This window comes from Ischnura elegans, chromosome 10 (assembly GCF_921293095.1).
Source record: "Ischnura elegans chromosome 10, ioIscEleg1.1, whole genome shotgun sequence".
NCBI classification, from domain to species: Eukaryota; Metazoa; Arthropoda; class Insecta; order Odonata; family Coenagrionidae; genus Ischnura; species Ischnura elegans.
Genome location: NC_060255.1, coordinates 39,390,124 through 39,452,594, shown reverse-complemented (window position 1 = coordinate 39,452,594; position 62,471 = coordinate 39,390,124). Strand labels below are relative to the sequence as shown.

Below are 62,471 nucleotides of genomic sequence, written 5' to 3'. Positions count from 1 at the left end.
AAACTTCGCAGGTATACTAAACAATGATAGAAATTTATGGATATGAACTTCATTTGACATAGATCCCACCCGTTGCTGAGATACGGAGGCTCAAACGTGAGCAAATTTCCATAAAAACGCCGTATTCAATTTTCTCTGAAAATCTTCCGAAGTAAGTAGATGGTGAAGTTATGGGTGGATTCTAGCGGAATAAAAACCCACATAATCTGATGACATGGCGTTTTTTCTTTAATTTTCCGTAATCTTAAATAATATAATCGATAAGTTGTTACCGTGAAGCTACAAACTGGCGGATACTGTTTTTTGACAAAGTTTTACAATTGGGTGATTTCTATTATTTTTATAATGCCTAAATCGAAAGATTATTAATCCTGGAGTACGTATTTCACGCATTTAGATTTTTAAATGACGATATCTATTTTTCGCGATTAAATAAAAAGTGAAAAATATCAAGCGCGCGAAAACGCGACGGGTAAGTATGAATGCCGGGAAAACTCCGTGTGACGTCGTTCGGGTTCCCGCTGCCGCAAGAGAGATGACCTTGGGGCGAGCCTCTGAGCGCTGATACGACCCAGGATGCTAGCAGGTAGCAGAGCACCATGCTAGCTGGTAACGCTTGGCTTAAATAAGGATTGTTAATACCTTATCAAACGAAGAAAACTTTCCAACCTTAGCCAGTTTTAATAGGTAATTATTAAGATATGTTTCCCTGAGCTCTGTGCCTTATGCATGCATTGGTAACCCTAGACGATGTAAAACTCCTGTCTACTCGTATAGAAACTAAGTCCCTGTGACGTCACGTGGAATAGCATCACACGGGCGCCAATCTGGCCTTTTTCAAATGAGGATAAAATTGACCCTTGCCATCCGTCGAAACCGGTATTTCTAAAGCCAAATAATTTGTATATTATGAATACACTATAATGGTGGGTAACGAATCGCAAGCAATGCCTTTCGTTTTCTTGATGAAGGAAACTACCCTATTAGCTATAGTTTCAAATGGGTTTTTGGCAAAGTCACGCGGAGTAACTCAAATGTGAGAGTACCTATTGTTTGAAGATTTATTGAGGTGTTTATGCAGTTAACTTTGAAATAAGTTTGCGACGCCGGAAATAGCATTGATATTTCGATCGCGCGGCAGGGATCGTCTCCGCGCGTCGGGAGTTGGATTAGCCGCGACGCGGTGAGGTTATTGAAGCTGTACGGATTTTCACGCTCAGCATTCACCGTTTTTATGTTTTGCTTCAACACACCGATTCTCAAATGGGCTATGGTGAGGGCAGTGAAGGTTTTACAGCCGAGCTAAGATGATTTTTCATTGAAGTTCATTTCGTTTTCTTTGAATACGATCAAAGACCATGCTTCTATTAAAAGCGTTCAAACCTCGAAAAAGTGAGTTGTTTTCCGGGGATTCATACAAGAAGACCTACCAGAAAGACACCAGCTGAGAATCTCATACCTTCTTTACTCCCCGATCCCTGACCTCCAGGATTCTACTGCGAAAACGCTCGTTTTATGACACCGCGGAGCGGAGCCTTTGACCGTCTTAACGGGGTATTTCCACGGGTACCTCTAGCTTTTTTAAGATGTGTATTATGCCTTCAGTTCTACTTTGACTGTGGTTGAGGAAAGTTAAGTTCTCTAGAGTGCGTAGAATTTGTGAAAGTGATTTGAATTCGTTTGTGGAGCGTAGTAATTTCAAACTTCCACGTGCCTGTAAGTACGTTTTCGGATAAATCCCTGAACATCGTTTTGACGAACCCTGACGCGCGATCGAAAAATCAATGTTATTCCGGTGTCGCAAACTTATTTCATAGTTAACAGCATAAACACCTCAATAAATCTTCAAACAATACTCTCACATGAGTTATTCCGCGTGACTTTGCCGAAAACCCATTTGAAACTCTACCTAATTGTAAAACTGTCGAAAAAGTATCCGCCATTTTGTAGCTGCACGTTACGTACTTATCGATTATATTCTTTAAGATTACGGAAAATTAAAGAATAAACACCATGTCATCAGATTATGTGGGTTTTTATTCCCCAAGAATCCACTTATAACTTCACCATGTACTTACTTCGGAAGATTTTCAGAGAAAATTGAATACGGGCGTTTTTTATGGAAATTTGCTCACGTTTGAGCCTCTGTATCTCAGTAACGGGTGGGATCTATGTCAAATGAAGTTCATATCCACAAATTTCAATCATTTTTGAGCATACCTGCAAAGTTTCAAGCTTATAACTTAAAAGAAGCCATTTTCTGGTGTTATCCGGCTTTTTCCGATTTCCACCCACTTTCCCAACAAGTAGGACTGCGAAACAGAATCACTTATTCCCAACCACCCGCATATCAGTTATATTATTCTATATTTTTTAATGAGTCAATTGTCGCTTGAATTTTATCAAGCGGGTTTGGGAGGGGGGTGGGGGGGATGGGAACATATCTCTGTCACGTGTGTTCGAGTATTGGGTCCACAAGTTGCTTAATAAGCGAAAAAAAAACACAATATCGTTTAAATGGATGAAATAGACGGAGGGTACGCTCTTTCGCGCTAAACAATACTTTACGTCGTCATAGTAACCACAATAATCTATATTCTATATACCCCTCTATGTCCTATAGACTCCTAACGACCACTCACTCATACAAATGTTTGGGGTGAACGAGACGAGATACGACAAAAAGTCTTATGAAGACCCCCTCTAAAAATGTCTGAAACCCCAGGAAAAATTATGAAAACAATAAATTTCCGATTAATTATCCGTCTATTCATATGAAATTGAGTATGGGGATCAGTTAAAAAAATGGCCACCAAATTCCAGTGGCGGCGCGTCAGTCATACTAGCAAACAATCATAGCAACATATTTGTTTATGCAAACAAGAGGAGCTAAATTGGGAAAGAAGATAAAGGAATTAAAACGAAAGGATGATAAAGATAAGGTAGGATATTTACTTAGTAATTTTTGAAAAGTCAATCTTTTAATGGCTTCTTTCCGTATGAACAAAAATATAATCACATCAAAGCGTATTCAAAGGAAAAGAGGAGAAATACAAGGTAAACAAACCTTCCTTTAAAGATAGGTTGGTAAAAATGATTTTATTTTCATTCTTTGTGATGGCGATAACGTTTTATTTTTCTTTACGTCCTTTTTTTTACTAACCTTTTTAATGTGTAATGCTATCCGTGAGCTGGTGCATCAATGACAGTGAATAATAGAATATGGAGAATACGTGCGATTATAGAATCGAAAGTGTGGTCGTTATTAATTCCATAGTTTACAAGTGTGCATAATGTAGTTCCCCTCTTGTTGCCAATACTCGATTGTAGTAGAAAGATATCTAAACAACCTTTCCTTAAAAGATAGGTAGGTAAACATTATTTTTAGCGTTTTATTTTTCTTTACGTTCTTTTTCTGTTACAATTTTTTTAATGTGCAATTTTATCCGTGAGCTGGTGCATCTAAGGAAGTGAATAATAGAATATGGAGGATAAGTGCAATCATAGGTATTTCTTATTCAATTATTTGTCTTACGAAAAGAACGTTTCATTGAGTGACTAAGTTATTTAGCTTAAATATATTCTAAATCATGACATTTATGATGCCTTGTTCATTAAAAGTTGTCATCTGCTACTCACCAGATGATTTAATTTCGCATTATATTGGATACTACAGCTATAAGGAGATGTTTGTGTATACCGACTCATTAGAAAACTTATAGAGGTTTTCCTGGAGTGGTATCATTCGCGATCATGACGAATAATCGTTCAATAAAATCATCATTTCTAAATTAGTCATACTAGGCCCAATTCATGCTAAGGATCTCCACTTATCAATTAAAATGTAGTTTACTGTAGTTCATTGTATTTCGTAAATTCGTTATGTTATGATATTAAGTAGGTATAAATTGAGTGTTACAGGGGAACATGCTCTCGACGTTATTTTGTATTTGAATTGAATAAGTTAGAAACTCTGTTAGACTCATAAAAATCCATTTTATTTTCTTAGTCCCTCAGAAAAACGTTCCTCTTCATTAATATTTTACTTTTTATTATAACCCACGTACTATACGCTCGTTTTACTTGAAAGTAGAAATATTACTTATATCTAATCTAGCCTATTGAAAAGTAAAAGATCCGTAAGTAGCAAGCGGCAAACAAAAAGTACAAGACCTTCCATAGCGACCAAAACAAGGCCGAAGGCCTTTTACTCTGGGGGTCTGTGGGTCTGGGGGAAGTCTGGGGGTCGAGCAAAGCGAGTATATAAGCATTATGGACGATTATTTATGAAATGTTGACAGCCTCATAATTATCTGGAATGAAAAACTTTGCTGTTTCTACAATTTGGAACTTTATTTTCCTGACTAGTTTCGATACACTGTATCATATTCATAGGACTAGCAGTACAAGTAGCGTTGCTGTGGGTTATATACCAAAAAGGGGGGGGGGCAAAGAGTGGAAGGGGAGGGGAGGGGAAAGGGGTGGAGAGGAGATGTCTGTAGAGCGCTACATTGTTGCACTTCGCGTAGGAGGGGGGGAGAGGAAAGAGAACCTACTTAGGGAAGGCGGCGTGGGTTAGCGTCATGGGGATTATTTTTCGGGTGCAAAATTGGGATGTTCAGGAGGGGGGAGTGGAATGGGAAAAGGTGGTCATTAGTGATGGGCTCTTTCTTTTTAACTATTCTTAAAATTTTCAGTTGCTCCCTGATGTCCATGTCCCAGCTAAGGCAAAGAAGGCAAAACCCTGCAAAACCCAAAAAACTTGCACCCCAACATCAAATTCACGATGGAGTTACCAGAGGGACATTCTTTAAATTTTCTGGACCTTAATATTTCAATCACAAACGGGAAACACAAGTTCACTATTTATCGTAAACCCACGTGCACCGATCAGGTTATCCACTCATCCTCTAAACATTCCATTAATCAAAAATTAGCAGCCTTTCACTGCATGCTGCACAGAGCATTAGCCGTACCATTAGAGCCAACAGCTTTCATGTCAGAAATAATCACAATTTAAAAAATTGCAGTCGCCAACGGTTACGCTGAAAAATTAATCGACGATTTACTGGCAGGCAAAAGGAAAAAAATGTTAATCAAGGATTTTTACTTCTCAACCACAAATGACAAAGGATCGTGGCGACGCCTGAAGTATGTAGGACAACCCTCTATTAAAATAGGAAAGTTTCTCAAAGAAATGAACATTCATCCGGCTTACTACAATAACAGGAATCTAAAAAGCTTGCTTCCACCCATCAAAGACTCCATTAACCCAGCCCTCCATAGTGGGGCTTACCAACTAAAATGCAGTGATTGTGGCGCCAAATACGTGGGACAAACGGGGAGGAACCTAGCCATTAGAGGCGAAGAACACAGACGAGACTACACCAAGAAAACGGGGATGTCCCAGTTTGCCTCCCACCTCCTTGAAGAAGGACATCAGGCGAATTTCACCCCGGAGTTGCTGCACCGTGTGAAGAAAGGGTCACAAATGGACATCAGGGAGCAACTGGAAATTTTAAGAATAGTTAAAAAGAAAGAGCCCATCACTAATGACCACCTTTTCCCATTCCACTCCCCCCTCCTGGACATCCCAATTTTGCACCCGAAAAATAATCCCCATGACGCTAACCCATGCCGCCTTCCCTAAGGGGGCCTTCACAGTTCGGCGTTGCGTTGACGCCGCGGCTAGCGAGCCAATCAGAGCCCGTCTTTGAGAATTGATGACGTCACGTCTCCAGCTCGCTGCGTCGTCGCAGAAAAACTGAACCTGTTCAATTTTCTCTGCGTCAAGGCGGTAGTACGCCGACGATTTCGAATTGGTGTTTGTTTATGGGTATGCAAATATGCAAGATAAGCTCTAATGGGAGTGGCAAATGCTATTTATTTTATTATTTACTATTATTTTAAATTGTTCAGCTTAGATATTTCGTATCTTTCCTAAACATAAGACAAATGTTAACCCTAAATTAGATTACAATCACTGAGGAGCATAGATTAGCGTAACACATACCCGTAAATGGAATCAAAAGCTAAATACAGCGTGAGAGGTGCTTGTTGATGACTAAGGTCGTTTAAATTCCATTTTATATCCAATAATTGTGCCCTCATGATCTACTCAGTTAGAGCTATTTAGATAACATGACTAGGACACTCTGTTTGAACAACAGTTATCATTAATAAATATTCCTGATAATATTCCACGTTACTCATGTTCATTGAGTGAATGTAATTAGCTATTTTTCGAATATTCCGAGTTAGGAAATAAAATTTAAAGGTCATAATAATGCATAGGCAAGGGCCATCACTACATGCATTATTAACAACTTTATGGTCGCCATATTAACTTCAAATGCTATTTATAGTTAAGAAGAACATTTTAAGAAATGAAATTGGGTAAACATGCAGAAAACAGCATATGTATTGTGCGTTTGGTTCGAAATCCTAAGATGATATGCTCACAGGCCGATTTTTAGGAGCCGACGCTTTTAGCCTTTCATTTGTTTTTGCAACGCAGAGCTGTGAAGGCATGGAGAATACATTATAATGTATTCAGTGTAATGTATTAATCATGTGTGAAGGGCTCCAACTTGCTGCGATGAGTTAGCTCCGCCCCCAAGTACACAACGCCGAGCTATGAAGGCATCCTAAGTACGTTCCCTTTCCTCTCCCCCCCCCTCCTACGCGAAGTGCAACAATGTAGCGCTCTACAGACATCTCCCCTCCACCCCTTTCACTCTTTGCCCCCCCTTTTTGGTATATAACCCACAGCAACGCTACTTACGCAGGTGGTATATATACGCACCGGAGGTTGGACGAGTCAGGGGTATATAGGCCCGAACATTTTTGAGGATCGTCGTCGTCGTTGAACTGCTAGTTCTATGAATATGATACAGTGTATCGAAAGTAGTCAGGAAAATAAAGTTCCAAATTGTAGAAACAGCAAAGTTTTTCATTCACAAATCAGTAAGATGGATTTCTACAACGTGAAGGCCTCTACTATTCAGTGCATCATTATCTGGAAATAAAGGATACGTGCCTAAAATACTATAGGAGATATTTGATTGTATCGATACATATTTTAATCAACATATCTTAACACTTTAGCAATGCGGGTAATGATAAATGATATGTACCATTAATATATTGCTGTCCAAGTACACTGGATGAATTTAAGTTCCACAAACATAATAGTGATGCTGCTGTGTGCAACTATCAAGTGAACCAATTTTTAGGGCCAAAACTTTAATTGCATTACCGTTTTTTGCAAGATTTAACGTTAATTTGATTGGATAGCCTAATATTAACATTCAATGTGAGTTTCAGCCTTGTATCTCATGAAATGAAAAAAATATTAGCGAAAAGTCGTATCCAAAGAAAGTCGATCAGATCTTACACACATAAAAATTAATTACTTGGAGCGCCCATCATTCACAAATGTGACAAACGCGATAAGAATTATGCCCTTAAAATTTCGTTCGTCTCGCATTAATAGGTATTGAGAAGGATTTTATGTTTTCCCCTTAACTTTGCATTGATGTTAGATATCTATATAAAATGAAAACAATGGTTGGCAAGGAGACTAAATTTTCACTAAATAATCATATTGTTAACAAGGTATGACACACATAATTTCGGACAGGTAAGGTCAATATCATAGGAGAAAATGAAACCTATTGATAATATTTCATATCGAAATATCTTCATAAGGAAACGTAGCACCTCAAAATAATTTATATATTAAACTAGCTGACCCGGCGAACTTCGTACCGCCTAACAATCACTGAACTTAGTTTAGTTACACCATTTATAAATCAAGAGCGGCTGCATCGTTTTTAATCATATTTGATTTATTATAATACAATAAGGATACAAATTCAATAAAACTACGTAAATGAGTATCAAAATTGCTAGTCAGAACGACATTTTCTTCATTGAATCTACATTGCGTGGATCGGAGTATGTTTGCGCGGATTTTTTTCAATGAATTTTCTTACGTTTTGAATTAAGAAATTTTGAGCATTGTGGTTTTATAAAGCAGTTAATGACATAAAAATTATATGCATTCAGTCGTTGGCTATTTGTATATTAACCGTAAAAAATGTTTTTAGTTCTAAGTCAGTTGCGTAAACTTGGCCCGCTCACGGGGCAGGTAAACGCAATGCAAGACCGACGCGTCGGTCTTGCATTGCGTTTTTAGCATCAGTCAAGCGTCGCGACGCTTGACTGATGCTAAAATCGCGTAAGAAAAGCCCCTATGAATCCTAAGCCCCTAATCGTATCAAATGACTCTAGGCGCGCCAGTTATAGTATCTCCGTTGGGGAAAAATTCACTGCGTAAACGTGCTGCATGCGTAAACGCATCACGGTGTGCCCTACACATTCGGGTTTAATGTCTTGCGTCAAGCGCCTTCTGATAAACAACAGTTTTTGTTTTGCTATCAGGCGCAAGATAAAGCGGATGAAGCTAAAGAAATATAGCGAAGCGAAGCAGTGACGCAGCGAGGGGGGTTTTTGGGAGATAAACCCCCCCAAGAGCTCAGAGAACTTTTTTATAAAAATTTTGTTACTACTATTAGGGGAACGGATGAGTCACAAACAAAACAAATTTAACTTTTCACACAGCCGCAAATCCTGACCAAAATTTTGAACCATTTATCTTAAAAAATGCCTGGGAGAGGGCCTCCACACCTCTCGCTTACATTGGCGGGTTTTCTATTCCCTACAGACCCGCCAGTATTAGCTGGGCCTAAAACCTTCCGATCCTTAATTCCTAGCTGCGAAGAAATACAGAGGATGGTTTACCGACTCGTAAATATTCCACATATAATTTACCATTAGAAATTCATCGGTTTTCATTAGCAAATGAGCACAAACATCACAAAAACTGAAAGACTGACCATGCGATTTGTTAATCGTTATCACGAATGCAACACGAATTGGAAATTGAATACATTTAAGTTCAAAAGGGCATATAAGTTGGGATCATGGAATCTTCGGAATGAGAACTTCCTCATCTTTGAATTTTCCTTCGAGCATAGTCGCGTGAATCACATTCATTATCAATTTTTTAATCACCGAACGCGTTCCGTTACATAGTTACGGTTGGTTTAGGTTTCGAAAGATCATGAACACAGAGCCTACATTTAGCTGTAAAAAGTGGCTTAGTAAGCCAGGTACGTCCAAGGACTTAAAATATTCAGATATATAGTTGGTGATTTCGTCTTCGTTTGTTACACAGTTAAAAGATTTGATTTCATGCAGAGTACCAACTATTTGATCCTGACTTACCTAGTTTCAGTCATCCACATGTTCGTTCTGTCGTCAAAATTGCTCGCTCAATCAGCCATTCTTAATTTTTGTGGTGGTCAATCATATTCTGGAACACTTTGTTGATGTGCTCACCTTCCGATGAAACTAATTTGCAAACATTCGGAGGAAGTGAAATCAAACTACTCGATTCGTCGACAGGAACACGGACATTACCGATTGTCAACAATTGCTTGAAGATGTGTTAACAAAGACGGTAGTGCAGTGTCAGCTCGAGATGGGCTTACAATTATTTCGAATTAAATTTTTAAATAAAATTTCAATATTTTGAATATATTTAGCAATTAAATGTTATATTGCTACGACGTTCAGTATATAAATTGGTAAAAACAAAACAAATAATTTAATTTGTAGTTTTGACCGACTTATCAATTGTTGTTGCGTTACTTACTCCTAAAAACATATCACTAAGAGATGAATTTTTTGTGAAATTATCCTTTTTTTAATGTCCTATATGTTATCCGGGGCTAAGACGAATCCAAAGAACCTAATATCATTAAAAACGGTGCAGCCGTTCTCGAGTTATAAGTGTTCTAACTAACACGATTTTCGACTTTCTTTCATATACATAGATAGTAAATTAGTTTCTTAACATACTGTTAAAAGACTTACCCAATTACCTACTATTAAAATTTGTCTGGAAAAGGGATCTATTGACTGCACACTTGTATCAATTATAAATTCGAATACAATTACAGCATTATTTTTCTTTAACTTTTATCTTTTTATTTACCTAAATTTTACCTTTCAGCAAGAGTTTCAGACCCTTGCTTTAATAAATAAAAAATATATAAGGGGAAAATCGAATTTCAGGATTTTCGATACGATTTTTCTTGCTGGTTAATTGATGAAGCGGAATGTCTATCATTGCTAATTGTGACCTCTGTGATAAAAAGTATATCCTTAAATTTTCGTAGATATAAAATAAAAACTATGATTTCCATGGAGCCCTAAATACAACGTAAAATTTAATTTACCAATCAGATCCTACCCTGAAAATTTCGCACCGGTACGGTTTGTAACAAAGGAGAAAATGAGACCTATCGATATAAATTCAAATCGATATATCTTCATAAAGAATCGTTACTGATTAAAATAATTTATGTGTGCATTGAGCTATTCTCTCTTAGCAAATTGTTAACATTTATATCCCCGTAAATATTTAAATAGGTCTGAAAAAGAGCTCTATGGAATGCACACTTGGATCGATAATAACTTCGACTCTAATCAATCGATCCGCTTGATTTAACTTTTGTTGGATAAAACACATTAGCAGTTGTACTATTTATGACTTTCATATTCAAACTTGCTTAACAAAAAAGTTATTAGCGATTAAAGCGTATCCAAGGAGATTGGTATAGATATAACTCAATATATAACGATTGCAAAAGTTGACCTTTTTTATAATATTATTAATCTGAAACTTTCATTCATCTACCTGAAACGGTTGCCAAGTAATTCAAAATGGTGTGATCCCCTAAAAATGGCAATTTTTTTTCAGAAAAATTTTTCACGTGCAGGATATTTTTCGGAATTTTATTATATATTAACCAAGAGCGTTGCGGGAAAAATAGGGTAGATCGTTAGGGTAGGAAGGAGGCTTAGATTGCTTGAACAATTGAGAATGGATATCTTTAAAAGCGTCACAGAGAACATAATAATAGAGCCACACTATATTTCTAGGTCCGATAGAAGCGACAAATTAAGAGAGATGTTTTGCCGAACGGATAGATATTGGAATTCGTTTTTTCCCCGAAACATAAGGGACTTCAAAAAACGCTAGTCCCATCTTTGTTAGAGCACTTCATTTTTTATGTGTATATGGCTGGTGTCCTAACACCCCCTTCCACACGCCTCTTAGGCGCATTGCGCGGTATTATGTAGATGTAGACTCAGGACGGGGGATGTCCTAAAAGCCCCTGTTGCCAGGTGCAGATCTGCATGATGGACATTTGATAGCGGCTTCAGGCATGAGTCGCGTCCCGTCGAATAGAATTGTTGTAAAACTACTGCACAACAATTAGAAATCACTGAAAGGACTTAAATCGCACACTCCAACAAAACGCAGGCGTTCCTAATTGGAAGATGAGAAAAAATGGAATATTAGATGGGAAAGCGATGGAAATTTGTTTGATTCAGCCATTAAACTTCACTTGATTCCCATATCCTCAGACATAAGTTTTCTGTTGAACCTCCATCTTTCAGTATTTCCAGCGTCTGGGTAGGTATGTAATATTTACTTTTAGGTGATTAATATGCTTTAATATTTATTTAAGCGATTCAACGGTTCTACAGATATTATTAAACCAGCTTCAGTTTGATTTGTATTGTATAGACTGATATTCCCAGTCATTTTCGGTATATATTACCATAGAGTAAGTATATATAGAGAGCTCACCACACGTACAAAAATCGTATACGTTTTTGGTGTAGTTCTAGAGCAGTTAACCAGATGTCACTAGAAGAATTTTGGCAATTTGTTTAATTTGCTCATTCCGCAAGTCTAAAAATATATTCTGAAGCAGAAAGGTTTGCTACGTTTAGTGTAGACATTAATTATTCGATTTTGTTTATAACAATTGTTATAAAAAATATTTCCTCGAATTTCGGCTAGTTACTTGACTTTTCCGAGTTTATATTCCTAATCCATTTTCCGGCAGACTGTTCTTAGTATAAAGTTGAAACTTGCAGGAAATGTTCATAGCACATTTTTTTCCATACTAGTAAACTTTAATTTGTTCATAACTCAGTTTCAACGTTGTTATGTGTGTTTATATATCTTCCGGACGAAAAATCTGGAATTTTGCAGGGTAAAAATCAATCGCCTGCTAACTTTCGTATCTTACGATATAGGTCCATATATGCTGCATATGAAATTTGGACAAAACTATAAATTTATTTTTGGTGAAAGAATTGTAACTTTATCTCGATTACAAGGGGAGTTATGCATTTTTAATGGCCGCACCTCGTCAGGCTTTCCTTACTGGCCTGGGTCTACGCAGAAAGCTCCCGCCTCCTAAGGAGTTCGTTTTGCTATCAGATAGGTTGGCGAGGTGAGGGTTTCGTTTTGACGAAGAGATTTTCCGTGGGGGAAGATATTTTCGCTTCAAGAGACAATATAAATCTTATTGATGGTCATCGCATCGTTGAACGATCAACATATCGAATGAAATATATTTCGCGTAGTGTGCTTCAGAACTTCAGTTAGGAAATACCTCACTTTGGTGAAGTGTAAATGCTATTTACAACACCAAGTGCCGGAAAATTACAATAAAAAGGGAATGCGAGATTGGATCTCTACACTGAACAACAATGCACTGTTTGCCTTTCGTAGTAGCATTTTTGGGAATGGGGGTGGTCGGTGACCTTGATTTGTTTGCTCGATAGCGGGATGAGTAATGGCCCATTCTGTTACCACGTCGAAAATGAGAAGGTTTCTTTCGGCTCTACCAGTTATCTGGGTCTTACGTATGGGGCCGGGGATCATCTAATGCATGTTTTTGTCTTTCCTTGAGACCTTATTCTGATCATAGTTGTGATAATCGTCGTCTCGTCAATAACAAGACGCATTGTCGTTTGAGGAAAGTTTTGTTTTAAGCGTTAGCATTTAGTTGAGGTTCTTAAAAGTAAAACAAATAGCGGCTGCAATTGGGCACGGGTTCACTCATTGCTTAAATTCTTGCCTCATAATATGAATGAATCCCTTCTCCCAGGGGCCGAAAAACTAAATATCCAAAGATACATTTTACGCGGTGAGCATTTATATAGCAATATCGAATGGAGTATTTTTGGCATATTCCGATTGTAAGTTATTGCGGCACTAGAAAAATATGGCGATTCAAAACTATCCGCTCTCCCCTTTCTCGGAATTAAACCTCCTATTATGCAGTTTTGTGAATCGAAACTGCAAGCAAAATTTGCTTTGTAGGCCTCATGGGGAATCCTAATCCGTAGGCTAAAATATGTTATCGCGTTAGAATCTTGAGTTATCCATTCATTAATTGTTATAAAACATTTGATTCTATGTATATTAGATATTGATTGCTTTTCGTACACAATTTAACAATCCAAAACCTATTTTTTTGTCTTTGATAACAAGTTATTCATTTAAATACAGACTTTCAACACTAATACAGGATTTGTAATAATCATGCACATAAAGTAGGTTCGAAGATTTTCGCGGCGTTGATCAGATTATCTCTGCATTCTCTTCGGGTTTCCACCGCGTCCGTTGGCTTTTGTCGAAACTGTTCTCGCCAAAAGGCAACGGACGCGGTGGAAACCCGAAGAGAAGGCAGAGATCATGCAACATAAAGTTTTAAGTCCAAACTTCGAACTGCAACCGACCTGTTGACGAGCCTTTCCAGAGGTACTTCCTCTGAGTGGCTGAAATGTCATCTATCAATGATTTTCCCGAGGTGTAACCCTCATTTTCCTCCATTGTTGGGGACTTATGTCCCAACGAGTAAAAACTAGTGATGTGTTTTTAGAAGGTTAAAAAACTTCCATCTGATGTAAAAAAATTTCGACGGAGTCGACGTACAAGTAGCCCTCCGGCGCGAGAATGTAGGAAAACAATATTGTGCGATATATATAATTATATTACCTTTACTAATCCAAGTACATCTCACCGTATGAAAGTTAATCACAACCAAGTTGATTTTGATCAATCAATTAGAAGGTAAACGAAGAAGATTTGATTATTTCCGAAGCAGAAAAAAGGAACAGTTTGCTAACCCGTAATAAGGTATAATGCATCGCCAAATGTGATGATGTGTTGGATGATACCTCATTCGTGATTCTCCCCAGTGATCCAACGGATAGATTCCAAAAAAGTGTTAAAAAAGCTTTATCTTCCTGCTGTAATTTATAAATTAGCCCCTAAATTAAATATCATCTTTAGGCAATTGCCTGATTTTTCACCAAAATATAATATTAATAGCCCCATCATTTTGCCACAGAAACTTCAACACCTCATACGTCACCATCCAACTCCAAGCTAGTTTCATTTGACGTAAAAAGTCTATTTACTTCTGTACCTGTACAAACAACTTTGTTACTTATGAGAGACTTACTGAGAGACAACAGATATTAAGAACAGTGAGTCTTGTGAACTTCATTGTCTAATGGAACAGTGTGCCAGCCAAAATTATTTTTTGTACAATAAGAATATTTATCACCAAACAGACGGCCTTGCGATGTGGTATTCCCTTTCACCTGTAATAGCCGAAACATTTACGGACAATTCAAAACGCCACTTATTTGATTCGGGCATTCTATCTCATCTAACATCTTCTGGTACCGTTATGTTGACTACATCATTTGCCGCTGGACCGGAATTGTCAGACAATTAGATAATTTTCTGAATCTTTTAAATCCTCGACATCCTAAAATTACCTTCGTAGTAGAAGTAGAATCCAAAAAGCACCTAAAATTTCTCGATCTCTCCGTATCCATAGTCGATGACAAACATGAATTTGGTGTATACTATACAGAAACCCTTGTTATGGTGATACAATCATTCAGAGTTACTGATGCCATCCAACCTCCCAAAAGTTATCCTCCTCCTTATTCTATGTTACATAGATTGATCAATCTACCTTTAAATGCAGTCAATTTTAATTGTGAACTTTCCACAATGAAATCAATTGCAATTTTAAATGGCTATAGCTTACATACTTAAACTAAAATCCTTCAGAGAAAGTTGAAAACGCGAGCTATTTCACAGCTTTGCTCCCTTCCCCCATCACAGAGAATTCTAAAAATTGGTGCCGGTCATTTTTTGTGGGAGACCTTTCCAACAGGCTAGCAAACAAATTCCCCAAAAATAAATTCAATGTTTCTTTTTACAACCCTTGCACTCTCGGTGAAGTTCTGTGTCGTAACAAAGGCAAAATAGAACCCATCCATCAATCCGGTATTTACAAAGTTAATTGTGAATCATGCAACTTGAGTTTCATTGGTCAAACAGGCAGAAGTTTTATTATCAGAATGAAAGAACATAGAAGGTGCAGGAAATTGGGATGAAACGTCACTTCTCGCCAAACATTTGGTACAGACTTTTCATTCTTGTCATTTTCAACCAGAATTTTCTCCCTCCAGGAAAGGGGGTATGAAAGCGTTGGAATATGCATGCTAAACATGATGGAGAAGGAGTTGGTCGCCGATGTTCCCGTATAATAATAATTAACGATAAGTGAGGATATTTGCATGTCCCTTATCAGCAAGGATGAGGGCAGAATAAAACGGAAGGATACAAAAGTGAGGCAGTTTATTCCCGCGGTGAAATTTTTTATTGATAAATGATGGACATTGTGGTTGAGAAGATGTTATGAATAGTGCTGTAAACGTGCATTTAAATCACATTTTTCCTCTCCTAATCTAGCAGTTGCTAAAATAAGGTCCTTATCCTATAATAATAGTGATAGAAACGGGCAGCTGTAGTGTTTCACAGGAATAATCGTCATTTCATATTTGTCATTTCTCCAGCTGCTCGCTCGCTCGGATTGCATGCATGACACAAAGATAACCTGTAGAATTCGGTCTCGATACCTTAAGTAAATCTTTTATTATTTCCAAAACATCCCTCCTTGTATTGCGATTCTAAATATCGCTTCCTTCTTATTAAAGATCAACTCATTATTACGTATTTCCTAGTAGAGAGTTTCCATCGCTTATCGAGACCAATTTTTGCTCATTTTTACTTTTAAGACCACACCAGGCGATGAAATAGACGATCACGAACGTATAAATATATTTGAAATAATGTTTTGCGAATTCACTTTGCGGTATGGTGACATTATAAATTCAAAACTAAACCATTTAGTATCAATACAGTACTAATGAAAAAACTCAACCAGTTTCGATATTTTCAGGTCTTTATCTAGAGGTTAACGATAACGCTAATGACCTGAAAAGAAGGAAACCGGTTGGGTTTTTAATGCATACTGTGTGGATTACAACAAAGTTTGCAAATGAGCATTTTAATTAATAAAAATATATATTATGGACACAGAAATGAACTTGGGTGAAATAAATAAATAAATAAATTGTACCATATGATGGGTCTGTGAGACGAAACGCATCGTACGCATTAAAATATGGGACCCAGCCTATTGCCCATTTCTCTCAACCATCATCTTCCCTTTCTTCGATGCTAGGGAGACTGAGGCAGAGTTTGGGAGAGAGGAAGAGCGGAGGGCGGGAAGGAAAGGGGAGAAGCTGGGAACCTTGAACCTGACTCTCTCGCCCCTAGCTCGCCACTCCAGGGGCCATCTATCGGCTGTTTCAGAATTAAAACAGTCGATACGATTTCCTCCTATGCCGTGAGCCCTCTATAATATACTTACTCTATGATATTACCCTACAATTACTTCCGATTTTGCTTGGTAGTGCAGGTTACATGGTATGAACTCACACTAGGCGGAATGAACCCTTAAATTATTTATGAAAGGACTATGGTAGCGTGCACGGATTCAACTATTAAGTGGAACAATGAATCTATTCAACTTCTAAAACAATGAACCGTCTCACCAATGTCATTGTAAATGGATACATGAATTAAATTTAATGCGACAGTAATTATTGTATTGGACAAAAGTGTTTATTTCCTAAAATAAATGTAGTTAAACAAATAGTTAAGAATTTAGAAAAAGTCCACAGATTTCATTTTAGTCAGTTTTGCGGCTCTCCTGACACAATAAAGATTACCAAGCGGAGATTAAGAGAGTGATCTAACCTGGAAAAAAATAATAAGTACACAAAGAGAATCGGGAGGTGAAAACAATCTACAAGTTTGGTTTAATAATACATTTAATGAAATAAAATAGTTATTTTTACATAAAATTTTAGAACGATAATAACAAAATATTTTGAAAAATAACGATAAAATTTTATAAAACATCTTCGCTTTCGGCTCCGGACAGGAAATGGTGGTATCGATTACAAAATCCAATCACACCAACACAAATAAACCAATTTAGCCATATCATAATTGGAATGAACTGGAGGAAAACACTAATGGGTGTTAAAAAAGCGAATCCTTGATTGACCTTACTTCAGTAAATTGACACCTGGAGCGAAAACACATAATTCCAAAACGCTGACAAAAAAAGCAGAGACGTGACCACAAAAAATTATAATGGGCCTTCAAATACCGGACGTTCTCCGCCCATGATTTTCTCAGTGGCTAAATACAGTAGATTCCGGTTAATTGGGACATATCGGGACTTGTGCACTTTGCCCCAATTAAGCGGATGTCCCAATTAGGCGAACTATCCTGCATATGGGCATTAACAAACGTTGAAATGAAAGATAGAAGACTAAAGAATGTTTATAATGCAACATAGGTTTATAAAACTATTAATTTGATTAATAAATCAGCGAGTTTAGTCAATTTATTATGATTTTTAAGAATATTAACAAGAAAAAAGTATTTTTCACAGCCTCGGGCGACACTGAATGAATGTCTTATACTAAGTCCTATTAAAGAAAGGTCCTATCCTATTGCGGATAGTATAACAACAGGAACTTTCAAAAAAGGGTAAGAATATGACTATTTGTTAAAAATAAGAGTAAATCAAAGGAGGAAAATTTAAAAAATAGTATTCTGAAAATAAAAAATTTTAATTTCGTCGCGAGTATAGAGTCTATGTCGCCGACTCATGGCCCAATAAAGCGGCATGCTGTCCCAATTAAGCGGAGAATACTCTGGGATATTCCTCTATTGGGTTCTGTTCTCCAAGATCTGCCCAAATAAAGCGGCTGCACCAACTAACCGGTTGACCCATTAAACGGAATCTACTGTATATACCAGTCATCGTCTACGCCACACGAAAAGGGCAGTCACTTTTTCGTAAGATTTCGGAAGGGGAAGGAAATCACCTTCGCGGCTGACAGATGAGAAATTAGTCGTCCTCGGGTGGATTTTGACGATGGTTTGATCTTCCATGCCCAACGAGCCGTGAATGGCGAGGCAAGGCATCTCTCCCAGCGACAAAGCACGCGATCCCAAAATTTCCACGACTGGCCGAGCCTCTCCATCAGGTGGGCTCGCACTTTTTATTTCTGCAACACGAAGAGGGAGAGAAATTAATCATGGTCTGGACACAAGGAAGGTCGGACTGAGTGACAATTTTGCACCCCACGGTCGAATGAAAGATATTGCAGCTTGAAGCCACGTCCTTGCTCTCAGAGGAGAGCCGAAAGTGTGTCGTTCTATTATTCTAACGTTGTTCTATAATTCTAAGTCCGTGGTTTCGACGCAAAGGCATGATTCAAAACCGATGCTTTAGTCATATGATGTTATAAAAGGTTCTGTTTTCATATACGAGGTTTTTAGATGCTGATAGGGAAAATTTGGTAACAATGATGTGTAAAATTCAATGCATATACTCCAAAAATTTAATTTTTTTCAGCACTTTGTGCCATAGGCGTACTCAGTGGGGGGCAAGAGGGGCAGCTCCCTCCCCCCTAGAAGCAAAAATCGCAGTCTTTTAAAAAAATCAGGACCGGATTGAAGCTGAAGTTATCAACCAATTTTCTTTAAACCCACGAAAAATATGTTTGTTATGATGATATGATGACTGCTATGATATAAAAATATGATAAAATATGTTTTACGAAAGATGATATTAGTATATAGTCCAGGAAATGAAGCATTTTGGCTTGCAATTTTTTCAAACTGAATCGATTTTCTTGAAATTTTCACAATAAGTAGGGAATATAGCAAGAATCAAAATCTATATCATGCCGACGGGCGCTTTTACCCTGGGGGTGGTTTCCTCCCCATCGCGGGGGTGGAAATTTTTAATTATATTTTGACCACAGGAATCGATAGAAAAATAAATTTTAAGAATAAAATGTTCTATTCATTTTTTGCGTAAAATTAATATTTTTCGAGTTATTAGCGATTGAAAGTAACAGTTTTTTGACGAAAAAATCAACGATTTTAATCGATTATAGGCAAATAACTTGAAAAGTGTTAATTTTATTAGGAAATTGTTAATTACAAAACTGTAGCTTGTAAAAAATTAAATAAAAATCTTATTTTATATTTCCTTTATGACCAATTCGGACCGAGCTACAACTTGTTGATGGTTATATATTGTTTGTCATACGCTAAATTTGAAAGATTCAATACAAAATAGCGGGAAAAATGTAATTTTCAAGGAAAAATTATGTAATCAGTTTAAAAGTATTTTTAAAAAACTTTCTTATAATGAGAAAAAATATTTTTTATCATGAAATTTGAGCGAGTTGTGATTAAAAATAAGATCAGTCCCTACTTTTTTGTACGAAAAAATCAGTGAAAACAACTCCTTATTACCACATTAGACAAAATTGATCAATGCCCTTCAGTATTTCTCTTTATTTAAGTATTTTTAATTGATCCTAGAAGTTTTTTTAATGTACATTTCTAAATTTTGAAATAATTGGAGGAAAAAGTGAAAAGTCATTTTCTACAATTTCGTTAAAAATTCTCTTTTTTTCAAAATAACTCCAAAAAAACTGGAGATATGAAAAAATGCAGGAGTAATAAATTGTAGCTTCTTTATTTTAAAATATTTTGGTGTGTTTTAATTTTCTATACAATAAATATTTGGTGAGCTATTGATAATTAAAACCTCTATTTACAAGGGAGCTCCACCTTATTTCAACCCTTAAATCCCTCCCCTTTCAAAATTAATGACTCGAAAAAAATTTAATTCACATGGCCTTTTAGTCAGTAAAATCCCAACTAAAATACAATTAAAATGAACTTTCTATCATAAAAAATAAAGGAGCTATGTTTGAAATACCAATCAAATTTATTGTCGAAGAATTCGAAATCCACAATTCAGAGCATGATATTCCTCATAATCAGCATATACTTTGTGTACTTTACGTTAGAAGCTAACGATACACTCAAATTTGATACAAAATAAACACACATACCCATAAGATGTATAAATACATACACATATGTGAGTATGTGTGCTCTCGCTCACAGTGACCTGTGAGCATGCATGTGGTGGGAAGACTGGAAGCCATAGTCTCCGTTTGATTGTGTTTCATGTAATGTCTACATAAATGTGCATTTATTTGTTTATGTTACCATGACGAAGTTTTTTCTGTTTATCCTATTGTTATATCTTTTCTGTGCTGTGATTAAAATCATGAGAGAAAAAAGTGAATACATAATAAAAGGAGTAAGAAAGTGAATAAGAAGATACAATGTGATAAATAATTTTTATTTTTAGGGTAAATAATTTTTTTTACATTAATCCCCAATAAGGGTTGATTATTATGGGTTGAAACGCCTTAAAATTATTTTCCCAAAAAAAAAAAATAATTTTACCCGTATTTAGCTTTAAAATATAATTTTTTAAGTTTTAGCTTTTAGGGGTAGTTTTCACCCCTAAAAAATAAAAGGCGCCCTTCGGCATAATATAGATTTTGAAGAAGGGGGTATGATTAGTCTAATCCCAAATATTTATGCAAATCGATTCGGTTTGAAAAAAAATTTTAAAGGTGGTATGATTAGTATAATTACAAATTTTTATGCAAATCGATTCAGTTTGAAAATTCTTTTTTACATTAACCCCCAATAAGGGTTGATTATTATGGGTTGAAACACCTTAAAATTATTTTCCAAACATAAAAAAATAATTATACAAATAATTTAAACTAAATTTTACCCGTATTCAGCTTTAAAAAATAATTTTTTAAGTTTCAGCTTTTAGGGGTAGTTTTCACCCCTAAAAATAAAAAGCGCCCTTCGGCATAGTATAGATTTTGAAGTAGGGGGTATAATTAGTCTAATCCCAAATTTTGGTGCAAATCGATTCAGTTTGAAAAAATTGCAAGGTTTTTCACTTTTATGAGCTTCATTTCCTGGACTAATAAGAGATATAAAGACAACTAAAATCATTTTTTTAAGCAAATTATTTTATAAACTCATAAAGCGGTGTTTTTTACTGTGTTGGTTTCATTCACCTTCCCCACGCTAAAATGTTATAACTTAAACGACCATGCTTTGCGCCTCCCCTTGTTTTGCTACTGGCTTCACCCTTCCTTTGTGCCGGCTGTGTGAGAATTATATTAAACTAATGTATTTAGACTTCGTTCTAAGTTGTCAGCATTGATGAACAAGTTATAAAGGTTGCATAATTCATAAAGATCACATATTTTTTTTGGCTTTTAATTCACAAAGTGATATGTTGAGATGTGGTTTCATTTATAATATTATATCTATAAGTAACTGAGGCAGGCATAACTGAAGGACATGAATATTAATAGAACCGACGGGAAAATTCTTCCGCAAATTCTATGCTTAAAGAAATGCGGGAATATGACTTCGCACGCTTAATAAGTAGACAAAATTGGAATCCTGTAGATACGATTATCATGGTATAAGTACTCTTTTTCGGCTAAAATTGCTGTCTTTAGCTGAGTAGAATGACGGATAGTCAAGTAATGACCCCTCAAGTCCACATAATGGCAATATTGTAAGTGGAACTTTGAAGGAAACCTTTAGAGTTCACTCAAAATGCCTCATCATTATCATCAGTAGTAGTCGACAAATCTAAGCTATTCATTCAACTCTCCTATCAACTTATCTATTCATACCTATGTATTACATCTCTTTCACATCCTTCTTTACATATTCCACATTATTCATCCATTCGAGGTCTTCCTTTTCCGTTCTTGCCAGCCTCTCGTCCTTTGAAGATTGTGCCCATCAGACTCAAGGTGTGGCTTATCAGGTTGTTTCATCTTCTTATCAAGGTTTTCTCAAAATGTCTACGCCGGTGAATTTCGCATAAAACCACTGATAGTGAAAGTAATCGGTGTGTATTCTGGTGCATCAGCCCACTGCATAGTTTAGTTCTCGAAAGTAAAGAAAACACTGACGCAGGAAAACGTTAGATAGGTATTTAAATGACTGTTAACTAAATAACTAATTACGGACTCAAATCATTTGTTTAAAAACATTCTGAGACATGCGCATTTAACGAGACTACTAAAAGAAAAAAACTTGGTTCCGTGTTTACATTCCGTGTTTCAAATTGAATGCGTGAGAAATTTCAAGATTTTGCGACAGGCTGGTTTAGCAAACTTTTTTATTTTTAATCTGAAATCCTAAGGTAATGTTTGAGTCGGTGATTCCTATACGGGAGTCTCTTCCCATTTGGACACCTGATTCTACGGAAAATTTTCTCGGGTTTTCCACCGGTTGATGTCGTACATGTCTCCCGACGTCTCGATCCGCGACTTGCTGATCATCCTCAGGGGATCTTCCGAATCTTCGGATCGAAACGTCGGGAGACATGGACGACATCAACCGGTTGAAAACCCGAGAAACTTTTCTGCAACTGATACGCCGGGAAAACCTAAGATCATACCTGATTCTACGGCATAAATATTTTTCATATTCCTAGAGTATTTTAGTGGATGTATTCTGGATTAAATTTATAATATCATTATAAAAATGTATAAGATCATAGACTTATCGTAATGAAATTAATCCGAAGTTAGGATTTGCAAAAAAACGAAAGAGAAGTATGGTTATAAATACAAAACAGTTGGGTATTATTCTAATTAGTGATGAAAACGATACTTAGGACGTGAAAGCTTAGCTTATATATTTAAATCAATGCACATTTTCACACTACCGCATCAAAATTTACATAAAACTGGAAAATTTAAGTTTTAAATGTTAGAATTAACAGAACATATTATTTTTCTCGAAAAACAATCCGGACGAAAAAATTCTAGCTAAGTCAATAGTAAAAATTCCAGTTTTGAAACCTAGATATGTATGCAAGGATGAAATTCACGATGAATAATTCATTTTCCAGGAATGGAATTCAAACGCGGATCTGCCGATTAAAGGTAAGGCATTCCACCATTAAAATATGTATACCACCAAGCTAAGCAAGTAAGTAACTTACCACTTTTTTCTGGAGCGCAACAGGTTTGAGGCCCACAGTCTTCCCGTACTGCTGCTTGTAAAATTCGTTGAACAATACATAGAACATGATGGCTTGAAAGACTATCCAAGTAGCAAACGACTTGGGGTAATTACAGTCACCGCGCAGCAGCAGCAGCTGAATTGAGTGCAGCATAATGATGAGGAAGTGGTACTGCATCGGAGAGAAGGAGAAAATGCGAAACGGTTGATAAATATAATACATAAATAACTTAAGGTAAAATATTTGCCATGATATCATCATGATATAACAATTGAATTCAAGAGTTATCTCAGGTTTGAATGAAAGGTAGTTGCGCATTTTCCACAGTTATTAAATTGTGGTAATGATACATTATTCATAATAATAATCACCTAGTTTCCAATAATATTTTGCCAGTATGAAGTCGTAGGTGTAGTTGGAATTCCTACTGCATGAAACTCTTCTGGTAATAAATTATTTGAATTCGCACTCGTGAAAATGACAGTTTTTTGCGAGTGGGAAGAAATGTGGGAGGGAGCGTATAGGAGAGTAACAAAAGGAATGAAAGGGACAATACCCAACTGAACAGAACTGTTTGTCAGCAGTAGTGTGCGATCAACTGGAAGAGTACTCGCGTAATATTATATCACTCAAAGACTTCAAAATTTGAAATGACTTAATCGCATTATTACTTATTAAGCTGCACGCCTCGTATTGTCCTTTTCCAATTATGACTCGGATTTACTGGAAAGAATTAAGAGCTCTAATCGAAAAATGGGTGCTAACGATGAAGAATAACATCTTTAAAAGATGTATTCTCAAATTTCCGGGGGATTCTTACTGTTTCATGTTAGCGAATTCCAGATGATTCCAGGTTAAATACCATGGATCAAGTTTATATGACAGGTTAGGGGAGTAGCGGTTTAATAAGAAAGAAGACCAAGGTCGTCGAAAAGCTTCTTAAGTGGTACACTACCGGCAGCCCAAAAAATTAAAAGTCTACTGATACATAATATGTCAATGCTTCATATGTTTACAGCAAAGAATAGCATTCACCAAATTATTCACCAAATTCACAAAAAATCATAATTAAAGAATACCATAGTATATGGCGACCAGAAGTTTACATCAATTAGAAGCTCGTAGTAGTGTTTCTAATTTTGTTAGAACGAATGATTAAGTTCTTTACCATTTGAAGCGATGTGACATGCCTCTTCCAGAAGAGTTGTTTCTGAACCTCCGGCCCTAGAGTGGACAGGAAGTAGTAGGAATACATAACGACGTGGACTCCAGAGTTCAAAAATCCAACGAAAGTTGTATGGCCACCTGAAAAACGACAGAAAAAAATTCCATTGCAAAACATGTACAAATCCTAATGTAAAATATTAGTTATCGTATTGTTCTTGACTAATCGGATTGCTTTCTTCGAAAGAGACATATTCCATACGTTGCACTTGGCACCAGGAATGGCAATCGAAACTAAAAGAAAGTCAGTAAAGTTTCAACAGTTTCGTTGACAGTTCCCAGGAGCGAAATTTAGAAACGAAAAGAAATGGATATAAACACGGGGAGCTAAACTCAGGGTAGAAACTATATCGGAGCCAAAACTACTTCGGGTCGAAACTAAACCAAACCTCTGGGACGAAACGATACGAAGATAATGTTCCGCTCCGGAGGGACCACGTGCTTCACTTTCGAAAAGTTCAGTTTCGACTCACACACCAAGTACTAAGCATGGTTAAATGAAGTAGAGATTCAGCCTACCGTCATTAGATGACTGGGGCACTGATATTTTCAACACTCACTGGAGAACGGTGGACGCACACTGGACATTCGATTTTTAAGCTTTTTTTAACCTCTCCACACGTATGTCAAACGTAATGAGTCGAAACTATTCCCTCTTAGCCTCCTCCACTCAACTTAAGGGATCGAAACTTAAGTATGAGCAGCGGAGTTTCGATTAATTTAGTTTCGTTCCTGGGAGTATAGTTTCGTCCCGGATCAAAACTAACCACCTAAGTGATTTTAATTTCGTGCGGGAACGAAACTAAACCTAGGCCTCGTATTTTCCTTTCGCTCCTGGTCGAAACGAAACATTTTCGTTTCGTTTAACTAGCCATCCCTGCATGGCACACACGGCATTGGTTGGTTGACAGACTTGTTGATAGGTAGTAAAACTGATGTTGTGGTAACAATGGTCGCCAGTCTAAAAGAGTTTCCCATGTTTGTAAAGACTTCCTAACTGAATAAAGAGAAAATGACGGCCGCATTCATGGGTAGCAAATGATAACGAAATGTGGATAGAAAAGATAATTGACACCAGTCATTAATTTCGAAGGTATTAAAATATGTGTAGTAAAAAAACGAAGGAAGAAAGTGGCGGACCTTATTTTAGAGCAGGAATAAGACAAAAATATGGTTGGGGTTGACAGAAATGACGGTCTTATGAATCAGGTCGGACGACGGGACGATTTTCGTTTTAGCATCAACCGTCACAAAAACATATGCTGCCTAAATGCCTGTTTACACGGTACATTAACCCATAGAAGTTAATGTATAAATGTATGAACGCGTGAATGAACGCAAAAATGCACCGTGTAACCACTCAACTTGTGCGAATGCATATTCAGAAAATAGAACCTGTTCTGATTTGGTTCAGGCATTCGTACATGTTCCGCTCCGGTCCACCAAAGTCGTTCATGCATTCACACATTGACTTGTACCACTCTATTTATCGTGTAAACAGAGCTTTAGTGCCCAGCATCTCGATTATGTGAATGTGACAGCGACGAAGGCGATAAATTAATATCACATTCTCCTTTCACGTTCTGCTGCATCGAGTGATCATGTAAGCCACCGCAGTCGCACGTACCTTGTTCGTGATGTGACGTCTCACGCCAAGATCCGGATCGACTTTCACGGCAACATATTTGGAAGTTGGTATAATTGGGAAATCTCAAGAGCCAATAAAAACCTTCGACACGTCTCTATCCGAGAATGCGTCGTCAGCGGTGTCTTCGAAATAACAATAACAAACAACGATAACATAAAATGGAGGTCGTTCAAGGCTAACATAAGTACTTCGCTTCGCCAATAGGAAATATTATGAAAAGTATTAAGGTAAAGTTATGGCGATAAGTGAAGTATTCATTTTTGATGTGTGATCACATACTTAATAGTTACGTACGATCACGTAAAAAAAGTTAACTATTATGCTAATGCTCGCCGGGAGATGTTGCAGTCATTATATTTCCTATATCTTAGAGAATGGTCGTAACCTTGGATGGAAACTAATTTCTGTTAAAATGCTAAAATGATCATCATCAATTCGATATTTGCTCTTCGATGAGTGTAATCTTACTCACCAGGAACGAACTTGGCTCCAGCCCACGCACTCATCGGCATCACACTGTGGTGGAGAACATGCAGGTTACTCACATGGCTCTTTTTCTTCCTCAGAACGAAGGTTATCTGTAGATATTAAGCAAGTATTAATTCCACGCATAGGATAAAGTTCCATCATACGTTGGAAGACAATGTAACTTTCGGACTATATTTCTCAACACTTAGGTTCGTTTTTCCGTAAAATTTATGTACACCCGTTGTGAAATTAATGCAAGAAACAATAATTACGTCCCCATCTATACCAAATATTTAACTTTTTAAACGAGTTATACTGAATACGAGCTTGAAATCCAGAGCATTTCGAGTGAAATCTGACCTTTAAGCGGTACTCCACATTTATATTAACTAACTTTCCTTGAATCTTTTATATTGCCGTCATTAAAACAATTTTAAAAACAAATTTTCTATTTTGTTAAAGACGTCATATTTGACGTCTTTTTAAGATTTGAACTTAAAAATAATCTATTAAACTTTAATACCCAAGTCGCCCGTCGCTCTCGTAATAGGAGAGGTAATTCGTACAGTGGGTATGGAAATGATTATTTTCATAATAACACTTAGAAAAGGTGATAAAAATAGTACTCTATGTTTCATTAATTATTTGTTACATAATATTTTCCGTAAGTTATCCGCGTTCAAAATATTTGAAATTTTACTCCAGTCTGTAGGCCGGAAAAAATTATACCAAGCGACCAGAGACTACATAACGCCAAAAATACTAAAAGCGAAATCACTCTAACATCATTGTAAGAAATTTATTTCCTCGAGACGTGGCGAAATCTAAAAGGTGTACTGTGAGCGAGGACTTTTCCCTAGCTTTGATTTAAAATATGATTTGTACAATTATATATCGATGGCTCAGTTCTAACAACATGTTCCTCAAAATTTGGCCGGCATGAGTTAATACTGATTTTACTGTTAATAAAAAATAAAACTCAAGCAAAAAACAGCTCCGTGCATGCAAATGTATCCTTATTTTTCAGTTTTATGCATTGTTGGTGTTAAATTTCAATTAAAATTATATACAATTAAAAAATAAATCGTTTTTTGCTCTCCTGTAAAGTTGCTATTTATGAGATATGGGAGACTGGGATAATGGCACTCAGCGGGTAATGGCAGTCACTATGATTTCTCTTGAAGTGGACAACGCAGAGTCAAACTATAGGTGCTGTCAACTCACGACAGTTTATGGATATACTTCTGGAGTGATCGCCGTCTTGCCAATCGTAAATTGCCTAGTGTGTAAAAAAGACTGTTTAGACGTTTATATAAATTGCATTGCAATATGCCTGATTGTAATTCTGTATATATTGGTCAGACCGGACGTGCCACAAAAACCAGGACAAATGAACATATGAAGTGTTGGGTAAGAGGCGATTCAACCTCTAATTTTGCTAAACACTTGTTACACTGCAACCATAGCAGTGATTTCGATGTCAAGGTTCTCCACAATGCGTGTAAAGGTAAAAAGTTGGATTTTCTTGAGCAGTTAGAAATTTTAAGAGCATGTCGAAACAAAAATGTAAGGGTGGTTAACGACCTTTTGTACCCCTCACACTCCTCCCCTTTATTATCAGTTCTGCTGGACTCGGCAAGTAAACCCACTTACCTTGAGGAAACTATTCCTCGTTAGCTTTTCCCCTCCCACCATCATCACCTCCTCCCTGTCTTAACCCCCCCCCCCTCCCTAAGGTATGTATAAGCTCACAAATTTGTGTGCATTCACCTTGATAATGATATAGTGTACTGTCGAAACCTGGGTCGGTAATTAAAACTCCTGTGGAATATACAAAAGTGTATCTTCATTATGTTCCCTATCACCAAGTTCCCCCAAGTATTGCCTTCCAGCCTTAAGTTGATAAGAAAGACAATAGTTTAATTCACTATCAGCTCTTACCGTTTACTTTTCACAGGACGAGACTGATCTCGCAATAACAAGGTAAGCCATATTTTTCTATCACGTAGCTTTTTATTAAGTTTTTAAACACTGATTTTTTCAGCTGTTGAATGAAAACATGAAGTTGGGGTAATGACAATCGCTTTGGCAACTTACCGGCATTAACCCATTAGTAGTAATATATTTTTTATTCTAAGCTACAGAAGACAAGAAAATAATAAGGAAAACAAATAAAGCTATTAGCGCGGAGAAGAGATCTTCAAGAAAAAAATCATAAGAAAATGGTTGATATTGCATGAAAGAAAAACATAAAGAGAAGCAATAGAAAATGAGCAGATAGCACTTTGAATGTGACTCACTCACTTCTTTTGATGGGAAAAAGATTAGTGAAGACGAATCAGAAAGTGAGATACTTTCCAGGGAAGTGGGTAAAGAAGCCTCTTTCAATTGCGAAGACTCCGTAAAAGATGGAGAAATGTGGTATCGGTGCACTACGAGCACATCAAGAATTTTCTAGATGGAACGCTCCTGAGGGGTATTTATGTGACATGTACTCCGGAATGTAAAATTAACTTAAGCTTCTAAAAATTCATCAACTTATGTAAGCATTTGGCATGTTGGAAGTGCCCTTAACATTTTCAGCCCTTTTTTAGCATGGGAAGATATTATTTTTAATCAGTCACTTCATATTATGTCCATACTTTAATTTACTTGTTTGTGATTTATTCAATGCGGAATTATTTAATATAATAAACATAAATAATTAAGTTTAACGTGCCTATGCCATCTAAAGTCCTCATACTTCTTATTTTACAACTATTTGGTAGAAAATGACATTACCGGCTGCCACTACCCCAGGGTATGGGAATTACCGGTCAAAGATGATTTTGCAATATTTTTAATTTTATCAATAGCTAAGGTTAATTAGGGCTCAATTGAGGTCTGCAATAGGTAAAATACACTATATGTAAGCGATTCCGCACGATTGCATTCCAAATTTAAAACAAAGTGAAGCTTTATACTCATTTTCCCATTTTCCCTTAGATGACCGTCACTACCCCAGTCTCCCCTACGTGTTGTTAGAACTTAACCATCGATATGGAAATTGACGTTAAAAATTCTTGAATAGATGGCGATGCAAAGACGTATTATCATAAATTAATAATATTGGGTACCTGCATTACAATTCTACTTTAATGACAGCTTCCAAAGAGTTTGCGATTTCTTCCATGATACTCACCGTGTCTGTTAATTCCGTCAACTTTAGGATGAAGTACCACCAAACGTAAGAGGCCACCTTCAAATGAAAAGGAAAATAGAATCAATTTCACTTTAGAGCGAAGGTAAGTAGGACTGCTCAACGCTAACTAGACACCACCGTTGTGGAGTTCAACTTTCTCAACATTGATTACTTCAATAATAAAAATCTGGCACAGCACAACAGGAAGAACAAATTACTACGTTAATTAAGAACTCGGAAAATCTTTCCTCTATGCAATATTATATACAAGAAAGGGTAAGTTTTATAGAAATAAATATATATTGTTTATTTTTTCTTTTCCTGAGCTATACATTGACTTAAAATGAGAAGGTATACAAAATTTTGATAAATGAATAATATATCCATTATTATTTATCCTATAAATTATGTATTCATTCCCATTTCAAGCTCTGAGGAAGGTTTAAAAATAAACCGAAACTGTCAAAATTGCTTTGAAATTTTTTCAATACCTACACTCTAAGATAATGATTAAATAATAATTATTACGTTACATTTGCAAATCTACTGCATCATTACATTGCACTGGAAAAATAACTGTGGTTGTGCCAAAAAAACATGTATTCCTTAATTTTCGTATGAAGATTTTCACAGCTTTATTAATGTTGGTGGTTGCTTTCCGGAAATGCTGCGTAGGTAAGATTATCTGATCGACGTTTCACTCCTCCTACTGGGAGCGTTTTCAAGAGAATGAGAGGGCTATCGTCCTCGTCCCGATCTTATAAATGTTTCGTTAACCCATTGTTGACCCGATTTGAATTTTAACGGAAGGCAGTTGCCGTTGGTCATTAAATTGGGCCAGGAACCCTCTCCATATGCTGCTGAGGTTTTATCCATTCCACCTATTGAAATTGTTTGGCCTTTTTGCTATCTCGACTGATTCGCGTATAAGACGCGGATGATATTCTTGCGTCTCTGCCAATACCCGTGTAGCATTAAGCATTACTTTATGCCCAGGGCTGGAGGCGTAATGTTCAGCGACCGCTGATTCGCGTCGAGCAGCATTTCCCGAAAGCAACCACCAACATCTATTCCTTATCTTGCGAGTTATCACAATTTCTGGACATAACTTTACCCCTCATTGATCTTCAGCGATTTTACTCGTAATAATATATGTAGTGGATCCAACAAACCTTAACAGCGAATGGTTGACGGCTGTGGTCTACAGGAGCGCAGGTGAGGGATTGCAAGTTTGATGACCACCCAACCAATCCCTGAAAAGTTAACATAAAACAAAATAAGTCCATTTGTACGCATTGAGACTGTCGATACCACTGCTCTGCGCTCGAGTGGTTTATTTGCGAATTTTTACCCAGCATTTTCTCTTACCAATGTTTTGTTTCATTGTGGTTTTCAATTGTACACATACCGACAAGTAAGACGGGGAGATCTAAGAGACGCAAAGGTTCTGAAATGTTTGCAATTCTTCTGAAAATTGCAAAATAACAACCATTTAGTAAGTAATTACAAAATATGTAATGCCAACTTTTTAAAAAAGTTTCCTGAGCAGCGGGAAGTGGAGGATTACTTCCCGAGGCCCGAGTTCAGAGATTAAAAAAAGGTTATGGCAACTCCGATTCGTACTTACATTCCTTCAGAATGCAATTAAAGTATCTTACCGCCCGTTGGATAATTCAAATAAACTACAAGCATTAGCAGATGTGGAGAGTCGAAAGACGTTCGTATTCTCAGTTTAAAACGATAAAATGCTAAATTTTTGCTATATGCTCTCTTGAAATTTTTCAACACATTCCCTACGGGCATCTAAGGATTAAAAAATCATTTTACCCAGTTAATATCGCAAGATATCATCGGTACAAAAATATAAATAAACAATGACAATATTTAATACTAAGAATCTGCAAATGAACTTTCAGATGCCATACAAAGTTTAAATTTAAAGGACAGGTAATTACAAATTCCAATGTCGCAGCATAATAACGCCTCAAATTAGTAGAAAGTTATCCTTGAGGAATATTTCAACTATTAGGCTGTGTTCAATGAATGGGACACTATATCAATAGGATAAGTATACAATTCAATCACAAATAATAGCGCATATATTACGAATTTTCTGGCACGAATTTGTCCACAGAGCTATATACAAATGAACTAGGAAAATGGCGAATATCCGAATCACAAATAATAGCGCATATACTATGAATTTTCCCGCACGATTTTGTCCACAGAGGTGTATACAAATGAACTTGGAAAATGGCGAGTATCCCAATTGCTAAGAGCTAGCTCCTGGCAACGTTTAAAATTAAAGAAGAGTTGCAGTCTAGTCATACCTGATAAAAGAGCCACCCGTTGAAGCATACTTGGAAAACGTTGTAGAATTGGAGAAACCTCCTCAGGTCATACGGCTCCTTGTTCTCCATCCATTTTGGACCGGCATACTTGACGAACCAAATATATGTGGCAATTATACAGGCTAGCGGTAGTGGACTGCTCATTAGAAACCAGTCTTCAACTCTATCATCTGAAATGAAAGAAGAAGGAAATGAGGATATCAATCATAGAAGAGATTGATTTCAATGAGGCTTAGTCCCTAGACGCAATCACTTCCTATTAACTCGATTATAATCTATTTTACTCTATATCAACTCGATTATAATTATCAGTGATGCCACTGATTGTAGGTATAAACAACTGATTTACCTGTGATGATTACATTTAAGTAATTTTTACTGGTAATCGTTAAATTTAAAAAACAGTTGTTTTTTTTACCCTTCTGTTTCCGACGATATTAGTCATTTTCTCTCCACTACTGAAACCAAAATATATGCAGCTAAGCGTACTTTCCAATCGCGTAACTGCGCTGATCTGTTTAAAACTGTTTAGCTCGTAGCTCGTTCCAATCGCAGCTGTGACGTCAAATGCGCTAAACAGATGGAAACACATCCTACACCGTTCTTTGCCTGCATTAGCAGACAAAACTTGTGATGGCGGGAAAATAGATGGCTGACGGAAAATGAATTCCACCATCTTAAAGATATATATGATGATCATGTGAGAATAATAAATAATAATTTGGCCTATATGTCTTAGATAAGTTTAACCTCGTAATTTGGGAAATATAATATTTTCTTTGTCAAACTTAAAGACTGATGTTTGAACAAAAGACGATAGCAAGAGGAGGCTACTAGAATTTCTCGAGTAATTGACCTCATGAAAAAAAAGGAATGGAAAATGTAAGCTAAGCCAAAATGGTATATTGCTTAGATTCTAAGCAGATTTATTTCATTAACTTACATGGATATCTTGGCGTATAAGATACAAAATTTTCTTTAACGTTCATGAGGTGTTTATTGCATTCCATTAATTGTAATTCAGTACCGCAAAATTACTAATGATTCGGCATAATAATTATTCGGTATTAAAATTTTTTACGGCTTTATCTGCGTGATATGAATTTAAATTGTATATGTATCTCAATCCAGAAATGCGAAAGAAATTAAACCTGCCAACACTGTAGCGGTACGGCAGAGGTAATTATTTAGTTGCGATAATTCCATTTTCTTTCAATTAACACTCACTAGTGCATTTACTAAATGCAAAATGAAATAGACGAACATTTATCAACCCTCTTCATAATTCATGTGGTGAAGGTCAGGTCAGAAGCGACAGGTCATTTGAACAATTAACATTTGACGCCGATCGGTTCATTATTTTTAAACACACCAGCGGAGATGCGTTTAAATCGTCAGTTTCAGTGTGCGCTAGTGCGCTTCAATCTCTTGCGATGGGAGCTAATCTGCACATGGTGATTGGAAGGCACACTATATTACGTATTGAGAAGTGGAAAGCTCTGGAATTAAGAACCATAAATAATATGTGTCGGACCTACGAAGTATTTTTAACAGAAGTGTCACGATAAGAAAAACATGAAGACCTATCTATCGGGTCCGGCAAAACTACCCTAGGTATGTAGGGACGCATTGCCACAATTATAAAATTCACGTCATTTAGAAAAGATATTTTAAAACAATACTTTGTTCTTGTAGGCGCAAAGGAATAGAATGAGTCGATTAAAAATATTTTTGAGATCTTTCCCTCAAGCGTCAAAACTCATGAACAGAAGCTTTCCTCAATTAATATGGGTCAGTTTCTTTTTCCTGGAAGTATTTGGAGGTTACAAAAATATGGTATAATTTTATATTGCATTAATACGATACCTGTGTTCATTCATAAAGTAAATAATCTGTAATATTACATGAGTACTGTATCCTAATATCCTAGTCACCATCGGGCGATGGTTCGACAGCAGCAATTTTCCTAAAATAAATAAAATAAGCAAAAGCTTCCTCCGTCGGCCGTGCGAACACACCATGCTTATCAAAATAACTGTGTGAAAATTTAGCGAATAGCGTGAAAAGCGTTGATATTTTGCTAGATATGAATTGTTCTTCAACTTTAGAATTAAAAAAATAACACGCGAAAGATTCTCATGGATTCACCTCATAGGTAATTTCCGTCATGGTAAATGAAAAGTAATCATATATATATATATATATATATATATATTTGTATTTTTAACTTATTCCTCAATTTATAATTGTTACTGTAACTCAGCATATGTTAAAAAAGGTTACGAAGAAGCCGTAGTAAATACTCATACTTATATCATCATTCAAACAATCTCCACTGCCCTAAATATCTCGTATAAGTATTTCCTATCTAGATATTTGTACATAATAAAAATTCATAATTTTCCTTAGGAAAAATACAATAATGAATAAGTTACAAGGACTTACAAACTGTATTTGCGTGCACTTCCATCATCATCATTCAACAATCCTAAGATTGGTTTGACGCAGCTCTCCAGTCCTCTCTCCTATCCCCTAGCCTTTTCATAGCGACGTATTTCTTCTTTTTTTCATCCTTATAACCTGTCCTATGTAACACATTCGGGGCCATCCCCTGCCCTTCTTCCCTTCCACCTGTCGTACAACGATTGTTTTCAACAGGCCATCACATCTTATAATGTGGCCGACTAAGTTCTCCCGACTTCTGCTTAAAGTTTTAAAAAGACTTCTCTTTTCTCTCACTCTTCTCAGCACTTCCTCACTATTCACACGGTCGACCCATTGTGTCTTCATCATTCTTCGGTAGCATCACATGTCGAATGCTTCCACTCTTGTCTTCACTGCTACTGTCAACGTCCAAGCCTCGCTTACATAGAGAACCATGCTTCACTTACGTTCAAGGAAAACATTATTTTTTCTGAGCAGAAAAAGCAAGACTTCGTGGAATATGCTACATTTCGCACATTTCCTCGCCCTAACTCTAAAGAAACCGGACTTAAGGACGGAAATATTTCACACGTTCGTAACACCAATAACGCAAGGGATTTTTTCATAGCAGTTTCGTTGTGATTTTCACAGTATCTCGCGAATGTCTAGCACAGGGATGGACTTCACCTCGAATAAAAAACGAGGTCAAGACCTTCCAAAATAACGGCCATGGCCATATATTTGTGTTATCTCTCCTTATTGGGCTAGACAAAACAAATTTTTCGAGCAAAATTAACCACAGCAATGCAAGCCACGTATTTACACATTTAAACTATAATTACATCACCCATAGGCTTAATAAGTAATTCAAGATTTCAAGAAAAAGGGAATACATAATAAAAGTAAAGATTACTAAGGCACTAAGGCAAAAAACACATTTTCTCTGAATTTGTTTTTACAATTTTCTGATACCTAAAACGTATCATCAAAATGAACACCGACTAACAAAAATGAAATATCAAAAGACTCCAATATCATTAGTAAATTGAGTAAGAGGCATTAATACAAAGTTATAATTTTACATAAACAAAAAATTGGTCGCGACAATCTGAAAACCTTTCTTTCCCATCATTTGTATTTTCATATCAAACCAACCAAACCAGCCACCATTCAGGTATTCAAATGAAACTTTTTGGGCACTGCGGAAGGATATTTATAAAATAATCACGGTCTAGCAAATGCTTAAATGAACTGGTACGATTCCAGAAGACTACTAAGAGTAAACGACAGTTTTTCTTTTAATCGGACCCTAAACCAGGGAACTCCTTCCGTATTACCGAAGAGATAATTCCCGTCGCGTTTGTCAACAGGCGGATCGCACGTGCGATTTTAAGTGTCTGAAACAATTAATCTCAAAATGTGTAAGATTACGCAATCCTGTAGTTGATGTTCGCTCTAAAGCTCTAGTCTATTTAAGCTCTGAGGTGAATTGTTTCAGATAATTATAATCGCATATTTTCGTCCAACCTTAATTATTTAATGTCTTTAAAAATTAAGAGCATAAAATATAATAGCTAAAGGGCTAAATACCCAAGAAAAACCGTTTTCATGGTAACTTCAAAGTGTACCAAAAAATATTTCCTTTGCCGTAGGTCCGAAACTTAGGAGTTTCGACTCCATGTTTATGGACAAAAAATGCTTAAAATTGTCTTCCCTACCGACTCCTGAGGTATTGCAGATTCCTCCTGAAACATCACGTAAATTAATGTATTGTTATTGAAAAAGTATGCGGTGAGAACATTTCCCACCGTGAGAGTCTCTATGAAACATTGTCATAAGCATACAACTGGCCAAACCAAATCAAAGAAGCTTACTATCAAAATCACCAGGATAACACCGCAACGTAAAAGCTTCTCCAACGTCAACAGATTCAAGGTCAGGTGGGGGGAAGAACTTACCGGCGCCATCCCAACTTTCAACTAACCTCCCAATCGCTCACCTTTCCCTGTACCCTAACATTATTTCCAACACCACTGACATTTTTTGTACATCCATGTCAAGGTAAGGAAACCAAAATTATAGATTCTGGAATAACCTTTCACTGAAGTTGGTCCTAGCTAGATGCGCTATAGTTCCCCTCTAGAACAGCGTAGTATTCACGTTCAAACCACAACGTCCAGCGAAGAATCACAAGGCTACCCTAGCAAGATGGGAATTGGGAACAACTGGAATGGCATTAAGATGGTTGTCGCTCTATGACGCACAATCAACGCGATTATGCGTCAACTGCCATTCCAACTGTAATTAATCACAGCAGAAACTGATACCGACAGTGGATTACACTGAAATAGAAAAAGCTGTCCTTATTGCTCAACAAACAAGTTTTCCTAATTTAACGCTGTTAACTCCCAGCCCTCTCTCTAAATAATTATCATAACGCTTTAGATTAGGCTACTTTAGACTAGGTTAGGTTTAGACTAGGTTACTTTTTCTGTGCCTGAATGTTTTATTTAATTTTTCGCGTTTCTCACACGTATAAGTGCGTGTCATGTACGGTCGAAAAAGTTTAACTTTTTCTAATCAAGTTCTATCACAACGCATTGTGAGTAAGACCAAGTCGATATAAATAAAATGTAGGTAATACCACTACTAGCTTGTACCTTCTCTGAGAAAAGGGAATAAATAAGCCAATTGTTGAGCTGACTCGCAGAAGTCCATAATGTAGGACAACAAGAAACTTGTCAGAATTATAATACCGATTCGCTCCGGTTGAGGCGCATTAATGATTTTCAAATGGTAGAGTAGGGGCATGCGTCTGAATTTCGCCGAGCATGTCCTATTTTTTATTAGCCAGCGTCCATCACGCTAGTTCTTGATAAATCCAAACCGTCCGCTACCAAATCATGGAAAACACGTTATCTAATCTAAGGTTCAACAACGTTTTAGTTGGTTTATAAAAATGACAGTTACTAGGTCTCCTTCTACAGATTTATTTCATTTGCACAAAATATATCGACACAAAAAATTATAATTGCACATGTTTGTCAAACCTTAATTATTTTTTATTCTTTAAAAATCCAGATTAATTTAAAAAAATCGTTAATCTGAATACCAAGACAAAAATATTTCCATGGTTAATGCAAAGTGTATGAAAGAAATGTTTGCGTTGCCATGGCTCAGTAACTAAGGAGTTACAACCCCGTGTTTATGGATAAAAAATGCTTAAGCTTTTCTCCCCAATCATTGCTGAAGTACTGAAGATTTCTCCTCAAACAACCCGTATTCCATATTATATTTACGCACACTGAATACAAGCAACTTCAATCTCTTCAGGCCTAAAAGTTCATTTTCCGCAGCAAATTTACGTTTTCCTATTATCTTCAGAGGTAGAAATGAAAAATATCCCGTATTCCCCTTCAAAATTGCAAAGTCTTTCAGCAATATTTTGGTTTTAGCAGTCCACCCGGAAAAGGAATGTAGAAGTGCATCTTTAAGCAATAATTTACGGTGGCGCCGACTCCAAGGGGCCCGGGCCCCCTCAAAAATTCGTTATGGGTGTGAGAAAAAAATGTGTCAGGCTTGTCGAATATCCCCGGAGTGTCCACATATCGATATTCGAGTTATCAGGGTTGTAATGTTGATCGTATGACTCTTCTAAAATGTTTAAAAAACTTAAAACTCACAGCTTATAAAATTTCCCGGGGCAAGATCCCCAGTTTGGGCCCCCCCAATATTTTTTGGAAGTCGGCATCCCTGATGCGTACTTATGATACGTAACAATAATGCAACACTCTCAAAAAAAGGTTTAATACTAAGGAAAAAGATTGAATGCATACAGCAATTGCATATGTATAACAATGATGATATATGAGGTCATGTTATTGAAATCAAGTAAAACAGTATCAATAAATAGTGCTCACCTTTCTGAATGCCATTCATTGTAGAATAACACCGACACTAGAGTCTTTCGCCATTAAGGACGCTTGAAATTCAAGAAGGTGATCGAAAACAGCATGCGAATGTTCACGCACAGAATTTATAGAATACGATACAAGCGGCGATCAACACTCGTAGTCACTCTTAGCTCAGGAAATGATAAAAAATAACAGAATTTTCATATTTAATAAATTGGGACTGAAGAGATGAAACGTAAAAGACAATGGCGACTACTGAATTTTGGTCCCCTAATCTCTATCATTAAACAAAATACCTAAACATCAACATTAACCATAATAATAAAAAAATTGGTTAAAAAAACAAAACAGCCGGTTAACAGCCTCACATCTCGCAGCGGAGTATGGCTAGCCTCATGTTTACATCAATTTCAACTTCCTCCTCTAGTTCGTATATTGCTCGGAGAAAATATTTCCAACTTTAACGATTGTAAACACTTGGTGGTTAATATCACATCCAAATTTGACCGGATAATGCATATTGATGAGGTGGTGGGGAAATCATTTAAAAATCTGCATTGGGCCAAGAGAGCTTATTGCTATTAGCCTCATCCCACCACTAGACGATTTCATATTTTGTTTATATAGGTGTAAAACTAATGAAATGAGTTAACTACTAAAATATTAGAAACTTTCGGCGAACGTCAAAACTATTTTCCTTTCCATTACTACATTAATATGAGATTATTATGTTCTACTGGAATAATTTAAAAGTTACAAAAATATAGAAACTTAAGATTAATTTTACATTGCATTGATGCGATACCTGCGTTAATTCACCAAATCTATGAATATTTAGAACTACCAAAGTATTTACGTAAACGTCGACATCAGTGTAACTTTAAATGCACTAGTACGAGTACTTAATACCAGTTTCTTACGACTTTAGTGCGGGAAGGATTTTATGAGAATAGAAAATACAATCGACGAGGCAAATCTCAATATCCTTGTTATCATCGGGCGATGGTTCAACTGCAGTAATTTTCCTAAATTGAATCAACAAAATACGCCAAGGCTAACGTCGTCGGTCGTGTGAAGATACAAGGCTACCAAAAATAACTGTGCTACACCTACATATCGATTTTCAATCGGATGGGATTTTTTTTATAGGATTAAAGAATAAATATATAAATGCTAACGGGTGTGATGCGCCCGCTCCCAGCGGCCTTCCCCCGCTCTTTTCAATGCAGGTCCACAGAGGGATAGGCGCGTTTCTAATTTTAAAATGTAGAAAAAAAAGGCAGGGTCTTATGTACAAATTAATTGGAATGTTCATGTCCAAATTGAGGTCAGAGGGCCTCTTTAAACACAACATTGGAAGTAATTACACTATCCTCCGTAAAACGCACATGATGACTCATACTTACGTATTAACAGGAGACTTGAATGTGGAATCAGCCGCATTTTGATAAAAGTTATTTAAGGAATGCGAGATTTTGTTGCAAATGAACAAATGCATCAGTTTGTGCGCCGTTAACGTCAGGAATATTTACCGTTTTTTTTATTATTTAAAAACCAATTTTAGGAAACAATAGCAATATTTAGGAAGTAAGGTATGCCGTCGCATGTTCTCTGACAAATTCTGTGCATTTTGGTACCTCATTTGTAGAGTTTGGTTGCGTATAAGTTGAGAAAAAGGTATCTATACAGTAGAAATAATATAGAAGATGGATAGGTAATTTCCGCAGGGATTTTTGAAACGTAATCATGCCTGCTGTGAGCACTCTAGGATGAATTAGAGTGAAAATTAGCCACAATTTCTTGCGTTTCCCTATGGTTTAGGACAAACACACTCACCAGCCTTCTCCATCAGCTCACGATAGCTCCGAATGAAGCCAGCGGCCATTCCCGATGCCATGCCGAATTGTGATTTTTATCACAAAAACTTGGCCGAAGTAAGCGTATTTCTGTAACGCTTGATCACTAGTTAACACGGAGAAAACAATAATGAGGCGTCTTGAGTTCTCAGCCGAATCACGGTAGAAGCTCTTCCATCCGCCAAGCACACACAACGTCCGGAGCCAAACTATTGCGATAGACCTTCCCCTCCAGGCGTTTTATATACCCTTGTCGGAGACCATTCTCACGAAATGCCTCGGCGCCTTAATCCTCTCCTCCACTACCTCACCCTCCAACATCAATCGCAACCTTAGCCACTCATTCTAAACTGCCCGTGCCTCCCAACATGAAGGACTTCGAAACAGAATCAGGTAGTCCCAACCACCCGAATCTCAGTAATATTATTCCGTATTTTTTTGACCAAATAATTCACCGAACACATCGTTCTTTAACAATGCCCTGAAGGGGACATATTTGATGACGTTTTTCTAGAGATAATATTAGCACTAATAATAACTTACAATATCATAATATTAATATGAGTGGTGTGCAACTCCCTTGAGCCTTTAAAATAGGCGCCAAAGAGAGTAAGATGGCTTCAGTAAATAAAAGCATAATTTATTTTATTTAATACTCGTACACAATTACTGTTTTTGGGTCCTAAAAATCACGTTGTCTACGTCAAAAATCCACGGACACTCCCTGGTCCCGGGGTGCTGTCCCCACTGAAAGGGCCCCCGAAATCTCCGATAAACCCCCCCCCCCATTTCAAAATCCTGACTACGCCTGTGCTCTATATATAAAAGAGGATGTCTGTTTGTTTGTCCGCTATGAGTTTCCGCTACGGCTCCACGGATTTCGACCAAAGTGGGAACATAGGTACATCTCATGCTATCAAACCCCGTAGTGGTACTTTCGATTTCGTCCTCGCCTACCTTACGTCGTTTTCTGATTACCGTTTGTAACGCCACGTCATACAACTTATGCGGTTGGACGTCCTGTCGGGTAGGCACACTTCTTGACAAGCTTACAGAGAAAACATAAAGATCCATTTCTGACATGTGACCATGAATTCCAAGTTTCCCACTGCTCTGGCATCCTTACGGAGCAATGTTGGGGCGCCTGCTAGTCATTAATGATAGTAGTGGTAGTAGCAGTAAAAAAAACTGTGGAACGATTTGCCGAAACAGGTAAAAGACATCACAGGAAATATTTAAGAAAAGGATTGTCACCCACTTACTTTCTGGCGACCCATGAATACTGACCATGTAATTCATTTATCTGCACTTTGATGTGATTAATGTCCATTGTTGTGTGAGAAGTAGCAATTTAGTTCTTTTTCCCTTGTCAAGGTAAATTTCATATTTAAAAGTTGTGTTATTTGTTTATTGGTATGTTTGACGTTCCTTTTTCTGTTAAAAAAAGTAATTATGTTCTTTTCCACTTCATTGTTAAATGATAACATTGCATATGTCTGCTGTTAACAATGCATATGACCACTTCCCACATTTGTTTTCTGATTGGTTTATTACCATATTAATTGTCCTGCGCACCACTGTATATAACTTCTATGTTCCAACGGAGTTTACACCCAGTACAATAAATGAGTTTATTATTATTATTATTATTAAAATAAATGCTTAAAAATTTCTCCCGTACCATATCCTGAAGTATTGCAGATTACTCCTGGAACACCCTGTATGTTGTACTGCTAATACCGAGAAATTATGAAACGACCCTTTCTCCCAGAACCTTCAATATTCCCACTTCCCCACACCAAAACCTCAATCTTGCTCTTAACCCCTCTGCTTTAGCAATTGGCCATAATGAGGATTTGAATGCCTGCTGCTATGTAGCTTTTCTTTTTCAAATTTTACCTTAGTGTTATAGTTAAGATATGACTAGTGATCTATGCATGGAGGAAAACTCCATATTTTATTCCTGGTTTTTCGCAAGAAGAATACTAATACTGCATTAAACCTGGCAAGCACTGGCATAGTAATTCTGCCGAGCCATCAAATTTTCACTTTCAGAATTGAGAAATTAACCAATAAATAGGGGTGTAAATGCCGTCATTGCGAAACCATGACTTGACTACCAGAAGATCATTCCGCGCGATAAAACTAAAATATTAAGCAGATGTCATACCTTGAATGCGTTCCAGTGATACTGCTGATTTTTATACACGATTTAATTTTCTAGATTTTTAAGGACATGACATAATGAAAATTCAAGATAATAATTGTCTGAAACAATAAATCTTCGAGCTGAATGAAACGAGAGCTTTGGATGAGTATGAACAACACAATGGAGAACATGCATGAACTTTGTTTCTCCCGTTATTGCAGCCCATCTTACAGCGAATTTTCTCACCAATCAGAATATATAAGCCAAAGTTGTCTACGTCAATCACAAATGCACTCATGGAGACATCTCGAATGGAGACATGCTCGTCGACATCAGCGGGGTTTCTTCGATGCGCAGTCACTCGTCATCTGTTTTAGATTTCGAACCTACATACGAGGCATTGCCTGGTGAAAACCGGCTGAGGGCTCAATACGAGTCGTGAAAGGGGGCGCCTTGCCGGCGTGCTGACCACAGGAGTAGTACGTTCTCACGTCAAGGCGACTCGCCCAAGTTACGAATATCCCCAAGGTCGTCTCGCTCATTAGTACCCAAGTAAGAGGTTATTTATCTCATTGCACTCTTGGGGAAAGTGAGCGGGTCCACTTATTAGGGACTAAGTGGCAGGTTAGGGGGGGATCTTGGTTCGACCGTCTGTGCCCTGCCGCTTCGGCGGTAGGATCGGCCGGGGCTCCCGCTAAGATCCTCCACAGTTTACTCCCCCCCCCTCCTGGTTACGAGTATTGAGTAGGGAGCCCTCAAAAAATGCCTGTGAATAGGTCTCCAGTCAACAACAACTTGGCCAGATATCGATCTTATTCTGACCGCGATCCACGAGTGACTGAAACGCAGGAGCAAAGGGTGCCCATCCCGGATAACATAAAAACAGTTCTCTTCCCGGAGGCGACGACATCGAAGAGAGCGGAAAAACGGCTAGTAGAAGGAACCCGAACTGAAGACGTACTATCATCAATGGAGCTCATAGACGACTCCGTAAGCACGGATATAAACCATGAAGACCACCCTGCGGATCAAACTGCCTCTCAAGGGAATGATTTATTTGTCACTGTGAAAGCCGCGACCAACAGGCGTAAAAGACAACGAAAAGATAACGTGGAGCCTGCAGAAATTACAATTAGTAATAAATTCGATCCACTCTCAAGAGCCTCCACTCAACAAAATAATGACAACATCCCGCAAGGCGATGTTGCAAACATTACGAAAACCAGAAAGCCGCCGGCAATTGTTTTGTATGGCGTAAGGAACATGACGACCTTAATAAAAAAGATCGAATCAATGGTAAGCGACAAAAGCTTTTTCATTAAAAAGCTAAATGACGGATCCAAGCTACAACTTAAAACAAAAGATGATTATGATCGAGTCAAAACCTTCCTAGAAGAAAGTGACGCACAACATCATGCCTGGTCAGACAGGAACGAAAGAATAGTACGATATATTATCCACGGACTCGACCATAACATGGACTGCGATTACATACAAGAAGATTTTATCACGCAAGGCATCCCGTGCGTGGGTGAACGAATCTTAGGAAAAACAAAAACCGACGCGTATGTAATTGCAGTCCAGAAGCAAACAGGCTTCGATCTAAAGAAACTGGAGGACATTAGATTCGTCTGTAAACACCCGATCACCATTAACGTTTACAAATATAAGGACCCACAGCGATGCTATAGATACGGACATAGCTCAAGAAACTGTATGGCGGCTCCGCGATGCTACTTTTGTGCTCAAGGACACGAAGGCAAAGACTGCCCAAGGACGGACCCATTGAAATGTGTAAACTGTGGGGGAAAACATGCAGCGGGAGCGAAAGAATGCGTCGAATACAAAAAAGCATCAAAGCGAAATAAACCTTTTCGGGATGAAATGCGTGAAGAACGCCAAGAAAACTTTATTCCGGCCCCCAAGCCATTAATAAACGTCTGGGAAAATAGAAATCAGGCATGCGACGTTACTCACGCATCAAAAATAACTCAAGATAAGCATGCACAAAGACAGGAAAATATCCCTGGATTATCTAACGAGCCAGTTCAAAGTCAAGGCAGTAGAACCAATAATGGCATCAACTCACCAGAAAGTCAAAGCAAAGAGGCAGGTCAAAACCAAGTCACCAATGACCTAATGCAAACAGTAACAACTCTAACTCAAATGATGCAACAACAAATGATGATGATGCAGGAGTTTTTAAACAAGATAATGCAAATTTTTGAACTCACAAACCAATCATGGATAATACGCCCATGAAAAATAAATCACTAGTCATCGCCTTGTGGAATGCAAACGGCGGATTAAAAAACAAGCTTCCAGAATTAAAAATGTTTTTACAGAGAAACCACGTAGATGTTCTTTTTATTTCCGAAACAATGCTTAAAGATGACATTGATATCAGCATTGACGGCTACGTCATATATAGACGAGACAATGACAATATTCAGAGAGGCAAAGCATCAGGTGGGGTGGCAATCGTAGTGTCTGAAGGAGTAAAATCCAGCGTTTTACCTAATGACGACCACCTAACGCTAGAAGCTATAGGAGTGATTATTGAAACGAGAACGGGAGACATCAGACTATATTCCTGCTATCTAAGCCCTGGGAAAAATTTTGAAGAAAATGACTTCGATAAACTTTTTGTCGACGATAAAGCAACTATTATCGGCGGTGACTTCAATAGTAAGCATGCCGAGTGGAACTGCCCAATTGAAAACACAAACGGAAAGAAACTTAAAAAATATATGGATGAGAAAGGATTGAGAATCACAGCTCCAGTAGAACCCACCCGAATATATGGAAACTCGGTCATTGACTTCGCTATCAGTAAAAATATCAAAAGATATATGAAGTCATACGTAACCAACAGTCTTACAAGTGATCATTACCCAGTCATGGTAAGGGTTGGTACGAACCCCATTTTACATACGGACGAAAGGTTACGCTATTGTTACAACCTGGCTAACTGGAAAACTTTTCAGGACGAAATTGAGAAGAATCTGAGTCCAATTAAATCCAAGACGATAATCGATCTTGACTCGAAAGCCGAATCACTGGGAGAGGTCATATATGCTGACATGGAAAAAGCCATCCCAAAAAAGAAAAAACGTGGCGAGAATTTCCTTCCACTCCCGCCCGATATTAAAGACATGATAAAAGAAAGAAATTATTGGAGAAGGAAATACCGGAATTTGGGAACGAGACTCCTCAAAAACAAAGTGAAGATTCTAAACAAAAAGATAACCTGCAGTATTAGAGATCTGAGGAAAAGGACGTGGGAGACAAAACTTAAAAATCTCGAAAACAACAGAGAAGGAATTTGGAAAATTGCAAGGGGCAAGAAAACATCAACACCACCGGACACGGTCATTAAAACAAACGAAGGCAATCTGCGAACAAACCCCAAGGACAAGGCCGAACATCTGGCAACTTTCCTTGAGAGGGTGTTAAAACCGGTACGCAAGAGCATTTTTACACCGGATTTAATTATTGACCGCGAATGGGAAAAGGACGATGAAGTGCCATCAATAACCGAAAACGAAGTACGGAACGAAATAAAAAAGTTGGTAAAGGGTAAGGCGTGTGGCCCAGACAACATACCCAACGAAGTACTTCTTAAACTACCAGAAAAGGCAATTATGTTTTTGACGACATTAATTAACGAATGCATAAGACATGGGCATTTTCCCACTCCGTGGAAAAGAGCGGTGGTTATTTGTATTCCTAAAAAAAGAGGCAAAACTCTTAGTTGTGACGAATTTAGGCCTATCTCGCTACTGTCAAATGTAAGTAAACTTACGGAAAGGCTCATCACTCCATACTTTGAGCAGTATGCCAACACCGTAATCCCGCAAGAACAGTTCGGGTTTCGCAGGGGTCTGTCCTGTACACAGCAGGTACACAGAGTTTTAGACTGCATCTGTGATGGCTTCAATAAAAACGAGACAACAGTTGGTGTCTTTATCGACGTCTCGAAAGCCTTTGATAGTGTCTGGCACGAAGGCCTACTACACAAAATGATTGAGTGGGGTTTCCCTTTGTGGATCTTAAACATGACACGCTCATACTTGAGCAAAAGAACCTTCGCGACAAGATGGAAGGATGTGTCTAGCTCTGACAAGGAAATGTCTGCAGGGGTGCCCCAAGGCTCTGTGCTTGGCCCCCTGCTTTTTAACATCTATGTCGCAGACTTCCCCATAGACAGAGAGGACTGGCACTCTAAAACTGCCTTATATGCAGACGATGCTGCAATAGTAGCAAGAAGCAAATGCCCGAACAAGGCTATAGAATACTGCCAGGAAGCCTTTGATGAGGTTATTAAGTGGAACAGCAAGTGGAGAATGAAAATCAATACCGAAAAGACGAAAGCAATAATGTTCAGAAAACAGGCTACAGACGAAGACAATAGACGGGAGAGACTGAGAATAAAACAGCAACCCTTACCCTGGGAAAATCAAATTACATACTTAGGCGTCGAGTTTGATAGGAAACTCAGCATGAGCAGCCAAATCAACAAAATGATGGCCAAATACATAGGCGCGAGAGTGTCACTAAATCCAATTCTGAAAAGTAACGCCACCCCAGTAGCTGCAAAGACCATAATATATAAGTCCTATATTCAATCCATATTACTATATGCAGCACCGGCGTGGTGGGGACTACTGAGCAAGGAAAAAATCGACAAAATCGATAAGCTTGAGAGACGACATCTACGCTCAATCTTTAAAATTAGGATACGCATGGGCAATGAAGCGGTGTACAGAATAAGTAACACAACCGCAGTCAAGGAGGTTGCGCGAAAAACAGCAGAGAAATATTACGAAGAGTTGACGGTAAATGAAAATGAAGCGATCCAAGAAATAATAAAATTTAAAGACACCCTGAAGGACAAACACAAAAGGCCGGAAAATATCCTAAATATGAAATAATAAACATATAAAAAAAAAGAGAAATTACAAACACAAGGGTGTTAAACCGAAAAAATAAGGATTGAAAGAAGTAAAAGACTTCAATATACAGAAAACAAAGACCACACGGCAATCACAAATGCTGATAAATGCTACTGTATTAATTAAAAAAATCGACGAAACTCACGTGACCAGAAACGCTTTCTCATTGGTTTGACGTCACCGAACGGTATTCAGTCTCAGTGGCCTCAGTTCTCCGTAAAATTCGATGTCTAAATACTGCTGTTTTTCAATGACTACAGATCTTTAATGTCGTTAGGGAGTTGTTGATGGAAAAAGAGGAAATTCTTGAAGGAATGAGGAAAAAAAACTGATCGAAAAAATGACTGAAGTGGGATTTAAGAATGCGCAGTCAGATAATTTACCTATGGTTGACTCCTTTATGGTGGCCGCCTTCCTTAAAAACAGTGATTCTTTCGTCGCCGCCGAGATGCGTGGAATGAAAGCAAGCTGTTATATGCATAGGAAAATTTTTAAGTTTTAACATTTTTTTTGTTTATAAATACTTATTTTTGAAATCAAATAAACTATCCTTCATCAGCGGTTAATTATTAGTTGTCCATAATTTTAATACCAAACTTATCATGCGGAGCACTATGCAGTTCTCTTATATCAGATGCATAGTCATTAGAATATAAGTAATGAAATTATAGACTAATGTACAAATATGTTTCAGGTATGATTAATGCCTAGATAATTACGAATTATTGCAACAACTTCACTCACTAAAAATACGATTCGGCATTTAGCAAACTAAATGTGTCTCATGATACTAATGATTTTCAAATTTCCTTACAATAGAAAATTTAACCATGAAATCTTAATTTTTCCCCTTTATCGGCGTAAAAATTTAATCCATCAAGTTCTGTTTGTAATTCTAATTTTAAAGTATTTGTAGTCAAAGCTGTGTAATATAAATCTGAGACTGCTATGGAGATCAGGCCGTGGGATATGTGCAAGTAAAGCATGCAGATGGAAAATGCACTGTTAAAGGGAAGTTGTGCCCTGAACATAAAGTTAGAGCTAAACAATATTCCATGGAATTGGTTGTGGATGAATTAACGCCTAAAGTAGACTGTAGAGTGTCAAGGTTGTCCGGCCTCATCTGGTAAGTACTATCATAAGGTAAGTATATTCTTAAATTTTAATTAGCTAAGTGAAAGGGTGGATTTTTAGGAATTTGTTATTTAATTGTATCAGAATTTTTATAGAACTAAGCTCATATGTTCTCCCATTCGGCTATTATAATGTTACCTTCCATCTACAAGATGATACCTGTATATAAAGTGCCCTCCATTTACTCCACTCTTTATCTCTTGACACATTTTTTACCTTGATGAGGTGTGTACATCCTCTGAACTCAGTTAATTACATTCTCCTCCTCTTTTTTGTCTTAGACCAACAGGAACAGTTTTCAAGCTTTTGGATTAGTAATTACACATGCAGTATGCTAGAGATTCTGCCGAATTATTGCACAGAAACAGGCTATTTTTACTAAACTACTGAATTAACATAACAAGGCAGTGTGTAGACAAAGAAGCTCTTAGAGCTATACTAACGCAGCTAAAACTTCAAATAAAGTGTCCTTCCTTTTTTCCCTCCTGATCCCTTTCCACATTTTCCACCTTGACCAGATGTATATATCAGGTGTAGTACTATTTTAACTTAGTTAAGTACAATACCCTTCCTACTTTTAGCCTCCGCATCTTGCACCAACTTATAAAAAGTAGTCAGTAAAATAAAATAAATTAGGCTTTTATTACATGTTTTGATACATACAATTGATATTAATGACAGTAACAAACACGCCAGTCACTTGTTTCTTTTCAGGTCCTAAACAGTTGCTACTTTTTATCATGTTGTTACCATCTTAGTATATATTTTCATATTCACTTGTATACACTGTCAAGCTTCGTTGCATAACCTCACTCGAATGACATTAACATGGTCAAAACTAATTCTAATGTCTATAGTTTAACCATTTTCAGGAGGATGTAAGCATGCTATTGCCTTCCTCATGTGGGTGCACAGAAAGAGTGAAGAAAAGGCCACAACCGAGGTAAAATGTTATTGGAAGCGTTCAGAGCTGGCGAGTGTTGGGAGCAGCAGAACGTTTATCACCTCGTCAGAACTGGGGAGGACAAGAAAGAAGGAAAGAGATGTGGTGGCAAATGATAATACATTCTTGGATGAAATTGTTGCTCAGGGAAAGGAGTTTAAAGTCGAAAATCAGTTGTCAAGATACTTTCAAAGTGAAAGTAATGATGCGAATAGTTTAAGCCTGCATGGTCTAATGCAGAGGATTCGGGAAACAGGGGGGGTTAGCTGCAAAACATTCATGGCCTTCGCAAGCGATAATATGCCCCAAAGGCTGATTAATGAAGCTGCTGCTTCCACCGTAATGCAGAGTGAAACTCCACTTTGGCACGAGCTACGCTGCATGCGTATAACTGCCTCAAAGGTGCATGAAGCAGTCCATTGTGCAACTGATAATGGAACATTAGTAGAAAGGGTGGTGGGAGCTATTAAAATAAGGCCAACAAAGGCCATGAGGAGGGGCTCTTCCCTTGAAGCCCAAGTAAAAACAACCATGGAGAAGAAGCTTGGGTTGAGGCTGATGAAGACAGGGCTAATACTCTGCAGTGAAGTTCCCATAATGGGAGCTTCCCCAGATGCAGTTGGGCCTGAATTCATTTTGGAAGTGAAATGCCCCACTAAAGTGGACACAATCAAAAATTACATCAAAGAAAACAAACCAGTCAATAGGTATACGACACAGATGCAACTCCCAATGTATTTCTCAAAGAAAAAAGAGCTACACTTTGTGTTGCTGCTCCTGATTTTGAGAAGACAAAGAATATTTCTTGTCTATGGATTGAGTACGACCATGATTTTGTAATGAATGCTGTGGCTGCCGCCACAAGGTTTTGGGAAAAAACTATTTTTCCTATTCTTTTCAACAGTTGTAAACATGATAAGTTTTTTTAGTTACCCAGAACTGGCCCCATATCCTTCTTGTTATATTTTTGTAATAAATTTATTTTGCACTCCCTTTCATTGTCGGAATTTTTTCAAGGATGCTACTTTATCAATGGAGCCTGAAGATTAATTAAGCCACAAGATATAATAATCACATTATCCATCAAGGTAATAGGATTGTGATCTATACAGGCATAAGGAACTAACATTTTAAATTCCCTAGTGCGTCTGATAACTCGCTCAACATGAATCCTCAAGCTGGCAAATTTTTTCGTCTCCATTACTTCCTTTTTGGTGCTCTTAACTTCAGACTTAACGCTGGGGGGTCGAATTAATGTGCACCCTTTTGTACCAAGAAAGCTATCAATGTGATTGAAACCCAAATCAGACATCACAGCACAATGAGAGGGTAAGTATTTATATGTAATCACATTGCTCTACAAGAAATGAATCAGATATCCGACCTCCAAAGCCCTTAGATATGTTATTTATTAATCCATCAGGTGTGCTAGACACTTAAAGAGTATTTGCAGATTTGTGTTCCGACCATGCTAGAGCTTGTTTAACAGGGTCCGATGGTTTTTTAATATCTACTACTAAGCAATCAGTAATTGATTTCACATGGCTATACTTCGATCGAAATGGTATGGGCAGTAACTCTAATATCTTTTTCTTGGCTGGCCATATAATGAGCTGTTTCATACATTGGGATATTTTAGGAACAGCATGATGAAACACCCTACTAGCCTTGCTGGATGATATGCCAAAGTCATCAGAGAGAATAGTAAAACATTCATTAAGTCTAATCTTTTTTAGAGTTAGCATGAAAAATTTTAAAATGTTGATTTCATTCCCCTTTTCCATGCTTAAATCTTACCCACAACGTGAACAACCATGGCTTGCCACCCCCTAGTTTTGATCCTGAGTACGCCCTTGATCATTTCTATTACTTATAGCAGTAATAATATTACTTGCAGCAAAAATTGTGTTCTAATTGATCAAAAGCGTAAGAGTGATCGTAATGGCACATGGAAAATGACGAAGTATCTATAATTTTTCTCTATAGATGATAATCTAGAAGCTTTCGCATTATTTTCATGTGTGCATTGACATTCCAAAATTGGCCAGCTCATTTATATAAGTCACACAGGAGTGCGGCACACTGCAGGACTGGTAGGGTTGGCTGAGAGGTCATGCAATAGTAGGAAGAGGAGACGTGTTGAAGGTCAGAGTGGAGGAATGCATAGTCAAACTGGAACAGGCTCACGGTGAAGGTGGAACATATTAAGAGGTAAGTACATAAAATTTTATCCCGGAATTTTTTCTCCACGATAAAGATGATGATTAAATCTCATACTTTTCCGAAAAATCCCGTCATTCCCCTTTGTCGCGCACAAAATTGAATTCCCGGTTATTTAGATTTCGACGTGCTGAAATTTTATATTATGAAAATCATCAACGGAAGAGATTATTTAAATAAATGATTCAAATCTCTAAAACTAAAAATAATTGCAATAAAAGATCAGACATCGACAATCACAGTAATCTTAATTAAGCTAAACCCTTTCAAGACCGAACTAACTTACAAACTGATTATTATTATTATTTTGCATATCCTATTTATTTTGCTACTAATTAAGAGATATTATGAAAGAAAACCCAAACAAAAATTTTTAAATGCGCTTTTAAGCATGTTACCTAATCGGAACACGCAAAAAATTTAGCTCTTGCTTGAAAAATAATTACACAATCGACGAAAAAATTAAGTTTAACAATGTAATACATATTGATCTTTTGAATAAATATTTTTATTTGTTACTGGAGAGCGACTGTAGGGGAAAGTATCGAATAAACCGCTTATTCACAACAGAGTTGATGAAAATAACCAATTTTGAAAAGGCGTAATTAACGACCAATGCACCTATACACAAAAATATGTGATTCACTTTAAAAAATACTTCCATACTTTATTTACGTAACAAAAGCTATAAAAGTGATCACAGATAAGAAATGTAATTTTCACGAATATTTATAAATCGTTTCCCAAATGGTACACATTCGACTGTAAACGGTCAATTTAACTAGAGCTTTGAGCGAGTATCAACTACACGATCGCGCAATTTCACCCAATAGGGTAGTTTCCTTCATCAAAGAAAACGATAGGCATTGATTGCGATTCGTTACCCACCATTAGTGTATTCATAATACACAAATTATTTGGTTTTAGAAATACCAGTTTAGACGAATGGCAAGGGTCAAATTTTATCCTCATTTGAAAAAGGCCAGATTGGCGCCCATGCGATTCCACTCCGCGTGACGTCACAGGGACCTAGTTTCTACACGAGAGGATAGGAGTTATACATCGTCTGAGGTTACCAATGCATGCATGAGGTACAGAGCTCAGGGAAACATGTCTTATTAATCACCTATTAAAATTGGCTAAGGTCGGAAAGTTTTCTTCGTTTGATAAGGTATTAATAAACCTTTTTTAAGCCAAGCGCTACCATTCAGCAAGGTACTCAGCTATCCGCTAGAATCCTGCGTCCTATCAGCGCTCAGAGCCTCGATCAAGGTCACTTCATAAGGAGAGAGGGGGAACCAGAAATGCGTCGCACGGACTTTCCTAATTACGCGTCGCGTTTTTGCGCGCTTGAAAATTTTCACTTTTCATTTAATCGCGAAAAATAGATATCGTCATTTAAAAATCTAAAAGCGCGAAATGCGTACTCCAGGAGTAATAATCTTTCGATTAAGGCAATAAAAAAATAATAGGAAACCACCCTATTCTGCCCCACTTTGTTCGTTTCATACATTAATGACCTCTGCTCCCGAATTAGCAGTAAAATACGTTTATTTGCTGACGACGCTATCATCTATCGCGAAATAGGTCATTACTCTGACTTTGAAATTCTATCATCGGATTTAACCAACTTTCATTTGTGGAGCCAAGAGTGGGGACTCGAACTTTATCTGAGCAAATACATGTCGGTACATTTCTTGCGGAGTTCTTCCAACTATAACCATGTTTATGCCGTAATTGGTATTAGCATAAAGGCAACAGGAGAAGTGAAGTACCTGGCAGTTAGGATAACCTCGAACCTCTCGTGGGGAACTCATATAAAGAATATTTGCGGCATAGCCCTGAGGAAATTAGGATTCGTCAAGCGTATTGTGGGAAGATTTTCGGATGAGAAAGTAAAAGAAAGGTGCTATTTTGCATTCGTCCGACCGCACCTTGAATATGCAGCGAGCGTATGGGATTCCGTGCAGAAAGACTTAATCCGCGAACTGAATGAAATACAAAGGAAGGCGGCGCAGTGCGTCCAAAACTGCTACGGGCGTACAGACAGCGTTACCCAGATGTTAAGCGAATTAGGCTGGGAGCTGTAGGAGACTCGGAGGCTGCGCGCTAGGCTTAGATTGCTTGAACAATTGAGAATGGATATCTTTAAGAGCGACAGGGAGAACAATATTAGAGCCCACTATATTTCCAGGTCCGATAGAAGCGATAAATTAAGAGAGATGTTTTGCCGAACGGTTAGGTATGGGAATTCGTTTTTCCCCCGAACCATGAAGGACTTTAATAAATGAAGTTATTTTTTCCTTAGAGCACTTCTTTTTCACGTTAGAACGGCTGGTGTCCTAACACCTCCTGACACACGCCTATTAGGCGGCTTGCGGGGTATTATGTAGATGTAGATTTTGAGATTGATTCTGACTGACGTAAATTTCTACTTTGCGAAAACTAGTATTTTTACTATAGTAACAGTAATAATACTACCTACTTGGGACATAAATTATGTTCTCATTGATCAAAAGCGTTTTCCCTCGGCACACTACATTAAGTGCTACATTTCTTGGATCACAGCTTGATGCTTCCCGAATATGGGAATGCCACACTCAATCTCTGGACAAAAATAGGTTACTAAATGTTTTTTTAGTTTCATAATATGCAGTGTTTTGCTTGAAGTCCTGTTCAGTTTTTCTGGCGGATTTAATTCCCATCTCATATACTTAACTATTTTCTCAGGCCGCTCACTCCATACAGATATAATTGTTTGATTGAATGGGCTATAAGCCAAGGGGTACAAGAGATTTTTTCAATACAGTTAAGTACATGCATTAGGTATAGAAAACAAACAAGATCAATTCGATTAATAGTGCATTTGATTTTCCACTCGATGTCAGCACAGAGCAGAGAGACACTCGTATCTCTTGGCAGCCAAATTTTTGTGTATTTCTTCTAACAATTAACTTAAACTAACTCTGTTGAGGAAAAAATCACTTGTACCCATTGCCTTCTCGCCTCCTCAATTGCAAAAGAAGAGGCGACTGTTAAGACTGACGACAAATGACCAAGTCCATTATGTTCCACCTTGTCGGCCGATTTGAAGGAAATTGGGCCTTTCACCCTTTCTTTCATGTTTTGTACGTGTCGTCACATACTCTTAAGTATATTACTCAATTTCATAAATAAAAACAGACCATGATCACTATACATGAAGCTCCAAGGAGTATATGCACCTTTTGTACGCAAGGAAACTGCTTGGCTCACATTCTAATAGTTGCAGGCTTTGTTAAGATATACCTAATTATCTTAAAATTCACTACCAGTAAATCTGTTTCATAAAACAATTGAACACTTTATTCTTCATGAAATGCATTACAGTGTTGATGAATTTTAATGATTAAAATATTCTATGTTCTAATAACTTTCCTTTTCAGGGGCAAAACTACGAATTAACGCTAGAGAGGATTTTAGGCGCAACTAATACTGGGGTGCCTTGGTGGTGTGGAGTACCCTGACGGTACTCCATACCGCCAAGCCGAAGGTGCGCCCCGAAGGGCCCTCCCCGAATTTTTAAAAGATTAATAGCGGAAAATGCTGAGTTTTACATCTTTCTGGAGGGTATTTTATTGATTGCCACTAGTCTATAGGTAATATGAATACAATTAAGTAAAATGGATTAAACTTTCAGTATTTTAAAATAATAATAGAAAGCAAGTTCAAAGAGCTTTGAAATAAAATTAGAGTTAACTATTAAATTACCTCAGGTAATATTTAAGATCACATTATTCTTTTAAATTTCTCTGAGCTTTGGGGGGGGGGGGATTATCACCCAAAACCACCACTTCGCTGCGCTAATGTTCCTAATAATGGTTATCTCGGGTAAAACAAAATTGTTATTATTTTAAGTGAAAATTGAAAACACCATACTTCATAAAAAAGTCAATAAAAACAACTTTATTTTTAATTTTAACAATATGGAAACAAGATGGACCGATGTCCTTCAAGCTTCATGTGACACATTATAATGGATCGATATCAAAAATTTCTACACCCAAGGATTACTACGAGATCTTTGAAAGGCGGTCAAAATATCGATCCTGAAATAACCCGATGCCTCGTGTTAACCCACTCCGATCGAGAGCTTCATCAGGGAGAAATTATATTTCTAGACTTCTCATTTTAGAAGAGTGAAGTTTTTCTACTCATTCATAACTATGAGGTAGCTAAATATTTCGCGATCAAACTTCACATCACTGAAGAACATCAGGTCTAAATCTTTCCTGCATAGAGCTGGAAATGAATACATTGTTGGTGTTACTTATGAGCATAATTGGATTATAATGGGTTACTTTAATTAATTTTAAATCTCGTTCAAATTATGGAATATCAGGAAAATCTTTATGGAGGATTACAACTTAGCTGGGAGGAGCAGTGCTCTGCCGATTATGTCGTCATCTGGCACATAAAGATTTCTTATGGAACTCTCTCCCAGCCCAAATAAGAAGCAGTACAAATATCAATAGGTTTAAACATAGCACGTATGGGTTTCTGAAGAATGCCTTCTTAACCCCAAGTTGAATTTCTTTTGTTTATATTCACTTTCTTATGTTCATATTTCTTGTTTATTTTCACTTTCCTACGTTCATATTTCTTTTGTCACCTTGAATTTTGTTATTAGTGTGTTATATCTAAGTGCGATTATTTATTTTATTTTTTTGCTGAAAATATTGTATTGTTTTTTTCATGCTCTAGGCGATCTGCACTGTTCACATTTGACTGTGTATATATATAAGAAAGCTGTACTTATATTTTCTCATGGGCCCCAATGCTTACGAAAATAAACGATATTATTATAATAAAGATTTCTTATCAGTTTTAGACTCAACTCCTAATTCCAACCATAAAAATGCTCACGTTAATTATATTTGATTGCTTGGAGCTGATAGGAAGTAATATCTCCGGGTGAGGAAATACCACCCTAACCCCGAATGAGTTAATTAAAAGAGCCAAGGACTTTATACAGGATCCCTAAACTTTCTAACACCCAACAATCGAATGAGTGATGGCTAATGATTCTATATCTATATATCTTATTTTTTTCCCACTAATATAGTTAAGTACAGAGTCCCTCATCTTCGTCATACGCCCGCTGACACTGTTTTGTCTACTCTCTCTATATCTAATATTCCAAACTTAATTCTCAAATCCGATTTAATAACTAATACTTTTCCAAAGACTGCTCTTTCTAAACTCTGCGATAGACTGCCCCGATCTCATCTCCAATCTAACTTTTAAAGTTCCACGCAGACCCACCAACACGCATTCGCTCCTCTATATTCCCATTCCCAGATTGTCACCAACCATACGTTCACTCCTCTTCCGCCTCCCTTCCCACATGAACTATCTTCCAGACCACATTGACCCGTTCTCTTTGCCTAACCACACTTTTACAAACCGCACTCTTTCTTATCTTAATAGAAACTCTTTAGGTCAATATAATTAGATTCAATGCATTGTTATTTATTAAAATTTATTATGTTTAATTGTGATTGTACTCTTCCTGTTTGCTATATTGTGCCACTGTAAACTCGCAATTATGCTGTATGTGGACAGCTTAATAAATAAATAAATGTATCATTTGATTTTAAACTGGGACAGGATCATACAATCTATTTATCAAGCAAGGGACAATTAGACTGTCTTATCTTATTAAAATTTTCATAATTTTTTCTATAACCCAGGGAGATGCGCAAATAAATCCTTTTTTACCCCCAATCAAACTCACAGCTTTCTTTTTTCACTTACAAAATATTCATTACGCACTACTTTTCCGTCAATGGAGGTACAGCAAGAAAAAAATGATCCCATTGGTATATATATACACAATAAAAAACTTCGTGGGGTGTATGCGTCATTTTTAATCATAGCAGTGCATTTAAGTAGAAAAAATTAAACAGTACTAACTTTAATTAAGCAGCCATTACATTCCGTAATTTCAATTCTAGGTGAGACAGAAGCTAACCGTGCTTCAAGCAATACTTCAATTCATTCACCACCAAGGATAGCTTCCAAGTTTGCATATTTCATGGAAAGTAATGCTAAAATTTATAATATAATTGATTGTAGTTTGAATTCAATTAATATGATATAATGCTACATTTAATAGTACTCATTATCAAAAACACCTTTTCTGTTACTGGTCCACTATACCTCTAATTAATATCTAAGGTTGTGAAAGTTTCTATCCAAGCTAAACAGGTTAGCGTCATACGAGAGCCGAATAGGTCCGAAAAATAAAGTTTGACATAGGATACTGGAATCGAGGGCGGTCAATACAATTTGTGCATAATCTAAGCCTGAAAAAGTCAGGTTCGTTCCCATTCATTTTCATAAAAATTATTTTAAACCTTAACCCGATTTCAATTCCAAGGGAATCTTTAACACCAAGTGACTATGGGATTCTCAAATGCCTCATATTACGATGATGAGAGTACTCTCTAAAGTAACGACTTCTGGTGCTCCACAACTTACACGGAAGGCTTTCCGATAACATATCATTATTTAATAATACTAAATATGAAAAATAAAAACTTCATCATATCAGCTCGGAGTGGTGAATTCGTTCAATAAATGGGCGCAGTTTGAACGGTAAAATAAATAAATTAATGACAAAATTTAGGAGATTTACCGCATGAAATATTCTATTTTAAGTCACATTACAGGTAAACAATCGTTTGAAAGATACCGATAAATATGAAAAATAAATAAAGTTCACCAAGCCAGCACGGAGCGGAGAATTCTTTCAATAAATGGGCGCCTTTTGAACGGCTCAATAGATACATGAATGACGAAATTAAGGAGATTTGCCGTATGAAAAATTCTATCATAAGGCTTATGACAGGTTAGAATATTATAGATGGAACATTTACGCTAAGGAATACCCCTACTTATGGAGACCTTATGACTTTAGGGCTCCGTGCAGAATAAGTAGGCAATGGCCGCACTATCTTTAACTCCACTACATCTAAACGCTTTCGAAATATTTTACCGGAAAAAAAAACTAATTTTTCGGCAGCAAACTTGCGTGTTTTTATCACATTAAACTACCACGTTTCATAAATACCATTAAACCTTCGAAAACATCAAATAAAAGGTCTTCAAAGGGAAAACGCGAAGAACTAGCTACGCCAGCTAGTCAGAAGCTATTTCCGTCTTCTCAACTTTGACTGTGGGAACGAAGGTTAATAGAATGACGAATTAAGTCACCTGTTTGATCATCAAGGTTATCTAACAGCCATCAAAAATACTTTTGTTTGACGCCCATGTGACTAAATCTACCTTCGGATATAAAATGGAAATTTGAATGTGTGTTGAGGAAACATTTTTTAAAATTGTTACCTTGACCGCAAGATAGACTAATTTGGCTGCCTAATGTCTAGAAAAAAGGTTCCGTTCCCATGATTTATCCTCGACGAGGAGGCCTGGGGTGTGGGAAAAATCTCTATGCTGGCCGTGGCTCTCGTTCGGATAGAACCTTGCGATAGACGGAAAATGAAGGGCATTCACTCTAAGACGGGGAAAACGGCGAAAAGGAGGCACGATTGACGTTATAGAGATTCCAACGCTTTCGAAAAATTCCACACGTATATGAAATGTAAACACATTCAATTTATAAAAATAAAAAAATAAAAAAAACAATTTTTCCAAAACAATATGAAATTCACTAAAAGTAAAAAATAACTTTTCATCACTAGGAGAAGAAAGCGTGGGTCATGATTTGCTTAAATAGATATGATTGTAGAGGAGAAAGGATTGGCACGTAATAAATATTAATATCTGAACCTAGCAATGAAAAGGTAATTTTTTTTACATTCTAGTGCCTTTAATTTAGTTTGGAAAAAGGCGTTTTTTTTTTACTTTTTTAAATACATTTTTACTTTTTTTACATCTTAATGAATTTTATTTTGTTTTGAAAAAGGTTTGAAAGGCGAGTTTTAAAAATTTTTAAAGATGTTTTATATTTTTTATTTGTTTAGTTATTTTTTAATATTTTACTGTTTGGAAAAAGGCAGTTATTTCATCTATTTATTAAATTTTATTCTTTACTTTTTTAACTGATTTTTTTACATTTTAGAGCATTATATATTTTTTTTACAAGGCGGTTTTCTACTTTTTTTTAGTTGTTTTGTTGTACATTTTAGTGCATTATATTTTTTACTTTTTAACGGTAAATCTATACATGAATAAACAACACTTGTTATAGAAAATTATGACTAAAATGTATAAAAAAACGTACTCTATTGAGAAAATTTAGAACAATTTTTCCCGGTAGAAATTTAGTTAATTGATTAAAGCCCAAAAAATAAAATTTCGATTTAATTGAATTTTGTATTGTCATAAGGATTGAGCAAGTTCGCAAAATTTCAATCCGATCCGACAATGGGCGGTGGATTAAAATTGATTACAAAATTTCATCGATGTAACGGAGAAGCGGACGAAGCCAGTTAAGAAAAAGCGTGTAAAAACTCTAGAGGTCACGGGATTAAGAAGAAAAAAAAACTAAAATTTGATTAATCATGGCAGGTAATCGTCTACATCGGTAAAAAAGTGTATTTGTGCCGTAAAAAAGGCAATTCAAATTTAATTACGAAAATCTTTAAACTAAGACGCTCATGAGCGCATCCAAGGATTTTAAGTAGCAGAAAGGGATTTACGAGAGTCGTTCAATAAGTGATGCCCCATATTTTTTCACACAACATATTCATAGTTAAAAGTCAGAATTTGGTGACAATGTACATACAACAACATGTCTTGTCCATCTCCTATTTTTCTACGTATTCTCCATCACTTTCTTTGGCCGTACGACAATATAGGGGGAGAGCTTGCATACCATCCAGGTAAGAGCTCTTGTCCTACAGTCGTTGCCATGTTTTCACTCCATATTATAGATGTTCGAAGAGTGTATACCGTAGGAGACTTTTTCATTCGCCCAAATACATGATAGTCCGAGGGTGTAAGGTCTGGATTGTAGGGCGGATGAAGCAATGACGGGTGCTTTCCAATCGCGTATCTGCGCTGATCTGTTTTAAACTGTTTAGCTCAGAGCGTGTTCCAATCGCAGCTGTGCCGTCATCTGCGCTAAACGGATGGGAACACATCCTGCACCGTCGTTCGTCTGCGCTAGCAGACAAAACTTGTGATGGCGGGAAAATATATTGGTGACGGAAAATGAATGAATGAATTCCACCATCTTAAAGATAAGTATGATGATCATTTGAGAATAATAAACAATAATTTGATCTATATATGTCTTACATAAGTTTAATTGAGCTCGTAATTTGGGAAATATAATATTATCTTCGTTAAACGTAATGATTGATATAACGCATGAGCAAAGAACGATAGCAAGAGGAGGCTAGTAGATTTTCTAGAGTAATTGTCCTTATCAAAGAAATTAGAAATGGAGAATGTAAGCTATTCAACTAAAATGCTATATTGCTTAGATTCTAAGGAGATTTATTTCATTAGATTACATGGATAGCGGGCGTATTATATACCAAATTTCCTTTAACGTTCATGTGGCGTTAATTGCATTCCATTAATTGAAATTCAGTACCGCAAAATAACTATAGAATCAGCAGATTTATAATGCAGTGTTAACATTATTTACGGCTTTACCAGCGTGATATGGCTGTAAGTTGTGTATGTATCTCAATCCAGAAATGCGAAATGAAGTATAACTGGTATAACTGCCGGCGCTGTAGCAGTTCGGGAGAGGTAATTATTAAGTAGCGATAGTTCCATTGTTTTCTTTCAATTAATACTTACTAGTGCTTTAACTAAATACAAAATGAAATAGACGAACATTTATCATCCTTCTTCAATAATAATGTGGCGAAGGTTAGTTCAAAAGCTACAGGTCATTTGAACATTCAACTTTTGCCGCCGATCGGTCCACCATTTGTAAACACACCGGCGCAGATGCGTTCCAATCGTCTGTTTCAGTGTGCGCTAGTGTGTTTCAATCTGTTGCGATGTGAGCTAGTCTGCGTAAGGTGATTGGAAAGCACCCGATGTCTAACTCAATTTAGCGATGTGTTCCCTGGTTCTTTTTTTGGCCCTTTTTTGAATCTTATGGTCCGCGCTGAGCATTCGTGAAATCCATAGTGAACACCTCTTTGATATCCTACCCTCGGTCATTGCAGACACCCTTTCAATACTGAGTGACGACTGTAGAGTCAATTGCTGAGTTATGATGCGCAGATCGTCACGAATAATGGCACCCGTACGATTCAGCATGCCTGGAGCAGTGGCTGTGACAGGAAGACCCGAGCATAGCTGATCATGAAACTCTTTCCCAGCATTTCCTGAGGCTGTAACTTTCTTTTTCCATCGCCCAACTGCACTCATATCGACATCGCCATACAATGCACACAAACATTTAGGGATGTTCCCCACGGTTTCTTATCCTGAACACGAAAATTCGATAACAGCACGCCGCTTGTAACGTGGGACGTCTGTAGACATGCAATTTAGACGCTGTAATACGGCGCAGCCAACTGCCGGAACGGTGTGAAACTTCAACAGTATGCACAAAAAACATCAAATACCTACAAGGACGTTTATCAATGCATAACAATGGATTTTTTAAAAATGTGGGGCATTACTTGTTGAACGATGCTCGTCATATCACTTTAAAAACTCGATTTTGACGGAGTAAATATCAAG

General features: G+C 37.1%; 1 protein-coding gene across 1 annotated transcript; it reads right to left on the bottom strand.

Annotated features, from left to right (window-relative positions):
- Window positions 1-23,212: 23,212 nt before the first annotated feature.
- On the bottom strand, window positions 23,213-40,533 carry LOC124167058 (elongation of very long chain fatty acids protein AAEL008004-like). The gene is made up of 7 exons (XM_046544837.1): window positions 40,332-40,533; window positions 32,137-32,327; window positions 30,979-31,059; window positions 29,807-29,863; window positions 26,630-26,735; window positions 24,454-24,590; window positions 23,213-23,456 (listed from the first exon to the last, which is right to left on the bottom strand). Exons 1-7 carry the CDS (start codon window positions 40,390-40,392, stop codon window positions 23,244-23,246), a joined length of 846 nt encoding a protein of 281 aa, XP_046400793.1. The 5' UTR covers window positions 40,393-40,533; the 3' UTR covers window positions 23,213-23,243.
- Between the last annotated feature and the right edge of the window lie 21,938 nt (window positions 40,534-62,471).

Bases quoted from the DNA above. Each gene is read 5' to 3' on its own strand.
- LOC124167058 (XM_046544837.1), bottom strand. From the start codon at position 40,392: ATGGCATCGGGAATGGCCGCTGGCTTCATTCGGAGCTATCGTGAGCTG. The intron at 31,060-32,136 runs GTATGACTAGAC...TTAACTTTTCAG, and splicing joins ACGGGTGGCTCTTTTATCAG to GGATTGGTTGGGTGGTCATC. The intron at 29,864-30,978 runs GTTTGTTGGATC...TTTCATTTGAAG, and splicing joins GTCAACCATTCGCTGTTAAG to GTGGCCTCTTACGTTTGGTG.